The 72,089-nt window shown below is 39.6% G+C and overlaps 2 protein-coding genes, 2 long non-coding RNA genes and 1 other non-coding gene across 5 annotated transcripts in view; 2 read left to right on the top strand and 3 right to left on the bottom strand.

The window, feature by feature from the left end:
* sptlc1 (serine palmitoyltransferase, long chain base subunit 1) overlaps positions 1-12,951 on the top strand; it is a 19,293-nt gene extending 6,342 nt beyond the window's left edge. Inside the window, exons 4-15 of the mRNA XM_086301746.1 lie at positions 103-196; positions 562-634; positions 5,278-5,410; positions 7,705-7,834; positions 7,978-8,067; positions 8,327-8,434; positions 9,664-9,759; positions 10,644-10,740; positions 10,828-10,882; positions 11,119-11,236; positions 12,047-12,120; positions 12,434-12,951. Of these exons, the coding sequence (XP_086157872.1) occupies positions 103-196; positions 562-634; positions 5,278-5,410; positions 7,705-7,834; positions 7,978-8,067; positions 8,327-8,434; positions 9,664-9,759; positions 10,644-10,740; positions 10,828-10,882; positions 11,119-11,236; positions 12,047-12,120; positions 12,434-12,530 (1,165 nt within the window). The 3' untranslated portion in view covers positions 12,531-12,951. The remainder of the gene's footprint in view (positions 1-102; positions 197-561; positions 635-5,277; positions 5,411-7,704; positions 7,835-7,977; positions 8,068-8,326; positions 8,435-9,663; positions 9,760-10,643; positions 10,741-10,827; positions 10,883-11,118; positions 11,237-12,046; positions 12,121-12,433) is intronic.
* Positions 12,952-18,765: 5,814 nt separating this feature from the next.
* ror2 (receptor tyrosine kinase-like orphan receptor 2) lies at positions 18,766-57,719 on the top strand. The gene is made up of 9 exons (XM_086301745.1): positions 18,766-19,100; positions 38,120-38,191; positions 43,790-44,077; positions 44,305-44,335; positions 47,406-47,527; positions 47,636-47,950; positions 48,856-49,110; positions 54,873-55,078; positions 55,212-57,719. The coding sequence occupies exons 1-9, from the start codon at positions 19,037-19,039 to the stop codon at positions 56,670-56,672; spliced, it is 2,814 nt and encodes a 937-aa protein (XP_086157871.1). The 5' UTR covers positions 18,766-19,036; the 3' UTR covers positions 56,673-57,719.
* Positions 43,731-63,252, bottom strand: LOC147326486 (uncharacterized). Its single transcript, XR_015130478.1, has 3 exons — positions 63,193-63,252; positions 47,668-47,909; positions 43,731-43,986 (listed from the first exon to the last, which is right to left on the bottom strand). It is a non-coding gene; the product is annotated as an uncharacterized LOC147326486 (long non-coding RNA).
* Positions 62,424-62,587, bottom strand: LOC147326487 (U1 spliceosomal RNA). Its single transcript, XR_015130667.1, has one exon. It is a non-coding gene; the product is annotated as a U1 spliceosomal RNA (small nuclear RNA).
* A 5,957-nt stretch (positions 63,253-69,209) lies between the features above and the next one.
* Positions 69,210-71,432, bottom strand: LOC147326485 (uncharacterized). Its single transcript, XR_015130614.1, has 4 exons — positions 71,268-71,432; positions 70,353-70,401; positions 70,121-70,184; positions 69,210-69,722 (listed from the first exon to the last, which is right to left on the bottom strand). It is a non-coding gene; the product is annotated as an uncharacterized LOC147326485 (long non-coding RNA).
* Positions 71,433-72,089: the final 657 nt, after the last annotated feature.

The following is a 72,089-nucleotide window of genomic DNA, read 5'->3' as shown; positions in this document are numbered from 1 at the left end:
TTGGATGAAAATGAAAATATCCGATTTTTGTAAATATCAGATTTGTGCCTTGAGTATGTAAGATGATAAAATAAAGATTCAAATGCAAAATTTCTGTTACAGACCTCCCAGCCACAAAATCACAATCAATGGAAAAGACTGCATAAACTTTGCATCGTTCAACTTCCTGGGTCTCCTTGATAATGAGCGGGTTAAGGTCGGTATTTATTATTGAAAGGCAACCTTGTAATTTCAGTACGATATGTTCTTCCTCTAATGTGCTAAATTATCCATTTACTGTTATAGCTAAATCTTTATCTAGGCAACATTTATGCTCTGAAGGGAAAACCCCTCATTTAAAACAGCCACACACACAGCTAGGTCTCCCAGTGAATGACTTGCCCAGTGGGCAGTGCAGTTTTTATCAGAAGCAACTATTAAGTTGTATTATTGCTAGCAAAAATAATTCTTTGAATTATGCACAAACACAGTGTGACATTGACAGTATGCCTCAGTCAATGAGTTTTATTAAAACTTGAATTTGTTCTAATTTTAGAATTATAAGCTAATTTTTCATTACAGCAAAAGGCTTTGGCATCACTGAAGAAATATGGTGTGGGCACTTGTGGTCCAAGAGGCTTCTATGGGACCTTTGGTGAGTTTAGCTTTTCACCCCTCAGCTGTAAAAGGCTGATGGGGTACTTTTATCTTCTATTAACATTCCACCATTTGATGTTAAGCTACACTTGTAAGAAAAGTAATTAAACTCTTTGATAATCTAATTATTTCCTAAATATACCCTTAATTTATTCTTTTCTTGGTTTGAATGAATATCTTGCTGACATAAAACGATGTGTTGTCAGAGAAATCAAACCCATTTATACAGAAATTTGGCTTACCTCAAGGGTTAACTATAGGACAACTTATTTTCTGCAGTTATAGCTCAGCCTTAAACGACTGAGCGGCATGGCCACCCGCTTTTGTAAGGATTTTTAAATTGACACCATTTCTTAGAAGTCTTAGATTGGATTGACCTTAAAGTCAGAGGTCAGGTTTTCAGAAGATGTTGCAAACACGAAAACTGAAGATCGTTTTTAAATCTGTGACATATTGGTGTCAGACTATCCATCCATCTTCATCCGCTTTATCCGGGGCCGGGTCGCGGGGGCAGCAGCCTAAGCAAAGAGGCCCAGACCTCCCTCTCCCCAGCCACCTCCTCCAGCTTATCCGGGGGAATACCAAGGCGTTCCCAGGCCAGCCGAGAGATATAATCTCTCCAGCGTGTCCTGGGTCTGCCCCGGGGCCTCCTCCCGGTGGGACATGCCTGGAACACCTCACCCAGGAGGCGCCCAGGGGGCATCCTTGTCAGATGCCCGAACCACCTCAGCTGGCTCCTTTCGATGTGGAGCAGCAGCTGCTCTACTCTGAGCCCCTCCCGGATGGCCAAACTTCTCACCCTATCTCTAGGGGAGAGGCCAGCCACCCTTCGGAGGAAGCTCATTTCTGCCGCTTGTATCCGCGATCTCGTTCTTTCGGTCACTACCCACAGCTCGTGGCCATAGGTGAGGGTAGGGACGTAGATCGACCGGTAAATTGAGAGCTTCGCTTTTACACTCAGCTCCCTCTTCACCACGACGGACCGGTGCAGCGTCCGCATTACTGCAGCTGCAGCCCCAATCCGTCTGTTGATCTCCGGCTCCCTTCTCCCATCACTCGCGAACAAGACCCCGAGATACTTGAACTCCTCCACTTGGGGCAGGAACTCATCCCCGACCCGGAGTGGGCACTCCACCCTTTTCCGGCTGAGAACCATGGCCTCAGATTTGGAGGTGCTGATCCTCATTCCCGCTGCTTCACACTCGGCTGCGAACCGTTCCAGTGCGAGCTGGAGGCCCTCACCCGATGAAGCCAACAGAACCACATCATCTGCAAAAATCAGAGATGAGATTCTGAGGCCACCAAAGCGAAAGCCCTCCGCCACTTGGCTGCGCCTAGAAATTCTGTCCATAAAAATTATGAACAGAACCGGAGACAAAGGGCAGCCCTGGCGGAGCCCATCACCCACCGGGAACGAGTCCGACTTATTGCCGGCAATGCGAACCAAGCTCTTGCAACGGTTGTATAGGGATCGAATGGGCCAGACACCCCATATTCCCGCAACACCTCCCACAGGACACCCCGAGGGACACGGTCGAATGCCTTCTCCAAGTCCACAAAACACATGTAGACTGGTTGGGCAAACTCCCATGCACCCTCAAGTATCCTGGAGAGGATAAAGAGCTGGTCCAGTGTTCCGCGACCAGGACGAAAACCGCATTGTTCCTCCTGTATCCGAGGTTCGACTAACGGACGAACTCTCCTTTCCAGCACCCTGGCATAGACTTTCCCAGGGAGGCTGAGGAGTGTGATCCCCCTGTAGTTGGAACACACCCTCCGGTCCCCCTTCTTAAAGATGGGGACCACCACCCCGGTCTGCCAGTCCACAGGTACTGCCCCTGATCTCCACGCAACATTGCAGAGGCGTGTCAACCAGGACAGCCCTACAACGTCCAGAGCCTTCAGGAACTCGGGGCGGACCTCATCAACACCAGGGGCTCTGCCACCAAGGAGTTGTTTAACTGCCTCAGTGACCTCGCCCCCGGAAATTGGCGGGTCATTCCCCTCATCCCCAGACTCTGCTTCCTCCTCGGAAGACGTGTCAGTGGGATTAAGGAGGTCCTCGAAGTATTCCTTCCACCGCCTGACAATTTTCTCAGTCGACGTCAGCAGCGCTCCGCCAGCACTATACACAGTGCAGGTATAGCACCGCTTTCCCCTCCTGAGACGTCTGACGGTTTGCCAGAATCTCTTCGAGGCAGTCCGAAAGTCTTTTTCCATGGCCTCTCCGAACTCCTCCCACACCCGAGTTTTTGCTTCAGCCACTGCCCAAGCCGCATTCCGCTTGGCCTGTCGATACCTGTCGGCTGCCTCCGGAGTCCCACAGGCTAACCAAGCCCGATAGGACTCCTTCTTCAGCCTGGTGGCTCCCTTCACCTCTGGTGTCCACCATTTGGTTCGGGGATTACCACCACGGCAGGCACCAACCACCTTGCAGCCGCAGCTCAGTGCAGCAGCTTCGGCAATGGAGACTCTGAACATGGTCCGTTCGGACTCAATGTCCCCAGTCTCCCTCGGAATGCTGTTGAAGCTCTGCCGGAGGTGTGCGTTGAAGATCTCGCGGACTGGGGCCTCTGCTAGACGTTCCCAGCACACCCTCACTACGCGTTTAGGTGCACCAGGTCTGTCCAGCGTCCTCCCCCGCCACCTGATCCAACTCACCACCAGGTGGTGATCAGTTGACAGCTCAGCCCCTCTCTTTACCCGAGTGTCCAGAACATATGGTCGCAGGTCTGCTGATACGATTACAAAATCGATCATCGACCTACGGCCTAGAGCGTCATGGTGCCACGTGCACTTATGGACACTCTTATGTTCGAACAGGGTGTTCGTTATGGCCAAACTGTGATTAGCACAGAAGTCCAATAACAAAGCACCGCTCGGGTTCAGATCAGGGAGGCCATTCCTCCCAATCACGCCCCTCCAGGTCTCGCTGTTGTTACCCACGTGAGCATTGAAGTCTCCCAGCAGGACAACAGAGTCTCCAGGTGGAGCACCCTCCAGCACCCCCCCCCCCCCCCCCCCCTCAGGGACTCTAAGAAGGCTGGGTACTCTGAACTGCCACTCGGCGCATAAGCGCAGATGACAGTCAGGACCCGTTCCCAGACCCTAAGGCGCAGGGAACAAACCCTCTCGTCCACCGGGAAAAACCCCAACGTACCGGCAGCAAGCCGGGGGGATATTAGAATACCCACCCCAGCCCGCCGCCTCTCACCAGGGGCAACTCCAGACTGAGACAGAGTCCAGCCCCTCTCCAGGAGACTGGTTCCAGAGCCCAAGCCATGCGTAGAGGTGAGCCCGACTATATCTAGCCGGTACCTCTCAACCTCACGCACTAACTCAGGCTCCTTCCCCACCAGAGAGGTGACGTTCCATGTCCCTATTGCCAGTCTTGGCAGCCGGGGGTCAGTCCGCCAGGGCCTCCGCTCCTGGTCGCCACCTGGCACACAATGCACCCGACCCCTATGGCGCCTCCTGCGGGTGGTGGGCCTGCGGGAGGATGGGCCCATGTCTCCTCTTCGGGCTGTGCCCGGCCGGGCCCCATGGACTAAGGCCCGGCCACCAGACGCTCGCCCTCGGGCACCCTCCCCGGGCCTGGCTCCAGGGCGGGGCAGGGTAAACAGGGTAAACCCTATCCCGGGCAGGGTAAACTGTTCCCTCGGTGTCCTTTTCATAAGGGTCTTATGAATCGCTCTTTGTCTGGTCCCTCACCCAGGGCCAGTTTGCCATGGGAGACCCTACCAGGGGGCAAAAGCCCCCAGACAACATAGCCCCTGGGATCCCTGGGACACACAAACCCCTCCACCACGATAAGGTAGCGATTCAAGGAGGGGGGGTGTCAGACTATTTATTTGAGATTTTAACATTATATTTTTTTGAAACGACAAAGACCGAAATATTAGGATGGCTTCTGAGTAGCCTAATTACTACGGGGCATGACATTAGTTACGTTATGTTAGCTTAAGCATTTATATGTTAGCTGTTGATTTGCAATCGAAATTCCAGCCGTCTAGGGATAATACAAGGAGGATAATTTTGGAAAAAGACCTAATGACTCAATCATCAGATCATGCAACAAGTTAATTCAAATGAATTAGTGAAACCACAGTAGTAAAGCAAATACCAATAGTCATACTCATTCTACCTTAGTATAGACATTTACTTTCCATCACCGCAGCAACTTCTTTCACACACCAAGAAACATTCACTCAAACCATAGTTTGAGTCACTCGCGCAACTATATATCCAACTATATCTTATTAAGTTCACTGGAGTTTTCCAGTTTCTCAGATTTTCTCTTGGTATTATAATTTTGTCATTATCCTTAAGTCTTTCTGCCATGATAAATGGGATAGACAGCCTTATCGTATTTTTTAATGAGCCTTGTTAAGCTGTCAAGGGATAAGCAAGTGAATGTATCTAATGCTAAGTGATGAACTGAGACTTTTCTCAGTCAAGCACAAATATTTAAAATCATACTGTTGTTTGGTGTCTTGACAGTCTTTCTTTCAAAGTGCAGTAGTTTTTTTACCTCTGATTAAACCACATCCACTAAAAACTCAGAAATACTAAAGGTAATGGTAAGTGACATCTAAAAAATTTAACCAATTAGTAACTAATGTTATGTTTCCTTGCCCCCAGATGTTCACCTGGAGCTGGAAAGCCGTCTCTCCAAATTCATGAAAACTGAAGAGGCCATTCTTTATTCATATGGCTTTGCGACTATTGCTAGTGCAATACCTGCCTACTCCAAGAGGGGTGACATCATCTTTGTGTGAGTGTTGTTTCTCATAATATGTATACCAATATAACACCCCTCACTCAATTAAACCAATCTTCAGTTAGCTTTAGTTTTGTTTATTTTATGTGGCCTTTGTGAGGACAGAGATTTTAAGTTCTGGATTTAACAGGGACTCAAAAAGAAACTAAAATAGGAAACGTGTCTAAGGTGTCTTTCTAGTCCGTATTAGTACCCTTACTGTGACATTGTGATTCAAATGAAAGCTTTAAATAGAGGTGTTAGAGCAGTCTCCTACATACTAGTTTAATGTGAATATGGAAGAACACATCCTAGACAAGAAAACACCCCTAAGACTCCTCAAAGTGTTACTGGAGGTCAGTGTAATACCATCCACAGAAACTACCGTATTTCCCGGACTACAAAGCGCACCTGAATATTAGCCGCACAAGCTAAAATCAGGGGAAAATCCTGTTTTGTACATACATTAGCCGCACCTGACCAAAAGCCGCAGGTGTTTCAATGTTGACTTATCATATGTAAGAGAATATGCACAAAAGGAATTGTCAGGAAAGAGATGGCTGTTTGGAGACACACCCCTTTTATTAATATTTTGAAAAACAAGTTATGGGTACATATTTGCACAACTTTTTAGGTATATGTACAAGTAGCGGTAATTACAAGTACGAAACATGTACTGTGCTTCATAAATGAGTAACAAATGTAGTACATAACAATAACCTACAGCACACCAGAAAAATAGATTCGGACTACCTTTTAGGCTCAGGTGCAGTGACACGGCTTTAACAAGAAGAAAAGTCAGTCATTCACCACCATCTTTCTCTTCTTCCTGCGCACTGAAACCACCAAAGTCCTCTTCTCCAGTGTCGGATACGAACAGGCTCAGGATGGCTATGTCATCCACTCTCAGCTTCTCTCCTTCGTTGTCACTTACAAAACCAAAGAAATCCTCGTCGTCAGTGTCAGAGTCGAACACCCTCAGAAGGGCCGTGGCGGTGTCCTCCTCTCCATCATGCAGCAGTCCAGCCCTTCGAAATCCGTTGGTGATCATGGATGTTTTCACACTTTTCCACGCTGTCAGATTTCACCGGTGGAGTTGAGCATAACTTGCTTTTCGCAAGTTTATCGCCGCTCGTCATCCACGCCTCCCGCTGAACGCGTAGCGTTAATTTGAAGTTTGTTTTTCGCGCTACTTGTACGGCACTATGTTGCCTGGCGGATGGACACGTGACCAACATACCACTCTTGAACCCAGATACTGTGTGTCTGATCACATGCCCTTCCGCCAGGCAACGTAGTGCCGTACAACAGCGGAACAAACAAAACAAATCGTCTTACGATATGACAAAAATCATGAACAATCCATAGAAAAGCCGCACCTGACTAAAAGCCGCAGGGTTCAAAGCTTGTGCAAAAAGTAGCGGCTTATAGCCCGACAATTACGGTAGTTACACGTAAACATGAGCCAGAGCTACATGTAACAGGTCAATCAATAAAAGAGGAGTGTTTTTAGATGAAAAAATGAATAATTACCACCAGGCCGAGGGTGGGCTTTTTGAGGAACTAATATGATCAAACAAAATAATTAAAAAAAAAAAAGTCAAATCATTCAAATCATAGGCTGCTCAAAACTTTTGGATAACATTTTAGATGATAATAACTGGGTATCATCTGTACAGCAACAGAAATGTGTAAATTGTTTTTTAAATAAATTGCCTAAGAAAAGCATGTCTAACATAAAGTTTTCTGTAGAACTCCAAGACTAACTTCTGTATGTGAAGGAGACTTCTTCTTTAAATGTACAAATTTTAATCTGTCAGACAACAGCACAGTGTTTTGCCTTTATAGCTAACAGTGTATTCTAGTCTCTGTAAACTGTTGTGATCAACGGTTGAATGCGGCACTGAGGTGTAACAGGACAAGCCGTTTTCAGGCCACTGCCAGAGGCCATAAGACGATTATTAAGCTTCACTAGGTTTTGGTCTGTGAAATTGATCTATATTTGAATAAAGCTGGATTATGTAAGAGCTTTTTAAGTAATGGTTTAACCACATTAAAAGCCTGTAATATGTAACCTGTTATTAAAAATAAACTGATAATACTGAAAGGCAGTAATTACTGTTAAGAATTGTTTGAGGAGTCTTGTAGGGGTGGGGTTTCATAGACATGTTGATGGACTGGATGAAGTGATTGTCAGTCAGATTTTGTTTGCACAGACTGATTTACCTACCATGTGTAAGTCTGACTGACTCCAAGTGTGGGATATTTTGGTTCCATAGTTTAATGTTTTCTCTTTTGTTTCCTTTCAGAGATGAAGCAGCCTGTTTCGCTATACAAAAAGGTCTTCAGGCATCCCGCAGCTTAATCAAGTACTTCAAACACAATGACATGGAGGACTTGGAGAGGTTGCTTAAGGAGCAGGAGCTAGAGGACCTGAAGGTTAGGACCGTTTGAGAAACTCAAGTGTCACAAATGTGCTGTAATGGTGTTACAGGTGGTACAGGATGTTAAATGCTTCTACATTCTCGCTATTTTCATTGGGTTTTTAAAAAAATCTCCAAATAAGAATGTTTCTCTTGCAGAATCCTCGCAAAGCTCGAGTGACCCGGAAGTTCATTGTAGTGGAGGGGCTCTACATCAACACTGCAGATATCTGTCCTCTGCCTGAACTGGTAAATGGAAAACAATTTTGTTTCCAATTTAATTTTGCTTGTTTTGCAGAAAAAAGTTAAAAAACCCCACCAAAGCACAGGCAAATATTATGGCTTAACATCGTTCACCTTCTGTAGTTGAGCTGATGTCCGTCTACTACAGTAGACTAAATCATTCACCACTCGCTTGATTTCTTGATTATACCAGATAGTGTACACATAGATACTTTTGCCATTTATTGACTTTATGTTTTGTTTTTTATGTTTTTCTAACTTCCAGGTAAAACTCAAGTACAAATACAAGGTGCGGATCTTTCTTGAGGAGAGCATGTCATTTGGTGTTTTGGGAGACCATGGCCGAGGAGTCACAGAACACTTTGGGGTCAATGTGAGTAGTTTAGCTTGAAATGCAAAAATACTTAATACTGGCAGTAAACAGTTTAACAGCTGATTCAAAATGTGTTATTATCTTTCTCTCTTGGTAGCTTTACCATAGTCAAACTAGTCTAGGTCAGCTGATGCAATCAAATAAATAAAAGTGATTGAAATATAAATAAAATAGAAGGTTTCTTTGCAGACAATGGCTATGTAACGTCTGGAATCTATGGACACGATCAAATGCTGAATTTTATTTGTTGTAAAGCTTTGTAAGATTTACCATTACATTGAGCTTGCACAAATGCACAATCCTTTCGGACTAATTTTTGTTAATGGCAATATCTGAATCTTTGGTTAGCAGACTAGTGATTTGCACTAACGAAAAAAAGAAAGGAAAGAAATGTGTGTCTCCTCATTTATGTGGACCTCTTCTTCGCCAGTATTCTTGACTTGGCTGTATGTTATGAAGGGGTTTTGCTTGCAAAGGGAAACGTTATGCAGCCATCCATTTTAGCTGTCTTCTAGCACTTTGGCGTACCGTGGTGTACCAGTCGGTTACAGCCACACTTAAAGCTTCTGAACTTTCTTTAGTAGGCCTGTAGATGTTTGTCTAGGTCTAATGATAGCCTGCTTCATTTAGATTAGTGAATCTAATGTGGGCCTTCTGCTCAACCATTTTCTGATTGCCATAAAAATGTTGTGGTCCAAGTATCTGGTGTGCGTGTGCGTGCGTGTGTGTGTGCGGTTGACAGAGCAGTTTTGAAAAATGTTCTGTCAGCCTACTTTCAGGCAGTTTCCTCCCACATTGAAATCTGAGGCAATGTTTGAACACGAATGTCTCAAAAGCTATTAAAGATAAAAGTCTCAAACTTTCATTTTAGTGGTAAGAAAAGGGAGTGAATCACGACAGATCAATAGATGCATCAGTTGCTCAGAATTGACTTGTTAAAATATAACAAAAACTTTTATTTTGTTGTATTTTGCAGAGGGACTAATAATAAACTTCACATTGCAAAAGACAGCTAGTGACAGTTTTGAGTGGTGTATAGTTTTATTTCACAATGATGCAAAAATAAAATGTGTAGAATACTTAAAGTGAAATTTGTAGTGACAAAAATGAAGAAAATCTGTTTTTATTTAACTTTTTAAAACAAATATGACAGTTTGTCATTAAATTGCACTTTGATTGCTTCATTTTAAATCTATCTTAGCAAAATGAAAAAACTGTGTTTCTTGCAGATAGATGACATTGACCTGATAAGTGCTAACATGGAAAATGCTCTGGCTTCCATCGGAGGTTTCTGCTGCGGCCGCTCCTTTGTCATCGACCACCAGGTACTGTAACAGCCGTGTTGGGAGTCTGTCTTGTAATGCATCATCAGATAATCAGCCAGCATTTTTACATGTTGTTGTCAAGATTAGTGATTAATCAAATGCTTGACATATCATTATATCTAGTATATATCTGTTGCTTTTTTGTAACGTTTCACTTATTTACACGCCTAGTTACATTTTATACTGAAGTACAATTTAAATAAAAACAGAATGCAATGATTTGCAAATCTCATTGACCCATATTTTAATCATATTTTATAGAGTAGGGGTCTCAAACTCGCGGCCCACATCACCCCTACTGTGTAGCAGCGCCATAAATGTCTGTGAACTGAGGAGACCAGTTGCTGTGACTTTGCGAAGTGTTTTTAATTGGTGAAAAGTCTGGACTGCAAGAAGGCCGGTTAAGCACCAGAACTCTTCTATTATGAAGCTTTGCTGTCTTAATAGGTGAAGTCGAGATGGAGGCTTTTGAAGCGAGCACCGAGAACAGGATGGTGTCTCTCCTCTCATTCCATCTCAATTGGTCGAATTTTATGATAGAAAATATGAACATTTATAATATTTTAATATGAAACAAAAGTAAACTACTTTCATTGTGGATGTGTTCTCAAATCTTTTGGGAAATGTTTAAAGACACATTTAATAAGGTGCCAACAGTTTCTAGGCCTAACTGTAAACTCAGACCTCAGTCATTACACCTAGCTGAGTGAAGTGAATCTGGGGAAACGTAAGCTGAAATTATACTGATATGGGCCAGAACTGCTGGTTTGTTATTCCATTAATCGATAGGTATTTTTAAGGTGATCAATTTTAGCACGTTAATCATGAAGATATGATTTAGTAAAACTTTTTTTTTTTTTTTTTTTTTTAAATGTATTTTGTAGCGTCTCTCAGGTCAAGGCTACTGTTTCTCTGCCTCTCTGCCTCCCATGCTGGCTGCTGCTGCTATCGAGGCTCTCAACATCATGGAGGAGGACCCAGGTACACAATCTGTTCTCATCCACTCCAGCTCCGGAAAAATACATTATCATTAGAATTTTTGTAAAAAGAATTTCTTCTGTTTTGCAGATGTTTTTCGAGTCCTCAGAGAAAAGTGCAAACATGTCTACAACGCTTTACAAGGGTATGTTTGTGTTTATGATGATTTCTTTTTTTCCTTCTGTAGGTGGGGGAGGTGTCCCTCCACATCAGGTTTCTGATTCAGCATCATTATTTGCATCCCCAGACACTACAGCCTTTCACACATAGAGGAAACACATAGGCTTACATTCAAATTATGCTCTGGCTTTGTCTTCCTTTACAGTGTCCATAATAAATTGTGTTTTGGTATATGTTTGCTTTATTTTCTATGTGAAACAGAACACCAGGTCTAAAGTTAGCTGGAGTTCCAGTGGCCCCAGCTCTTCACTTGGAGCTAGAGAGAAGTTCTGGTTCCAGGGAATCTGACATGAAGCAGCTCCGTTCAGTTGTCGATTATGTAAGTCTAACAGTACCAGATGATTCAATCAGACGCACACTGAAACTGTTATTTAAAGTTTTTGGAGACCTCTGTGGGATTTCATATATAACTTCAGACAGAGTGTCAAAGTCAAGATGAAATCCGGTAACACTTTATAACACGACCTGCGAATAAGGCGCAAGTACCCTGTACTTGTGTGCATTTTGCAGACAACAAGTCAGGTTGTTGCAGAAAACAATAAAACAATTTTCACTGTAAAACCTGCCACTAAGGCACAAATACACAAGAAACAATGAAACAATTCACTGTAACTACCTTCTTACACTTAATCCCCAATGGGGTTAAGTTTAAGGGGCGTCCCCATCAAAACGCAAAAGTATGGACATGCCATTGGCACATTATTTTAGATGACAGCAAGATAGTACCATAACTTCACAAATATAGTTTTGGTTTTTTTGGTTTTTTAAAGGCCAACAGTGTTTAGAAGTGCTTGTATGAGTGGGTGTGAATGGGTGAATGAGGCACGTTGTATAGAGCGCTTTGAGTACTCCGGGAGAGTAGAAAAGCGCTATATAAGAATCAGTCCATTTACCATTTACTTGTGTGAATAGTATGGTATATGGTTAAGACTGGGACTACATTGTAATAGGATGCGACTGCATAGTGCTTTCATCATTTGATCAGTAGTACACAGTGTTTTTAGTATCTGTATTGTCTTATGCCCAAAACATTCTTATAATTCACTTTCGAGTTCCCATCGATCACGTGATGGAATACTGTATAAAATATGTTTAGTTTCTCATCGAGTTTCTATGATTTCTGTCTTAGTGTATGGAAAGACACGTGGCTCTGACCCTAGCTCGGTGTCTGGAAAAAGAGGAGCGCTTTCTTCCACCTCCCAGGTAAAAGACCCTACATTTCTATGCACCTGGCACATTATTAGTTCTGTCATGGGGTTTAACATTGTTTAGTACTTTAATGCATTTGTATCTCAATGGTCCATAGCTTTTTTGGCGGTGGACCAGGTTTAGCGTGGGGTAGCCATCTGCCATGACCCGTTGGGGTTGTACGTGCTTTATTATTTGATGAGTTAAAGTCTCATTTGAGGGTGATTTTGTTTGAAGCATTCAAACATTTGATTGAAATAATTTGTTTAAATAACATTACCTTTACACAGTCTCAGTGTGTCTCACTGCTCCACCTGTGTGTCTCCAGTATCAGAGTGGTGGTCACCATTGAACAAACAGAGGAAGACATCCAGAAGGCTGTGGCTTGTATCAGAGAGGCAGCTTCAGCGCTCCTCATAAGTTAGCAGACATCACTGGAGCTTTAACAGAAGTCTACACCACTGGTTGGGTAAAACAACAGCTTGATCCGCAAGATGCGGACCGACTCGTGAGATCTCTACTAATGAATGAATGTTAATGATAAATTTTCTTCCTTATTAATATTGTGTTATATGTTCTACATGTTGAAAGTTAGTGTGGGCCTTTCTGCTCTGAGTAAAAATGCCCCCCAAACACTATTAGAGAACATTTTCAGTTAGAACTAAAGTTGATTTCCACAAAACAAATGACTTGTTGCCTTTCTATTTAATGACCAAAAAAGCCTGTTGTACTTTTTGATTGATTTGTGTCTGCAGTCTACTCCTACTTGAACTGTGCACAGTTGTTCCACTTTTGTAACAAATAAATACAGATTTTTACACCTTGGATCATTTTCAAGAGAATTGAGATGATTGCATTGTGTAGTTTATGATTACGCATAACAGATTTTGGAAAGCTCTTTGTTTTCAAAGAGAAATCTCGATGTTGCCTGGAGTCCAGCATATAACTCGATGTGACATGTGAAAATACTAGCTTTGAGTTTTCTCAAGGCCCAAACTGAGGTCACAGAGAGGACATCCATAGAAGACTGGAGTAGAAACTGAGTTCTTATTGCTAATAACAGTATTCAACAGTTTTTCAGAAAATAGCAACACTGAAGACACAGTGTCCAACTACTAAAAGATTTTGATGTGCTGAATTGAAATATTTCAGATAAAACAACTGACTGGCTGTTGTTTCTACCTGTGAACATTTATTTTTAGATGTCTTCTCACATGTTTATGGTTTCTTTATACAATATTTCACCTTTCTCAATTGTGCAACCATTTTAGTTCCATTTGGTTTTATTTATAAAGTGCCAAATCACAACAACATCTGCCTAAATGTGATTTATTATCCCTCGTTCAGAGTTTATCTGATCCAGCCCTAATTAATATGCTTTATTGAAAAGGAACATTTTAAGCCTAATATTAAAAATAGAGATAGTGTCTGCCTCCCAAATCCAAGCTGGGAGCTGGTTCCATAGAAGAGGGGGCTGAAAGCTGTATGCTCTGCTCTCATTCTACTTTTAAATACTCTAGGAACCACAAGTAAACCTGCAGTCTGAGAGCAAGCTGCTTCGTTAGGGTGATATGGTGCTATGATTTTAAAGATAAGATTGGGCCTGATTGTTCAAGACCTTGTAAGTAAGGAGGATTTTTAAATTCTTGATTTAACAGGGAGCCAATAAAAGGAATCCAATAGAAATGTCCTGTAACTTTTCTGGCTAGAGGCTCTTCAAAGAACTTTTAGAACAACCTGATAATAACGAATTACAATAATTCACCCTAGAAGTAATAAAATCGTTTTTATTAGCATCAGCATATTTATTTTTAATTCTGAGACGGGATGTTTCTAGAGATATTTGGTTCATGTGTTTGTTTATCCACCTTGAGGAATCACCAGTAAAACACTTCCTCTTTTTATTATTATTTATTAAAGCAAGTTTGAATAATTAAATTGCGAGGATGAATGATTTTCCAGGGAACACCTGAGAGGACGAGAGCAAAGGTAGGTATGAAAACTATGAATAAACACGAGACACATGAAGCCATGAACTAACTTAGGTTAGCAGACAGTCTAGCAAAGGCTGGTGGAGAACACTGGTCTTAAATACAGCTCAAATTCAGTTCCAGGTGTTTATACTTGGGCGAGCGATGACTGCTCCGCCCCGAAAAGGAGAGCAGACGGTGTGGAAAAATACTGTGACTCACCAGACCATGACAGAAATCAGCTGCAAGTGCAAGTAAAACCAATAAGGGCGATTGACAGGAACAAACAATTCCAAGGAAGTGAACCACTGGGAACTGATTCTCTACAAGAACCAGTACTCTGTTCCCATCCCTAGCTATCTGTACTTTACCTCAACATTTATTGTTCTAACAACTTTTTACTTTTACTCCCTACAATTTAACAAAAATATCTGTATTTTCTTTTCCTTAAATTTTCAAAACAGGCTTGTTACTTTTGATTTGAGACATTTAAAAGGCATTATTATTATTTAACATGACTGCAGACCTTAGAACATCAGACTGAATTGAGCCTAAAGAGAAGAGAAAAAAAATCATATATTTAATGTATACCCAGATAGCAAAATGACTCCAGCATTTAGTTTGTTCCAAAAAAGAGGAACATAAAGGAAGTGACATGGCAGGTAATATCAAATGCAATGTTTCTGTCTGCTCAACAAATATCAGCAAATATCATATTGTGTGAAGTTTGTTGCACAGTGTATCTACTAGAGACAGCACACACACTAATATATAACAAACTGTTTGTTATTGAAGGGTTGCATGAAAATACTCTGCAGTTTAATGCAGTATAAACAGGTTAGCTTTCTGTTTTGTGATGTAACTGCAATTTAAAGTAAAGAACAGTGTGTTATACTAGTGTACTATGGATGCGGTGTTTCTGGGTTATATAATGGATAGCAGAGATTCATTTGAATTTAAGCTGATGATGCGTAGATTCAGTCACTGAAATAGGCATAACCTGGTGATGGAGGACAGCTATGTGGTTCGGCCTCCCCCTGACACCACACCCTTAACCCGCTGCTCCACCCCTTCCCTGCAGCTGAGCCACAAAGCACAGCCCGCCACACTTTCATTGTATTTATATAGCACAAGGTTGAGTTAGCTTTTCGCAAAAATTGCTGGTAGAAACATCCTTAAAAGAACTATTTTTTACTTTCTTACTTTACTTTCTTACTTAGAGTAAATTTCAGAGCCTGGTGTTTGAATTTTTACTTAACTAAAGTAATTGAATCAACTTTTACCAGAGTATTTTTTTGACAAAAGTATCTGTACCTCTACTTAAATACGGAATGTCTGTCAATGTTTTGCCACCTCTGCTGCTTTAAGGTGTGAGTTTGTGAGTTATACCAGGGAGTAAAGTACTCCTGTGAAGTGAACACTTCAAGTGGCTATTCAGAGCCCAATACCAGTAAAAAACTCTCAATAAAAACCTCATTTCAAAAACCATTTTTGAATTCCAAATTAAAAAAAACAGGTGTTCAAAATTGTTTTTCCAAACACAATTTAAAAAAGAGAAATATAGTAAATTTTTTCAAAAATCAAAGATTTATTTCTGACATTTAAAATTCTACTCTCTTTTCCTTTTCCAGTTAGCTCATGGATTAGCTATTATATTAGCTGTTGGATTAACTATCTGATATCATGCATGATATCAATTCCTTCATACTCCAGGGACTGCCTGCATATTCCTGCCATAATCCTGAGGTGGCTGTAGTTCACCAACTAACCAAAAGGTTGGTGATTTCATCCCCGTGTGCTCCAGTCTGCATGCCAAAAATCCTTGGGCCAGATACTAATCCCAAGTCTCTCTGATGCATCCATCAGAGTATGAATGCATGTGAATGTTAGATAGAAAGCACTTAGACAAAGCATAGAAAAAACTGCTTGTGTGAATGGGTGAGTGAGGCAAGTTGTGTAAAGCGCTTTAAGTTCTCAGATAGAGTAGAAAAGCTTTACATAAGAACTAGTCCATTTACCATTTACTACATGGGGGGGGGGATGCATCCCCAGATCATCATTGACCTACATCCAACGTGGTGACGCTGAACAATATGAGAACAGCAGCCTGACCAAGGCTTGTGACAGAGCAATACTGGAAAAGCATATGACAGAAGGATGCAATCCATAACATTAATGTTCAGTGGCTTGCAGATCTTAGAGCAGATCATAACAGCAACCTCTCTGAACAATGCCAGACATCCAAGAAAGGGTCTGAAGCATGAAGAGTTGGTCAGCACTAAGCCCTGATATGATTCACACCTATCTAAAGAAGCTAACCATGGAGTGCAGTTAGTTACATACCAGCCAATAACCTGACTCAGTAGGAGCTCTTTCAGACATCATAGCGGCTAAGATGAATAGGCATATGACTCAACACATGAGCGGGGCACAAAAAGGAATTAACAGAAAAAACAGAGGGGCAAAACATTTCTTGGATTGCTTACAAGAAAGTCTGTGACTCACACATGAACTCTGGAGTGCCTAGAACTGTATAAGATCAACAAGCCCTTAAGAGCCTTCATCAGGAAATCAGTGGGGATGTGGTGAAAAACACTAGTTAGCACAATAGTACAAGTGTTAGATTTACCCAGGAGATGCTCAGTCCCCACTGCTGTTCTGCATAGGCCTGAGCGTAAGTGACATCCCTGACAAGACTGGCTACAGATACTGACTACTGGCACAATCATCAGCCACTTCCTCTACATCAGGGGTCTCAAACTTGAGGCCCAGGGGCCACTTGCACTACCACGTCACCCCTGCTTGAAAAATTGGGGTGTTCTAAATTGTTTGGCTGGTAAAGTATATGTGGACCTCAATTAACGTATTCAGTGATGCACACCACTGAGCATTTGATGGAAGCCAAAGTTGTTCTTCTGCATTCGGGGGGGGGGGGGAATACAGAACGAGGTTACATGTTAATTTACTGATGATGTGCTCAACATGATAGCCTGTGCACAACTTTTACAAGTGTGACACATGCCTTATTTTGCTCACACACTGAATTTGTTTGTGAAAAAATCCATTTAAGAAACCCTTGAACTGATATATTGCATCTAGTACCACTGCTAAGCAGAAGCTATTAGACATTCAGGAGCAAATGGGAAAACCTGTGATGAAACTCCTACAGGAAGTTGAGACTAGATGGAACAGCACATTAAATAGGTTTCAGCGCCTGTGAACGAGCTGCAGCAGCCTTGTCCTCCCTGAAAACAAACTTTGACTCCTTTCAACAGTGCTGACCTAGAAACAGTCAACTTCTCAAGCGCAAACAAGTGCTTGTGTACCATCAAAATCAGCCACTACAGTACAAGAGGCAAGTGAACATCATCAAGAGAGGCTGTGGGGCGTTTTTGACCGCAGGGTAGATGAAACCAACCAAAAACAGAGTCTTACTGCTGATGCTTCTGTTGAGGTTCAGCGCTATCCCTCAGCCTCATATCTACCAAGAGGAGATAACCCTCTAGATTACTGAACCCAGCATGCCACCATGTTCTCTCATCTATTCCACCTGGTCAAGACATAGCTTTCTACTCCAGCCACATCAGTCCCCTGTGAAAGAATATTCTCCAAAACAGGAGAGAGCAAGACATGAAACCTTCTCAGCTTGAGTACTGTTGAACAGTTGTCTTTCTTAATAAAAATACTCAAATGTATAGAAGAGCCCCATACAAATACTGACTGGTTCAAATAAAATATCCATCCATAGAAATAATACTACAAACCAACACAAAGGTTAGAGACAAAAAGACACAAGACACACAAAAACATTACAGTTTATTGAGTGCAATGTTTTTTAATCACATTTATTTGGTCACCATATGTAATAAGTGATGTGTTTAAAATGTTTCAAAATAATGTTCTATCTCTGCCATCACTACTGAGATGTGTGGAATCAATACAGATGCATGGAGTTCACAACATGAGGGAGGACATAACAAAAAACAAAGGGAACGTGAGACCATACATACAAGTATGGGATAACAAGTGGTCAGGAAGCCAGTGGAAAAACAGCTGGTAACAGTTAAGAAAGACAAAACCGAGGAACCAAAGCTAAACATGAAACACATGAGACAAAAATAACAAAAAATGTGATTGAGACTTCACAAGGCAAAGGGGAGGCAGGATGACACAAGGAAATAAACAGAACCTGACAACTGAAACAAAGAAAATCCACAAATATGAATATTAGAAATGACAAGAACAAAGAACAGAAGTGAGACCTAATGACCTAAAGGAGAAGTCAGGAACTACAGTGACAATAACTGTGACTTGACCAAGAAACTACTACTAATAACTCAGATGCCAAACTATAAAATAGAGTTAAAATAATGCAAAATGATAGAACCATGAAATACTTACCAGATTTTTTTTTAACCTGTTCTGTCCAGCAGTTGTAACAAGCAAAGGTGTGGTCTGAACGCTACGCTGTCTAATATATTTGCTTTCCCAAAATGAGCTCTGCAGACTCTAGATTCCTCGTGTTAATGTTTTTATTTGTAAATAGGCTATTAACAGGATAAGGTTTGTAGATCTGGCAGTCTGGTTGTTAGGATTCTTGGGTTCTGTCTCTAGATGGTGCACTCTTCCTAAAACGTGGTTTGCCATATTGCACTTCATGCGCGCGTCACTGCTCGCATTTCAACGCGAGGACAGAGGCCAACGCAGGACTAGCAGCTCAGAGGCAGCCGCTCAGCCCGTCTCTCTTGTGGACTGTAAATGGGATGAACGACCGCCTGATTCCCTCTCCGAACCAGCATCTGTCCTCCACCTTCGTGTCTGACGATTTGGAAAGTAAGCTTTCTCTCCACCTACGACTGTGGACAGAAAACGAGAAGTCAAAAGAAGAGCATCGGCTCAAACAGTGGGAAAAATAAAGTTATCAGTCTTGTTGTAAAGTTTCCTTAGTGAAAACGTACGCCATGGTCACCTTCCTAAGGAGTTTGCTCTGGATACTTGTGTTGTCGCCCAGTCTGAAATGTGAAGGTGAGTTTCTTTCAGACTCCAAAAGCATTTGGATTAAGGTGAGAAGTGATGGGCTACACAACATAAAGACCGGCCAGTCGGTAAAGATTTTGTCCTACACATTTAGGCTCTGGCTTGAAAAACAGTTTGTGATGTTTCCACGTTGTTTCCACTCCTCCACACACAATAGATTTTGTTGACCGCTTTTGCAGTCCGAGTTAAGAGATCTGTTTAGAAATGGAGTTTCCGTTGTTTAAAGAGAATATCAATATTTTCGCAGAGAGCACGGATGGCTTACTACCGCTTAAATTTCCTACTTTACCGAAACTTGGACACACACAGTAAATATAACGAAGATTCTTCTCTAAATCTCTTTATACATTCTCTCCTTTAATCCTTTTGAACTTTGCCCTTTATGCTGGTTGAATTTTGTAGTTGTGTATTTGTATTTTTTAAGTATACACGTTTCACGATTTTAAATGGAGTGTGTGTGTGTGTGTGTGTGTGTGTGTTGGATTGGTGGAGGGGGGGGGGGTCTCCCGTAAGTATCTGTGACCACTTAAGCACTCTTTGTCCTCTTTCAGCTTGTTGACGTGTGTTCTTGCAGCTCCTAGTCTTCGTAAAAAGGGGTGCTTGTGTTGGACTCAAAGGACCACTATGTAGTTGTCATGTTAATTGAACGCATAGCTCGAGGTGATCTCACGTCTTTGTCAGTCATGCTAATTAATTTACTCCCCCTGTGGGAGGTGAGAGCTCTGCAGATTTCCTGTTTTCAGCTTTCGTTCTGAGGACTTACCATTTGGTATTAAGGGAAAAGGTGGGGGTGGGGTGCAGAGAGCTAAATGATTAGCACATTCTCCTCCTGCTCTCTGTTGTTTGGTGTTGTCGCGGCATTTCTTTTTAACTCTGGCTACTAGGATGAAGAAGCTGTGCAGAGGTCTCCGATTTAAAAATAAATAAATAGATGAGAACATTAAGGATTTACTCTTTTTTCGTGGGGTGGGGATAAGGAAAATGAGTTCTTTTTTCCATTTTTCCTTTTAGTAGTTTTAAAACTCATACATTTGTACATACATAAGCCTCGACTTACTCTGTTCTTGTTTAACTTGACTTTTTAAAGTTTTAAAATGGAGGCATTGCAATGTGTTGGATCCCTGCTTTAACCATACTAAGATATATTTTCTGACATTCTTAAGGAATTTCATGTGTGCTAAGAACAATGCATGTGATACTGAACAGATTTCAAAGAAGAATTTAAAAGAAAAAGAAAAATTGCTATATTTTATTTCATTATGGGAATCTCAGTCTCTCTGACAATACACAGAGCAGAGTTCAATTTTACATTTCTAGATACATCCACGAGCATATTTAATTGATGTCAGGCTAAAAAACTAGTTAAGTTGGATGCATTTTAGGGTGACGAGCCATACCAAATCCTCAGAAACACTACGGGGTTGCATTATTATTTTGTCAGTCTGATGCCCTCTGACCCCTCTCCTTGTCAAACAGCCTTATTACAAGGAAATCGAGTGTAAAGTTTAGGACTTGAAATATCCTCCCTTTTGCATCTGTACTGCAAGTATGGGATAACAAGTGGTCAGACATGTATCCTATGTTAACAGTTCATGTCTCTCAAGTTCATATTTGGAGAGAGCAGGGATTGTATGAAATGAACAGGCTGTTTATCTAAAGTTAAACACAGGAGGCTGAAAAGGGACATGCTTGGAATTACTGAGACTAAGAGGAGTCCACAGATGCATTGATAACAGGCTTGTGAAAGTAAAAGGTGTAAAGACTTTAATGTGCTTTGAAACAGTGTTTGTTGGATCGGCTAACAGCATCTGAGAACTGTCTGAATTTGTTTTGTAAAACTTACAGAATGATTTAAAAATCATTCTGTACATTTTTAATTTAGCCATCTTCTGTAGCCTTTCAGAAAGCATAGAACCACCCATAACCATCATTTTAGTTAGGTTGTGTAAGCGCTTACAAAACCCAATTCATTTCAAACCTACTATGGCCTCAAGGACATGTTTTTAGCCTGCAGCCAATGATCACGGATACCACTTTCGGAGTGAATGTTCATAAGAAATTATTTAATTGATAGCAACCTCACGTAAAAGAAACTGAGATGTGAGCAAATAAACTACAAACAATCATAACCAATCTGTTAAATATCCTCAGTAAATATTTACCCTATTTTCATGGCAGTTGGAGAAAAAACAGCCCTATACTATCTCCACAAAAGTGTGTTTTACTAGTTGTTCGGTGCTATCAAGGTACCAAACCGTCTTGATTAAGATTAGAAAACATGCAAGTTTTAGATGAAATGGAGTGGACAGCTCTCTTTCTTTTGTTGTCCTGGTAACAAATCATGTCAAATGGCAGTTTAAAAAATGTATTCTAGCCACAAAACATTTTGTTCTACTGAAATACAGCAGATTCAGAGGCTTAAAGATCTTTATTTGTGAGTGAATTGTCAGATCCTTAAATATAGATGGACACATCATTCATTGTTCTGGACAGAATAATACAACAGGACTTTTAAGAGCTGGATAAAGATGGTTGATTATTTAAAAAAAAAAAAGATGTATCGGTCCATATGTTAGTTGTGTGTGTGGGGTTTTTTTTTTTTTTTTAATTATTTCAGACATACAGAACCATGCAAGAATAATATTCACATCTCCCCATTACTCTAGTGACTAGGTGGAACCAGAGGATCAGGAAAACACATGTTTGTAGTAGTGAAAGCAATATGAAATGGTCAGACTGTTGAGGCCTAATGCTAAAATGTGTTGCTTCAGCAATCTGTATATGTCTGAGTGCTGATGTGTGGAGTATAAACAAGGAAGACATTTTGTATCAGAGGGAATATACTGACTAGTTTAACAGGAACAATGAAAAGGCTGCAAAAGAAAGTTTCCCAAAGTAGGGAGCTTTTTGTATACAAACGAGAAATCACACTTGAGGCTTGGTTGAAAGAACAGATGATTATCTGCCAAACAGATGTGCTTCAGTGTACAGAGTTATTGCAGTAGGTATGAAAAGTTTCCTGTAGCTGTCCTTGTAGCCCCATTGCTATATCAGCCTGTTATGGGAAGTGCCCTGCTGACTGTCCAGTAAGTTGTTCAGAGAGTTAAACCCAGTTTAGACTTATGCGGAAATCTACGTCGTAACTTGCGAGGTAATTGGAAACCCCTCACCGCAACCTTCCGTGCTATTCGGTTATTGCAGGCTGCGTTGACCTGACATGTCCTTACATTTCTCAGGAGGTGCACATCAGGGTACGTGGAAGGTGGTGTTTAAAGGGGTTTCTGGTTATGACATAGATTTCCTGCTGAAGCATAATTTAGGCGTTATACTTGATGGAAAAACAGTTTATTCGGCGACGTCAACCACATCATCAAATGTATCCAGTTTGTTAGAAACCACAAGGCACAGCTTTTCTGATAAATTTTCTTCAGTTTGTTGGTGACGTCAGCCTCTGTGCTGCTCTTCTTGCAGACTACAGAACTTACTACAACAGACTGGTGAAAAAAATCTGCAATAGTGCACATGTTGAAGGATCTTTCCCTTCTTGTATACAACCCCAGTTTTGGTGTTGGCCTTCCAGTACAATCTGTGCACTTTGAGGGGAAAAGGTCAAAATCACTGAATGCAGTTGAGGTGTGTGGTTGGAAGGAGGCAGAACTAATCCTGTTAGATTTTTTATTTTTTTTTAAATAAATTGTTTAGCTTATTTGCTCTCTAGGCTGCTCACTGGTTGTCTCTCACCTTAAACCCAGTCATTTATTTCAGGCTATTTCACACTTTGACTTTTGCTGCCATGATGCCAAGTCTCTCTTGGAAACTAGATTTTTAATCTCAATCAGTTTTTTACCTGGATAAATACAGGACTAATAAAAAATTAAAATAAAATAAAATTCCACCAATCCCTTGTGCTAATTGGCTCAAATTTAGCCCCCCGCTTCCTCCTGTAGGAGTCTATGAATTTGATCCAGGGATTGTTGTTCTCAGTCAGAGCTGGTATGAGTTTGTGTTCATGGAATTTCATATTTTTTGTTAGAGATCCAGTAAAACTGGTAATGTCCTCTTCATGTGTTTCACAGATAGCCCTTTTCCAGTATTCCCTACTCGACTCGACTCAACGCTACTCTGATTTGGTTGTTTTATATTACAGTTGAGTACCACCTAATGTCGTTATTAGCAATGCGGGCAAAAGTCCATAAAGTCATTTGCACGGGACACAAATACAACAAAACAATGGAGCACATCAAGGCGATGTTATACCTGCTGCTACAACTCTTGAGGATACAGTTTTTTCAATTAACTAGAGGAAGATACTTTGGGGTCAGCTGGACTAGACTGGTCAGAAATGCAAAGGACGGATTGAAATGGCACTGTTTGCATTGGTGGCATACATGGATACATGTCTAGTGCTCTGTTTTCTTTAGTGGGACAGCTGGGATACTGCTAAAAGGTTATGTTCTGTCCAGTAGCACATTTATAAAGTCAAGGGTAATAATGATAATGATTTCTATAATATGGGCATATTCCAACTGCTACCAGTTCAATATCCAGACAACACAAATCTTCTTTTACACAAAGATTCAAGGCTCCAACTTACAATGACATAAAGTTTCATTTACCTGTGCTGCTAAATATGCACGACAGCTGTGCACCAAAGACATATTTTTTGCAAATGGATAAATGTTTTTTTGGACCACCCCACTAAAGTTGGTGAGGGTCTTCAGTCACGTTCAATATGATGGCCTTTGGCAAGAAGTGGGGCTGGTGGTGGTGAAGAGGCTGTAAGCAAATGGATTTCTTACTTTGGGCTTTGGAGGAACCTTTAACTAATAGATCATTTAGATTTTTCTAGTGTACAGTGGATTTTCCACCAGCACCCCTCCTCCCAAGAAAGTTCTTTATGAAAATAAATATATCTATAGAGTGCTGAGACTTGAAGGTAGAGCATGTATTTCTTAGTCTGGCTTGATTTCCTTAGACATACACACTTAGTCTGCAGCAGAGCAACACATCATAGATTATACTCCCTTATTGCATTTGGGAGGTTTTCTCAATTCTTTGGTTACCTGGCTGGATCGGCTGTTAAAATGTGCTACATAATCTGTCTGTTAATTAAGAGAGGGTGAAATGTGGATTGTCAGGTCTGTGTCTCCAGGAAGAGATTACGGATGTTTTCAGTCTTGCTGAAGTCCAGCATCTGCCTGGCCAATGTCTGTTTACATTATAAGATATTTGGAGCCACAGGCACTGTTGTTGAGCCTGTTCGTAATTATCCTGTTAAAGTGTCCCAGGATGTGTTCTTATTTTTTATGGTGCATATTTCTCTACCTTTGTAACTCTTTTTCTTTTGTGAGTTTTTAACAGAGCAAGGGATTTTCAACATAGCATTTCTGAACATATTAGTTTTCTTTAGAAAGCATACATTATTTTTCTTTGCACAATAAAATAATTATTTAGAAAAATACAAAAAATTACCAGGGTCAATATTATTAGTCCCCTGAAAAAGTGAAACCAAGAAAAGCTCAACTTCTGCAGAAGAGACTCCTTTAAACCAGACTGAAGTATGCTAAGGACAACCTGGAGAAACATTATGTATAAAAGCGTCTTTTGGTCACCTGAGATAAATCTAGAGTTCTTTGGCCATAGAGACGCTGCTTATGTTTGGAGAAAGAAGGGCAAGGACACAACTGAAACAACACATTCCCCAAACTGAAACGCAGCATAAAACAAAATACCGCAAAACAATCAAACAAACATAAAACCTCAAGTAGTAAACAGTAGAATTCGGTTTGAGTTGTTGCTTTGTCATCCAACATGACAATGACCCGAAATATGTTACTCCTGGTTTAAAAACAAACAAACAAACCGTTTCTGTTTGCTTGAGTCCCACTGAAAATCTGATAGGTAAAGTTAGCAGAACCTAAAAACATTAAGGAACTCATTGCTTTAAGTTTTTAAGTTGATGAACTTGTCAGTTGAAGTCAAAGGTTATCAGAACTGTAGTATTTTGATTACAATTGACTTTCGGTAAATTGAATTCAATTTTATTTAAATAGCGCCAAATCACAACAGTCGCCTCAAGGTGCTTTATATTGTAAAGTAGATGCTACAATAATACATACAGCGGGGGGAAAAAGCAAAACAATAATCATCATCTAATGAGCAAGCACTTTAGTGACAGTGGGAAGGAAAAACTTCCTTAACAAGAAGAAACAAACCTCCAGCAGAACCAGGCTCAGGGAGGGGCGGCCATCTGACACGACCAGTTGGAGTGAGAGAAGGAAGACAGGACAAAAGACATGCTGTGGAAGAGAGCCAGAAATTAATAACAAGTATGATTCAATGCAGAGAGGTCTATTAACACATAGTGAGTGAGAAAGACCGAAGAAGAAATACTCAATGCATCATGGGAATCCCCCAGCAGCTTACACCTATTGCAGCATAACTAAGGGAACACTCAGGGTCACCTGATCCAGCCCTAACTATATGCTTTAGGCTTAAAAATGTCCTTTTTTCTAATCTTTAAAGTAGAGATAGTGTCTGTCTCCTGAATCCAAACTGGAAGCTGGTTCCACAGAAGAGGGGCCTGAAAACTGAAGGCTCTCCCTCCCATTCTACTTGTAAATACTCTAGGAAGCAAGTAAGCCTCCAGTGCGAGAGTGAAGTCCTCTAATAGGGTGATATGGTACTACAAGGTCATTAAGATAAGATGGGGCCCAATTATTCAAGACCTTGTATGTGAGGAGCAGGATTTTGAATTCAGTTATGGATTTAACAGGAAGCCAATGAAGGGAAGCAAATGTAGGAGAAATATGCTCTCTCTTTCTAGTCCATGTCAGCACTCTTGCTGCAGCATTTTGGATTTACTGAAGGCTTTTCAGGGAGTTTTTAGGACATCCAGATAATAATGAATTACAGTAGTCCAGCCTAGAAGTAATAAATGCATGAGCTAGTTTTTTTTCAGCATCACTCTGAGATAGGATATTTCTAATTTTAGAGATGTTGTATAAATGGAAGACGGCAATCCTACATATTTGCTTAAAATGTGCACTGAAGGACATATCCTGGTCAAAAATGACTCCAAGATTCCTCACAGCGTTACTGGAGGCCAAGGTAATGCCATCCAGAGTAAGAATCTGGTTAGATACCATATTTGTAAGATTTTCAGGGCCGAGTACAATAACCTCTATTTTATCTGAATTTACAAGCAGAAAATCAGAGGTCATCCAGCAGTTTAACTAATTTGAGTGTGTTATCTGGCTTCATGGATGGATAAAGTTGGGTGTGAACATGTATGCTATGCCTTCTGATGATACTGCCTAAGGGAAGTCCTTAATTAACCTTAGTGTTTGAAGAGGACTCTTCATTTACATGAACAAATTGGAGTCTATTAGATAGATCTGATACAAATCACTGCAACGCACTAGCTGTAATACTTACAGCGTGATCTAATCATTCCAATAAGATATTATGGTCAACAGTATCAAACACTGCACTGAGGTCTATCAGGACAAGCACAGAGATGAGTCCACTGTCAGACCACAAGAAGATCATTTGTAACCTTCACTAAAATTGTTTCTGTGCTGTGATGAGCTCTGAAACTGACTGAAACTCTTCAAATAAGCCATTCCTCTGCAGATTATCTGTTAGCTGTTTGACAACTACTCTTTCAAGAATTTTTGAGGTGAGTAGAAGGTTGGGGATTGGCCTATAATTATCTAAGGCAGCTGGGTCTAGAGATGGCTTTTTAAGTAACGGTTTAACTACTGCCAGCGCTAAGGTCTGTGCTACATAGCTGACTATTAAAGATTGAAGCATTAATGTTAGGACTTCTTTGAGCAGTTTTGTAGGAATGGGGTCGAAAAGACACGTTGATGGTTTGCAGGAAGTGGTTACTGAAGTTAACTCTCAAAGATCAATTGGAGAAAAAGACTAAATGAATATCAATGGTACTGAAAGCAGCTGTAGAATGTTAGGTTGTTACATCTGTAAGATGAATATGAGTAATTTATTCTCTAATGGTTAAAATTTTATTTGTGAAGAAGTTCATGAAGTCATTTCTAGTTAACGTTAAAGGGATGGTTGGTTCAACAGTGCACTGACATCTTGTCCGCCTGGCTACAGTGCTGAAGAGAAACGTAGGGTCATTCTTATTTTCTTCAATCAATGATGAATACTAAGATATTCTAGCTTTACAGAGGGCTTTCTTTTAAAGCAGCAAATTATTTCTCCGGGCTAAATAATCTTCCAAATTGGTCATATGCCATTTCCTCTCCAGCTTACAAGTTATCTGCTTTAAGGTACGTGTTTGAGAATTATACCAGGGAGCCAAGTACTTGTGATTTGAGGCTCTCTTTTTCACAGGAGCTACGGTATCCAGAATCATACGCAGTGAGGAGCCGAAATTATTAACAAGATTATTATATATTAATATTTACAACTCTGCTTATACAAAAGTCATTATCATTTCTTTAGTGCAGAAGAAAAATACTAAAATATATATGCTATATTATACAGTACAGAAGACACAATGTCACACCATTAAAAAAGCAGGAATAGGACACTGGATCAAATATTGTTCCGGTTGCTGACCCCAAAAGCTGAATGGGATATTGCTGACAATGAAGTAATTTGTGGTCCAATCCTTTAAAGTCAGTTCTATGCTCTGTCTTTACTTCACGATACCACAGCATATTGTGGCAGAGCTAATGGAGGATGCTAATAACAGTTGCGAGGCTTTTCCGACTGCTACACAAACAGGTTATTTTTATATATTTACAGTCTTTCACTTAACTGCAAAATGGTCAAAGTAAGCTTACACAAGAGAAAAGGTCTAATGATGATGTTTTTTTCTTTGCTCATTTACCTTCACTCTCTTGATGTTCAGAGGCCTTATGTAAGATGCTAGGAGGATGTTGGTTTGGTGTAACTGTTGTTAGTAAGCTTTTATTATACCTAAGTCTTGTTGTCAGCCTGATTAAATATAGAATGTTAACTTACTTCAGCTATTAAACTCTATTGTTGACATGGACAACTGGAAACCCAATAGCTGTCCATGTTTAAGTTATTCCTATTATTCTACTTTGATGTCCGCTTGAATTTTTCTGTTTGAGGTGCGTTAGTCCTTTATAATGTAAATTCTGCATGGAAACATGTGTGCGATCACAGAAAAAAGGGCAGGCATGTGGATGTACACATGGAGGTGCATAATTATGAGTTGATGACTAAAATTTAGGCCGTGTTAAGGTCAGTGTTCATGACCCAACAGTAAGAAAGAAAGAGGCTGGGTAAAAAGGGATCCATCGGACAGTCCTGAGTCAAAAACCACTGTTAATCAAAAAGAATCCAAAGGATTATCTCACATTTCTTAAAATAAATATCTTGATGATCCCACAGACTTGTGGGAAAATATTCTGTGGAGAGAGGGGGGGAAAAAAGAACTTTTTGGATGGTGGAACACTAACACAAAATTGCATAAAAAGGACATCATTATCAATCATGAATTCTCCTTTCTAGCCGAAAAATCCTGTGGTTGTCACCTTTACTATCTGTCAGGAGTCTGTAGAAAGGATGCTTCTTCTTCTTGCTGCTCTTCCAAAACATCCAGCAGATGCTTAGTAAATCATAGGTCAGAGACTGGGCCAAAGGGTTTTAAAGAAAATAGGAGAAGAGTTTTTGTTCACAACTAAATGAAATTCTGCTGCTGCTTTTCAGTTCTGCTTTACTGTTCTTCCCTCAAACTATTTGGATGGAAAGGAAAGAATGACTAATAACTGGTTTGGAGAAAGATAAACAATTGGCACATACTAGTGCTTCATGGGCATCAAAACGGCCTCTTTTCCACAGCTAACTCTGGCTTTTAAACAGAGCCAAAATGGTATGCACCTACTTATCTAAGATCCAATGAAATGGAAATAACTTGGCTCAGTCCTCATCACAACCTTCCCAGTGCCATGTATTGTCTTGTATTTGATTACCCAAATGGTAAAATAAATTTAAAAAAAACTCTTTGGTGTTTTTTTGTTGTTGTTGTTGTTGTTTTTTTCAAACGAGTTGTCTTTTGTTGTTTTAACTCAGTCATGGGGATGGAGTTACTCTTGTGTAAGCTTCAATGATGAGGGCTTGTAGGGTGGAAAGATAGCATCAGAGAAAGGGGAAATTCCAGTGCAGGCAAGTGATACCATCTGACAGTCCATGATACATTATGTGAGAGAGACTGCAACATAGTTTTTCATACATGTTTATGTGTAGATGATAAGCGTGAATGACCCTGTTAGTCACATCTGGATATAGTTTGTGCAAAAGAAGAACTTCACCACCTTTGATTTCCAGTTAGAATTTAGTCCTACAATCTCAAAAAGTGCTTACAATATACAGTTGTCTAAAAGTTTCCATCCCCTTTTCACATTTTGCACACATCTTTATTGTATAGTATACATTTTAAAATGGATTTAAAAACTAGCAAATTATTCACCTGCAATAATTAACTAATATCAACAGCAAAATACCATTATAAATATATTTCAGATTTAAAAAGTAAAATATTTAATTCGCTTAAATATGTTTTGGGTGGTTTTCTTTTGCAGTTTTCTCTTATAAAGAGAGCGAACAATACACAAAGAATCACAACTGTCAACTTTAATGACAACGGAAATTAAAGTGATTTGGAAAAAATGCTTTAAAAGAACTGCCCAAATCAGTGATCAGAGATTGACCTTAAATTAGCTTCATCTACCAGTGTGTGTAGAAGTAGATGAATTAAATATAGAATCTACTAAACAAGTGGACATTAACAAACAGAAAATAATAAACAGGCTGCTATGACATAGTAGTAATCTGTCATGGTAAATAGCAACAGAACCATGAATGCACACAGTAGTGTTTTTTTTTTTGTTTTTTTTTAATAGATGTGTCTTCTTTTGGAGCCACATAGCAACCCGACTGAGTGGCTACTTGGTATGATGCTTCAGGGTATTGTGGTGTGTTTGTCAGCCACACTAACCTTTAACTTTTATGAATTATCATAATCATCATATGTCCTTATTCTCAGTGGTGAGTTGATAAATGTTTGACAAGTGAAATGATTTGTTGTACTACCACACATTCCGGCACGTTAGATTCGGAGTTTCCAGTCTACAGTTGGCTTAGGGGAGTAACAATTTTGGATTTCCGCTCTCATTTTTTCCCTGTCTAATTTGGCTTTTGATTTTACCCTCGTCCCCTGGCAGCTCAGCTCAGCAGTTTGGATGTTGCATGTGTGTAAATGACTTCTGAATAAAAATAGCCTTTTAATTTGGAAGGGTAAATGACCATTTCTTGCTTCCTGCTTTTAACCAGTATCAAAGTTGAACCCATTTTGTGTGCTTACCCTAATTACACAGCACTTTTGCTCCAGTTTCTACCAAAAAAAAATTAGGGAAAATGAACAAAAGATGAAACAGATCTTTCATCTCATGATAATCATTGGAAAATTCTTGATCCTGTGGTTACCTAATCTTCCATCTAGATGTATGTGATACACTTAGGTACATGTTCAAACATGTTTATCCAGTCCACACAGTATCTCTCCACACCAATCAAAGCCAGAAGACCACTGCAGAGACCCCAACTGTCAGTGGTGGCTCATTTAAACTGTAGAAATGATCTGCAGACATGAGAAAAATACTTAGTCAACTTACAGTTATGGCACAACATTGATGTAAAAAAATTAATACTACCAGAACTTTCCTGGCCCTAAACTGTAAATGTCCAGGCAAACATAATGTAAGATTTACGTTTGGTAGTTTGCTTAAGCTAGTTAAGTAGCGCTTATCTTTTTTTATATACGGATGAACGATTTCTTGTTCTTTCCCTCCTACATAGTGGCATTATTTACCCATTCAGATCGAAAATGCAAGTAGCTGTCGGTACTTTAGCTTTCATCCTGGCAGCAGTTTAAGGTGACAGATTCTCGACAACATACATGTAGATGTCACTGAACAAGGAGCTCTGGGAGGGATGTTGCCACTTTCAGGGATTTAATTAAAGCTATCGGGGCAGAATATGGATCACAAGACCACAAAATTTATGTTTTCCCTTCGTATCTTTGTTTTTCCTCCACGGATAGATGATCCAAGTACTCTTGCCTCGAGACAGGTGAAAAAAAAAAATACACTGTAGTCCTGCAGTACTACCGACTGTCCTCTATTTGCGGTCATGGTGAAGTAGTTTTGCCCACCAAGATAGCAAGCTCGTCACATGGCTGAACTTCTTGATTTATAGCGATTTAAAAACCTTTCCAAATATCCAATTTTCCTCTTTTCTTTAGTTCTATACTCTCCAACCTGTCCAGTTTTATACTTCAAAAATGTTGTTGCAGTTATGGTCTCTTAAATTTCTGTTGCACTCTCCATCCTCCTAACAATCTTGGGACCTGCTATCTATTTTTAGCTGCCTGCTACCACCTGTGGTGACCCTATAACTGCTCCTGCAAAATGTGCGTTGGGTCTGATCCCAGTCCCAATGCAAGGCTCTAGACTGGGGAACCATGACAGTATCTTCCTCATTATAGGAGATTCCCAGCATCCCTGGCTTATCGGGATGCCTCTGGTTTTGTCAGGGATAGCAGACCATGCCATCCATGAACTCCTCAGAGATTTGTGCTTCCATCTTAAGGTAAAGTAATGCTGAACTGAGGGAGAATTTTGTCTTTGGAGTTATCTATGAAGACAGCTTGTAGGAATTGAAGCACTAGGAAACAGGTCTATAGCGTGGTGGGAGCGAGAGTGCTAAATGTTTTTCGAAAAGTCCAGTCAATATGATGGTTATATTTACTCAGCCATGGATGACCTAATAACTGTGGTATACGGGTATTTTGTATTTTAAATACGTAACGGCGGTACATGTATTCCGTTACTCCCCAACACTGTTGGTTCAGTTCAGTGTGTGTAATATCTAGGAGACGGGTTCCATCAATTATCCATTTACATTATATACAACTGCTTTCATTGCCTCTGATACTTATCTAGACTCTTTCTCTTCAGTTGATCGTTAGTTAGTTAACTTCAGTAATTACTTCTTTCAAAGCATCAACATGTTTATTAGACCCCATTCTGCCAAAGAAGCTTAAAGATGACCTACCAATGATCAACCCATCTCTATTAATGGGCTATGTACCACAGGCCTTTAAGGTGGCAGTAATTAGACCATTACTTAAAAAGCCATAGATGTTCTAGCTAACTGGTGAATCTCCAACCTTCCTTTTATTTGAAAAGTTCTTGAAAGAGTAGTTTTAAACAGCTAACTTAGACTAATGGTCAAGAGTTTTGGAACGCACCAATTTTCAGTAAATCAAAGTGGCCAGGGGTCACTGACTATCTTCTATACCTTCACTCCTTTTACTCTTCCAGCTGACCAGTACTCCCTCATCTCTGGGTGTCTTAAAGAGTTGCTTCATACCTATGGAATATGTAACTGACTGAAGAGGGAGCCTCTCATTCAGAGAACCAACATTACAATGTAACCATTTTTGTTTGTTTGTTTGTTTGTTTTTTTATGTGATACATACCATGTATACATAACGTTGCTGGCTTGGGTCCTCAAAGCGCTATCCCACAATACTGACAGAATGAAGATTTCTTTCTTTTTGCATTTGCTTTAATTATAGAGTATGTGTGGTTATGTATGTAATTATAGGTAAATAATAAATGGTGTTCATTTCAGTAAATCAAAATGCTTAAATGAACGCACATGAAGTTACCACTGTTGTGTCATATGTGTAAATGCATATAAGTCTTTAGCCTTGGACATGTAAAATAGGCTGAAAGCAACAAAACATAATTTTGCCTCTTGTTAATGTCCTAAACACAAATTTTATTTGTTTTCTTTTTCTTTTTTTCTTTTTTCTTTGTATTAGTAAGTCATTATTCTAGCCCTCCGTGATTTGCTACCATATCGTGGGGGGGTTTGGGTGTCCCAGGGATCCCAGGGGCTATGTTGTCCAGGGGCTTCTGACCCATGGTAGGGTCTCCCATGGCACACAGAACACCAAGGGTAGTTCACCCTGCCCAGGATTGCGTTACCGGGGCCCCCGCCCTGGAGCCAGGCCCGGGGAGGGGGCCAGCATCTGGTGGCTGGGCCTTAGTCCATGGGGCCTGGCCGGGCACATCCCAAAAAAGGGACATGGCCCCACCTCCTGCAGGCCCACTACCCACAGGAGGTGCCGTAGGGTTTGCGTGCATTGTGTGCTGCACACGGCCAGGAGGGGAAGCCTTGGTGAACCAATCCCCGGCTACCAAGACTAGCAATTGGAACATGGAATGTCACCTCTCTGGTGGGGAAGGAGCCTGAACTGATGCGTGAAGTTGAGAAGTACTGGCTAGATATAGTTGGGCTCACCACAGCTTGGGCTCTGGAACCAGTCTCCTGGAGAGGGGCTGGACTCTGTCTCAGTGTGGAGTTGCCCCTGGCGGTGGGCTGTAGTGGGTATCCTAGTATCCCCTCGGCTTGCTGCCTGTACATGGGGGTTTCTCCCAGTGGACAAGAGGGTTTGTTCCCTGTGCCTTCGGGTCGGGGACTTGGTCCTGACTGTCGTCTGCGCTTTTGTGCCACTCGGCGCATAAGTGATGACGACAGGGCGCCACTCTTCTTGGAGCCCAGCCTTCTTGGGGTCCCTTGGTGGGGTGCTGGTGGGTGTTCCGCCTGGGGACTCTGTTATCCTACTGGGAGACTTCAATGCTCATGTATGCAATGGCAATGAGACCTGGAGTGGCGTGACTGAGAGGAATGGCCTCCTGGATCTGAACCCAAACAGTGTTTTGTTGTTGGACTTCTGCGCAAACCGTAATTTGGTATAACGAACACCATGTTTGAACATAAGTGTCCATAAGCGCACGTGGCACCAGGACATGCTAGGCCGCAGGTCAATGATAGATTTTGTAATCGTATTACCAGACCTGCGGAGTATGTAAAAGCGGGCAGATCCAAGTCATGCTGGAGAGATTATATCTCTTGGCTGGCCTGGGAACGCCTTGGTGTTCCCCCGGACAAGCTGGAAGAGGTGGCAGGGGACAGAGAGGTCTGGTCTTCTCTGCTTAGGCCGCTGCCCCCTGTGACCCGGCCACTGATAAGTAGAAGAAGATGAATGGATGGATGGATAGTATATTAGTATTAATGGTGTATTTTATAAGCATTTCAAACTCTAGTAGATGGAAAACTTTTAAGATTGGGTAGCGTGAGTGAGGTAGTAAAAAGAGTGCATTTACAGAGGTTAGTTTGTAGCACATGTTGAAAAAGAAGAAAGAAACTATACAAAGTAGTATCTTTGAGGCTTCTGTATAATTACTTTGGTCAAAATAGTAAATGGACTGATATTCAAACAGTTTTTTTTTTTGTTTATTTTGTATTTTTTTACCTTTTGAAATGCTAAACCTTAGTAAATATATCACAGACAGTTTGGCATTTATTAGTGCCTATGGACCCTTTGATTAGTGGATGTCATGCACCTTCTCCTTAGTCACTGTACATCATGTATATAAAATCATGTAACCAGACTTGGTTCCAGTTCTCTTTGCGGTAAAGTACTGCTTCATGTTTCTGTTACAATGCACAGCGGTGTTTTGTGTAGTCTTTTTTTTTTTTTTTTAAATAAATTTTTTATGTAAAAGCTTGTATTTTATATTACAACCTTCACATACTTTAAAAAGAGTTTGCATTGGATAATCACCTGCTAATTATATTCACAGCTCATAGCTGATGGACTATTCACCTGTCCCTCATCTACCTTTCTGCTCAGTGTGTAAGATGTTTACCCACTCCTCGGCCTCCATTAATAATAGTGATACCTGGATGTCCTCTAATTTATTGCTTTTAAAGTCGAATAAAACTGGGGTTATTGCACTTGGCCCTTAGAAACGTGGTGTCTAACCAGATATGTACTTTAGATTGGCCTCCAGTCACATTGCAGAACCTTTGAGTCATTTTCTCAAATATGCAGGACTGCTTTGCTTCATTTTGTGCAATATCCTTAAAATTAGAAACATTCTGTCTCTGAGTGATGCTGAAAAACTGGTTAATCTATTCATTACTTCTAGGCTGGATTATTGTTATTGATTATTATCAGGTTGTCCTAAAAACTGCTTGAAAAGCCTACAGTTGATCCAAAATGCTGCAGCCAGTGTACTGCATGGGACTAAAAAGAGCATATTTCTCCTGTCTTGGCTTCTCTATATTGACTCCCTGTTAAATCCATGATCGAATTTAAAATCCTGCTCTTCACATTCAAGGTTTTGAAAAATCAGGCCCCAGCTTATCTTAAAGACGTCATATTTCTGTATGACACCAATAGAGCACTTCACTCTCAGACTGCTGGTTTACTTGTAGTTCCTGGGAAATTTAAAAGTGGAATGGAGTTTTCAGGCCCCTCTTCTGTGGAACCAGCTCTCACTTTGAATTTGGTAAACAGACACCCTTTCTACTTTTAAAGTTAAGGCTAAAACTTTCCTTCTTGACAATGATTATAGACAGAGCATAGTGTTTCTTCTGATTGTCAATGTTTTCTCCGTTTTTTTTTTTTTATTCCTTTTTTTTCCTGTAGGGTATTGTAGGGTCTTTACCTTATACTAGAAAGTGCCTTGAGGTAATTATTGTTGTGGTTTTGTGTTATGTAAATTGAATAGTGCTGTCAGCACTAATCTTGTTAAAATAACGTTAAAGCTATTACCGCATTAACGCTGCAAATCTCCGTTAGTGAGTTAACGTAGATGGATGCTGGGTGAATGGAATGGGCTGGGCTAGAGCCGGGGTGTTGCTCATGCTGCTTTTGCCCTCCCCTAATGGCAGGGTCACCGGGAACGAATGGGGTTGTGCCTCGCGGCCATGGTTGTGCCAAATGATGTCCTTCCTGGGCTCTTATTAGCTGTCTCTTGGCTCTTTGCAGTGCTTTGGACTGTTCTTCCTGGCTGTTTGTGCTTCGATGAGCTGTCTGGCCTCTGTTAGATCTTGGTGAGGGTGTTTTGGGTTTGATCTTGATCGTCAATGTGGGTCGCAAGGCCTGAGGTCTCTAGGTTTTTGTGGCTGTCTGTCACAACCATAGGTTTTAGTGTTCTGTCTTTGGTGATTTGGGTGGCCGTGATGGGAATGGAGACATTCTTACCATGTGAATCACCATACTGACTGCTGTTGTTTCCTCTCTGTCCTTGGGTGTGTGTTTATTTATTTATTTTTATTTAGGTGACATTATCACTTCTAGACAACTTCATCAGGTGGTGACAAGATGACACCATACTAGCTGATCAACAGATCTCAGTAGCTCTCTGGAATGTGTATTAATTAAACAAAAATATGTATTGTTGCATTTTCAGTATGCTCCTTGTGGCTTTGCAGAACTCCTTCAACCACAAGCATTCTTTGTGAGAATGAAGACAGTGATTAGATTTCAAATCATGATTTCCTCCTTTGATTCTGTGGTTCTTTACCTCTCCTTACTAAATTTGAGATTTTATTCAACTAGCAACATCTCTCTGAAGTAGCTCTGCTTTCAGTACATTTTTGTAGAACTCCAGCCTGCTCTCTGAAAATATCAGAAATCTCAGAGAATAAGAGTGTAGGGCATAAAAAAGGCATAAAAGTGTAGATGAGTGTAGGATGAATAATAACAAAGACAAGGGTCAATACACTATGCTACAGGAGGAGATCAGCACACACATTTTCAGCAAGATAGCCAGGAGAGGGAAGGAAAGTGTTGTGGTGTGCCAGACAGCCCTCAGTCAAAACCCCAGCACATAGAGCCGTAGCCTGGCCTCTTAGCGCTCAAAGGGCCTTTTCATGACAGAGGCAGCAAGCTCTTGGAATGCAGCAGCCAGCAGCCCTATTCAGCTGCGGATGGAAAAGCATCCCATTGCCCCAAGTCCCTCATTTTCCAAGGCATTTGATACATGTAATCAATCACAGCTGCTGCCTGGTTTGACCAGGCCTTAGGAAGTTTAACTCAGTTTTTGGTTTTCTTGGTTTTTACTATAGTGCAGCATAAACATTAGTTTATTAGAGTCCTTAATACTACTCTGAACACAATTATAAAGACCTTTGACAGCACTTATTAAACCTGACTGTATCCCCATTAAGTGGATCCTAGAGGTTTGCATGATGATGGTTTTGTCTTCTTAGGCTTTGTCTTTCATTCTTGTAGTGGATGATGTAAAATGTAAATTGAGGACTGAATGTGATTTAACAGAAATGGCATTTCTCATTTGACACAAATGTGCAGGAATAAAAAATAAAAATTGCAACATTGTACTAGCTTTGCTGTGAAGGTTATCAGTCATCCAGATCATGGTAGTCTAAGGAACCTGGAAATAAAGTGACTGGATTTTTATTTATTTTTTTAATTATCGAAGATGTTTCAACTCTCATCCAGCCTGTAGTGGTAATGGCTCACACCTGTTTTCACACCTTGACTTATGTGATGAAGCACATGATTAATAGTGGGTCAACGAACCTCTTATAGCTGATTATTATTATTTATTTTATTTTTATAAATGGTTGAACAGACATAGCACATATTTGTTGGTTTGTCACTCTATCTTGGTATACCATGAAAAATATATCCACATTTATCAAGGCACGTCTTACCTTTAACAATGATATGCCTACCTCCTCAAGCATATTTTTGCATGGGCTACATGTTGTGGAGGGGTTTTTCTTTGCCAAAAAGACAGTTTTGCAGGCATCCACTTTAGTTTAGTTTGCAGAGGGCCTCCTTCATTTACATCAAATGAAAATTCCGCATTTAAAATTCTGGGAGGCACTTTTACATTCTCACTACTTGGGACAAAGCAGAATTTTAAGCACCACCTTAAGATAAGATAAGATATACCTTTATTAGTCCCACGAGGGGGAAATTTCAAGGATAGAATGCAAAATTTTAGTCTGTATTTTTAAGTCTTTGCAACATCTTGGAACCTCCACCAGTTTGCATGGTCTTGTTTTTATTTTAGGTTTCACTTGAACTCATTCCCTCAAATTCTGTCCTCCAGATAATCCGGGCCTCTCAGTAGGCATAGGTGGTGTGGCTGAAGCTCAGAGTGGAGCTGCGCCAACAGTCGAAGGTGAGATTGAAATTCCTTTTGTTTTCTGATGCTGTTTGTGTCAGTTATGTACACACCTAAAGCTCAATTACTATTGGACTATTTGTATAATCCATATCAAAAATGACTTGTATTTTGCTGTTTGCTGTTGCTATGCACTTCTTTCTGTTGTGATTTTCACAGTGATTTAGCCAATTTAAAAGAGAGCCACATTCAAGAGACAGAGAAAACTCTGACTTTAAGCTTGACATAGCTCACCAAGCCATAATCTCACTTTATAATTTCACCCAATGACTTGGTTTCATCCTACTGACCTCTGTCATCACATCAAAATGTCACATTTGGACTTTTTGAGCTTGTCTATTGACTAAAATCAAATGCTGTGGTCACGAGCTACATCTGACAATGTAGATTATATCTGGAGAGCTACTTAGAAGTAGTGACTAGACAGATAAACTGTTAATCAAGGAAGGACCCATTGGTCTGTATGCTAAAAACTAGTTGGGAATATTGCAAGTAGTGTCAGTACTTTAAGGGAAAGATTCAACACTGATGCAGAAAGACTGAGTAGAGTGTTTCCATTCCTAATTAGAATATATACAGCATTGTCTTGTGACCCATAGGCCCCGAGCTCACCCAAACTCTGAGTAAAGCACATGGCAGATTTAAATAATTATTTCATAGTAATATGTCAGACTCCCATCAGCAGATCAAAACATTATAATTCACAATTTCTGTTGCTGTCTCAGTATCTTTGATTTAGGAATAGCTCCTCTGTGCAGTTATCAGCTGCATTCCTTGAGTAGTTGTTTCTGGGACAAACAAGCTATTGCTCTTAGTGGGCCAGGCTTTTGAAACTTGCAGGAAAGTCTGTTTTGTTAGAAAGCTGCTTTTCATTACTTCTGTCTCGCAGGGATAAGCCTAATCAATCAAGTACTTGAGCTTTGATATTTGATACCTTACTAGTCCCAAAGTAGTTTGGACTTCAGCCAAGAATGATGATGGCCCTGTGGATCACTGAGTGTTGGCCGGCAGGCATTCTGCCCCAACCTGTGCTGGACTACATTACATTCTGTAAGTGACTGATAAGAGAATTAAAAATGTTGCTTCACAATAAAGTTATGCGGCAACACTCTTGAACCGGAATCTTAGTTGTGGCCTTAACTTTTTCATTTTTCGTGTTGTGAATTGCAGCAGAGTTGTGTATTTTTGACAGATTATCATTTGTCAAAATAAAGAATAAATTAGCCTAAAAAGCCGGCGAGGCCCTTACACTATGCAGCGGTTAGCTTCTGAGTGTTGGACCAAGACTGTCATAGTGCAGGGACCTCTGGTCACACCACAACTTCAAGCCAGGCAGTCACTGGAGTAGCAGCCAGGACTGCATGGAAATGATAAAGAACTGTGAGGTTGTGACTGACCCATACAAGGGAGTGTGGGGTTTTGTTTTTTGGGGGGCGTGGGAGGCAACTGTGCAGTTCATTGTTTGTTTTGACTCCTTTAATCACTAATGCCTTTTTTCTCCTTTCCTAACTGCGCTGCCCTTACACACTTATTTTCATAACAGAAAAATTAACAATTTGTGATTAAAGAGCTTTATGATAACATTACTCTTCTGTAGCCTGTGAGTAGAAGTGCTGTGTCAGGATGGGAAATAGGCCACAGATCTGTTTTTCCACTGCATGAACTCCAGAATCTGTCTGCTGCTCATAAAGCAGAAGTACCAATAGCCATAATCTTAGTGTGTATTTATCATTATCTCTGCACCTATTCCTTTTTATTCCCTTTCTTTACGTGTGTTAAAAAATATTTTGGTAAAAGTCCTGAATCAACTTATTTATTCAAGTAGAACTGAAAAAGTTCAGGCTCTGAAATGTGATACAGACTGTAAAAAGTAGGTCAAAATGTTATGACAAAAAAACAAATAAACAAATGTTATTGGAATCTAAATTCTAACTTTAATGAATTTTCTAAGATTGAATTGATTATGTAGGACACAGTGAAAATAAAAAATAAAAAAAAGAACTATTGTTGTGTATATTTTTGGCTGATGACTTTGCCTCCACATCTAAACAGAAAAATCAGTACAGTCGGGTGTTTTTAAAAAAGTGGGGCGCAGCAGGTGGGGGACAGTAAGATCAGTTGTTGTTGTTATGTGTTTTTATAAGCAAATAACTGAGGTATTGTACAACAATTCACAGTTCCTAGAGTGAAGACTGTCATGCAAAACTATCACGTTTAGTAAATATCCTCAGTCCAGATTTATCCAGGGAATCAAACTATTTTTAGTGTACTGAAAGGAGCTTGATATACCGTGCAATTATGGTAATTTTGAAAGTTGCTGTTTGTGAGGCTGTTCACATGGATTGGGTTTCTGTTTTGTCCCACCCATTATTCCAGTGAAATTGGGCTAAATAACAAAAACACTCATAAAATACAGTTTAACATCTTCCAAAATTAAGCTTAATTCTATCATGAGTGGGTGTGTGGCAGACGAGATGTGGATCCAAGTGCAAGACTCGAGAAACGGGAACTGACTCAGAAAAGAAGCTTTAAAGCTAAAATCAAAGAATTAAAAAACAAAACAAACAAACAAAAGACCTAGCAGGGCTGGAGCAAGGGATCATAATACAAGGAATCATCAGGGAACCCATGAACTAACGGACACACAACCACAAGGGGCGATGCGACAAGGGGCGATGCGACCAGTGTTGGTCAAGTTACTTGAAAAAAGTAATCAGTAACTAATTACTGATTACTCCCCCCAAAAAGTAATCCCGTTACTTTACTGATTACTTATTTTCAAAAGTAATTAATTACTTAGTTACTTAGTTACTTAGTTACTTTTTAAAAACACGATTTACAACCTGAAGAGGTGATAAAGTGATAGATCTTTCAGCCCAATTCTACTTTTTCTACATAATCCATCATACAAAATGTAATCAAATGGAAAAGTCTCTTTTTTTAACTTGTTTTATCAGTTTTAATCTTTTAACTTTATGCATCAAGCAAAACATTTAATTATATGCAACATTCTCTGACTTGAATAAATTAGTTTAACATTTAAACCTATTTTCTACACATTCCAGCACATAAAATAAAATATTTTTTGTGTTTTCACTCACTCTTTCAAACAGATGCAAGTAAAACACAGCAGAAAATAAATAAAGTCAAAGACTCAGCGGTCCTTTTGCTCTATTTTCACCTGTAAAGCAGGAGCAGGGTAGGCGGAGGGTTACCCTGGTGTAGGTGTGCTGCGGTCAGTTGAAGAATCCGCGCGAGTGTCTCTGTGAGTTTCCCATCACGTCGTAGCTACTCGGTGCTTGCTCGGAAGTTTAGGGGTTTTTTTCGCTGTAAAAAGAAGTTTTCTTCCCACGCACGATGGACGCTAATGTTTTTGTCACTTTTTATGGAATCAAACTCAAAGTAAGGTCAGTACTTCCACACTTTAAACGCTGCACGCTCATACTCTCTCCCGCACTCGATATATTATCCATTGTTGATCTGCACACAGCTGCTGTCACCAACGTCGCACTTGCTTACGTCACTGTCATGAGACATTCTCGCAAAAAAAATCACGGTTTTAGTAACGCAGTAACGCAGCGTTCCTACGGGAAAGTAACGGTAATCTAATTACCGATTTTGCAATAGTAATCCCTTACTTTACTCGTTACTTGAAAAAAGTAATCAGATTACAGTAACGCGTTACAAGTAACGCGTTACTGCCCATCTCTGGATGCGACAAGGGGCAAGCGGAGAATCGGACAATAATTACAAAAGATAATGAGCCTAGGGAGAAACACACTGAGAACAAATCAGGGATACAAAAACAAAAGGGAAATGACTCTCAGTACACAAGACAAAAGACTTTCAAAGTAAAACAACAAGTAATTAAGAAGTTAAAACCTAACACAGACGGAGATTTAACCTACAAACTTGATATAATGGGATATCAAGGAAAACTCAGAAGTTAGGGTTTACTTTGCTAGTCTCGTAGTGGGTTACTATGAGCAAAACAGACAACAAGAACTAAGGCTACCATGATACCAAGTGAGTAGAGACAAAGTATAAACAATAAACTAAGAACCATACTTTAGTCATTTACTTTTTTTCTTTTTTGAAAAATTGTGTACATGGTTCATTAATACTGGACTGTAGATTGGAGGAAGGTGCTGTGAACAGATGAGTCCAAATTTAAACTCTTTGGTCAGCATTGTCATGTTTATGTCCGCAGTAAACCTAGAGACTGTTTTGATTATAGATGTCCTGCACCCACAGTGAAACACAGTGGAGATTCAAATGTGGAATTATTTTTTAAAAATTATTATTAGGTATGCACACAAGTGTACACACGGGTATTCACAGACGCGGACTACAGCTTTCTTGGCTGCTGCCTCAAAGCACATTGTGCGCTGTCTACCTTACGTGCTGCACAATATCGTTTATTATTTAGTATCTACTGATATCTACTGCTAGCTAGTTTATTGTGATGGTGCCGTGTTTTTTTTTATTATGTTGCTCTTTGTTGTTTGTTTTCTCTTCTGTTTTTTTTTCTCCATACAGGTGACCCAGGTGTTTTGTTTTTTTTGTTTGTTTTTTTTTTTCTTTCTTCCCCCCCTTCTCACCCTCTCTTCTCCCCTCTGGTTTTCTTTCTCTCCCTCTCTTTCTTTCATTCTTTCTCCCTGTCCTATCCCCCAGTCATGTCTGTCCCGTTTGTAGCAACTGAAAATAAAATAAATTCATAATTATAATAAAGGTCAATCAAATGGACCAATATGGCAAGGCCATGATGATCCACTTGGTAAAATAAATCCGCTTGGCATCTTTCTTGGCCTTAAGACAACAATTCTGATGGCTAAAGATCCAAACAGGACACACACACAAAAAAAAAAATTATTATTAGTCCTTTATTTATCCAGGTAAAAATCTCACTAACATTCAAATTTCATTTCAAAGAGACTTTAAGACCTGGAAATGGAGTTCCAGTTCTGTAAACTCCATGGGCAAATGAATGAAAATTGATGGTATCACGAACAAGATGGTCTACCACAATATCTTAGTGCTTCATCATCCCTTCTACACTGAAATTGATTGGTCATGGGTTTATATACCATGAAGACAATTACCCCAAGTATGGTTCAAAGCTTTGCAGAGCTTTGAAACGAACAAAATTTTTATGGAATAATAAACCATCACAGATAAGTCCATCAATCCAGATCAAAACTTCTAGACACAAATATGCTTAAACACCTTCAAAACGACTAAAGCCCCAACTTACAACTTGTCCAATACAAAATTCTCCATAGAACCACACTAGAAAGGACAAAGGATGTTCCAACATCTTCCTATACTCTTGTCTCACACCCTCTAGCTGGAGCAGTAATACTATGATTATGTGATGGTTCAAGGGTTGATCAGGCTGCATCCCAGTTTGCTGCTGGTTCAGGGGAGCCGTCTGCTTGTGTGCTCACAATTATTAAAATAGGTTTCACTGCAAAGAATAAAAGCAGAGACACACTGTACCAATTAACAATCAAATGCAACAAACTTGATGCTCCAGATGTTTTATTAGACAGAATGCTACTATCAGGCTTAAAACCAATGTTTTACTTCTTCAAGGATATTTTTTGGAGTTCCAGAAGCCAGTCAACAACATCACGCTCTTTCAGGGGCAGACAGCCACCCTTCATTGCAAAGTGGCAGGAAATCCTCGGCCGTCTATCCGCTGGCTGAAGAATGATGCCCCTGTAGTACAGGAACAGGGACGCCTAACCATCCGCAAGACAGAGGCAGGCTCAAAGCTCCGCATCCAGGACCTGGACACAACAGATACGGGCTATTATCAGTGTGTTGCATCGAACTCAGTCAAAGTCATTTCTGCCACAGGTGTTCTTTATGTCAAACTAGGTAAGACTGAAGTTTATTTGTACTATAACTTTTAATTTTAAGGCTTAACTGTATGGGTTAAATAATTAATATTAAGTGTTTATTTATACAACTTCTGTTTACACACGTCTCAGTGAGGTCAGTGGCTTGTGCAGGAAGCTTTTACTAATCATAAAAACTGCAATGTTTCTGACTGTAGAGCCAGTCACTCCTTATTTTCATGTACTTGTTTTCTTTCTGATTTACAGGACAGATGCCCACACAAGGCCCAACTGAACCGTAAGTAGCCATCTTCTTGTTAATAGTGTGTTATGTGTGTTTGTCTGTTTGTGTTTATATGTTTGTAAGTATTTTTAATCAAGGATTTTTATTTTTTTAACAGTTTTTGCTTGTTTTATTTTTTGTCTTGTTTTGGGGTTGGGGGTTGTTGTTGTTGTTGGGGTTTTTTGGGTTTTTTTTTTTTTTTTTTTTTTTAGAAATTAGCTAATTTTAAGTGTCAACCTATAGCACACAGATTGTGGCTATAAGATGTTAGTGCCTTTATGTGTTTGTACAGTTGCTGATGGACATTAGCAACTGTGGCCAGATGGTATCAGTTTATTTGTCCTTCAGGAACTCCCTGCATACTTTTGTAAAATTTAATGGAAATTGAAATTAGTTTCAGCAGTCTCCCTCAAGCAATGCTAAGATTGTTAGTGCTTGTATTAAGACCAAGATTGTTGTCTCTTACTGATAAATTCCTAAACTGCAGTGAAAAAATGCACAAGAAAAATTGACAGTACTGACCAAGCCAATAACAGTAGCCACATGCGGCATTGACTGGACATGTAGTTACATTGTTTTGATGGGTTTGCAGGTTTGTGGGCTTGCAGTTATGACATAGCTACATTGCAGATTTCCCTTTGAAGCATAGATCCCCAGTAATGTCTGATTTAGACTTCTGCAGCTGTAAGTGGACGCCGTTGTTGCTGGCATTTGTGCTTGCACTAGTTTAAAAACCTCACCTTTGCTCCTCCAGAGATGGCTTTTGTCATTGCAGCCAAATAGCTCAATGTTGGTCTCATCTGATCATGAAACCTTTCTCCAGAAGGCATTTGGCTTCTTCTGGGTAGATTCAAATTTCAGTTAAGGTTAAAGGTGTCCATTTTGGAGCAGGGACTTCTTTCATGGTCAGTACACTCTCACTCCATGGTGATGTAAAACTCACTTCACTGTGGAGAGTGACAGTAGTATTCCAGCAATTTTCAGTTCATGTTAGGTGTGAGCCTTGCTTGTAAACATCCCTACCAATTTCCTCTATCCTGAGTGTGACCGTTTGGATCTTGTTTCAGACCATGGCAATGTGGTGACACATCTGAATAACTTGGGCACAATTGTTTGAACTGCTGGTCTCAGAATCTGCAGTGGTTTAAACTTGTGTGAAACTTCCAACTTGTATAAATCTACAATTCTCCTTCTTAGATCATCACTGAGTTCCTTGGACTTTGTGAGTAGTGGTCAATCCAATGAGTGCTTTCAAACTGCTGGCAAAAAGAAACTAGTAGTTAATAATTATCATTAACAAGATGTTAACAAGATGTTAGTACACCTTGGTCTTGATAAGTTAAAAGAACCTGTACAACCTCTAGCACCACTTAATAAAATATATAAAATGTATGCATATATTTGAGTATATATGCATACTTACAATATTAGAGAAAAGTTGATTAAAAATGGATGCCGTACAAGCATCACACCCTAAAAGAACATTTCAAAGAATTCAAAGCCCAAAATTAGCATGAGATGAGTGTAGTGTATATAAATCTTTTGCCCCAAGTGCATTTACCTTAAATACAGCTTTCTCTGTCTACTTTGTCAACTGTGTTGCATTAAACTTTTGTGTCATAAATCTTTGTAATGTTAGGTGACCTGAAATTACTGTTTCGGAAACTCTTATATAAGGAGGTTGAATAGCCCAAAGTATGAACGGTAAATTAATAGTGGTGGAAGCCACTGACCTCTTTTGCTGCTCCTTTCTGTTTTTCACTAGTTTCTGCATTTGGCTAGGGCTAGTGTCACTGCTGCTATCATCAGCATCTTTGGACCCTAAAGATGTTTTACAGGTAGCCCATCTTCTTCATGATGGCAGAACAAACAGGATGAGCACTGCCAGAACCCTTCAAATTGACATCCACTAGGCACTGGTGTGAAAGTCTCTGGCTAAACAATAACATACAGACTTCATCGGGTTAGCCTAAGGGACCGACATCATCTAGTCGGCTCTGTGCTCATTAACTAGCACTGAAATGGTTTTCCAACAGTCTTGAAGAAGTTCCCAGAGATGCTGAGCACTTGTTGGCCCTTTCGCCTTCACTCTGCGGTCAATTTCATCCCAAACCATCCTGATTGGGTTTAGGCCAGGTGTCTGTGGAGGCCAGCCCATCTGGCACAGCACTCCAACACTCTCTTTCTTGGTCAAATAGCCCTTACACAGGCTGGAAGTGTGTCTGGGGTCATTGTCCTGTTGAAAAATAAATGATTGTTCAACTAAGCACAAACCAGATGAGATGGCGTGTTGCTGCAGGATGCTGTGGTAGCCATGCTGGCTCAGTGTGCCATCAATTTTGAATAAATCCTCAACAGTGTCACTAGCAAAGCACCTCCTCCTCCATGCTTCATGGTGCGAACCATGCACGAGAGGCCATCCGTTCACCTTTTCAGTCGCACAAAGATACAGCGGGTGGAACCAAAGATCTCAAATTTGGACTCATCAGACCAAAACACAGATTTCAAAGATTTCCACTGGTCTAATTTCTAATCTCACATCTGTGAAGTGAGAACATTTCATCGAATACATCATCAAAAAAACAAAGGGGGACTACTTTGAGGAATCTAAAATATAATACACATTTAGAATTATTTATCAATTTTTTTCTTTGCTACATAATTCCATTGATCATGCTTCATATATTTGATGTCTTCAGTAAGTATCTACAATGTAGAAAGTAGTGAAAATAAAGAAAAAACATTAAACGAGAAGGTTTGTCCAAACATTTTCCTGGTTAATTACAGGAATCTAAATTATACTGAATTTCTGGGTAACGTTTAAGAGTTTACAAAAATTGTATAATATATCAGCTGACATTCATGCTTGATATGGATTATTTAAATATGCTTATTACAGAAGACCAGTATGCATGTGTAATGTGCAGCTTACATTGCAACAGACTACGTATATTTCTGAAGCAACAGGTTACATCTACAAACAGCAAAGATGTGCAGAGCGTATAAAGGCCAGACATCATATTACATCACATTTTCTCCTGAAGTCATTTAAAGAATTTAAACCTGTTTTTTTTTTTCTCTTTAGGTCACGTGAAAAACATTTTTGCCAGCCATATCGTGGCATTGCCTGTGCTCGATTCATCGGTAACCGCAGTATCTATGTCGAGTCTCTGCAGAAGCAAGGGGAGAATGAAAACCGCATTACAGGTGAGGAAATTAGGCATCCTTCATGGTTGATATATTCCTTAATTCTAAACTTTAACAATATCTGAAATTTCCAAGCAAACAGTTACAACTTTTTCCACTTTTTTTAAGCTGCCCTCACTATGATTGGAACATCCACCCACCTGTCTGATCAGTGCTCTGAGTTCGCCATCCCATCCTTCTGCTACTATGTCTTCCCTCTGTGTGATGAGCAATCTCGGGGCCCTCGGCGCCGTCAACTCTGTAGAGATGAGTGCGAGGCTCTGGAGAATGACCTTTGTCTTGCTGAGTACACCATTGCCAGATCGAATCCTATGTTACTCATGCAGCTTGAGCTCCCAAGCTGTCACTTGCTGCCACAGCCAGGAACACCTGCTGCAGCTTCCTGTATGAGGATAGGAATACCACCAGAAAAATTGGGTTCATGTAGGTGGATGAATGCACACACAAAAATGTATAAAAATACCCCAGTTATGAAACAAATGTGCAAGCATACACCCCATTACTGCATACTATATTCAGTTAGGGTCATAAATATTTAGATACTGACATTATTTTTCTAAATATTCTTCTGTACACCACCATTTTGCTTCATAGTCTCATATTTTCAAACGAATTGGGCATTTACCTGATAAGTTTCAAGGACTATTACATGATAAAATAAGCACATAAAAGATCTAGAGATGATTTCATATGGATGCATTTCATAGCTGTTAACCAGCCAATCCCATATTGGTTGTTTGATTTGAAATCCAATCTGGTAGTGTAGAGAGGAAAAATGACAAAACATTATGTGTTGTCCAAAAAACTTACTTACCTAACTGTATTAAGCAGGGAGGTTCACTGTAAAACTGACCAAGGCTGTATCGTAGACATAACTTCCAGCCCTGCGTTTGTAATTCTGGGTACCATTTTAATTGTTTATATATTTTTATATTCTGATTGGTTATTGTGGTTATCTCTTTAATGCACAAGAGGTCTACAGTGGCATACACAGTTTAATTTTAAACCACCAAATTTCCCTAAATAAAAGTGCATTTTTTTGTCTAAACCACTGATGGGAGACTGATGCATTTCATAAATATAGCGGTTCACATTTACCTTAGAAATTATGTTGCACCTATTTTAATTTTATTTCACAAATTAATACAATTTTTGCGTTTTAAATAATTGAGTCAAAAAATAACCTGCAAGGGTAAACATAGAACTAGGAGCAGAGGATCATATATTTTACTTTCAATTATAATTAATACATCATTTAGCACTCATTAAATTCTCAAAATTTCAGACACCTGAAATTCATTGTCTGTCTGTCATTGTCCGTTCTACAGATTCCCCCTCAGATCACAGCTGCTATAATGGAAGTGGAGTTGACTACAAGGGCACAATCAGCATCACTAAATCTGGTCACTACTGCCAGCCATGGAGCGCTCAGTACCCGCACAGTCACCAACTGTCTCAGGAGTATCCTGAGCTCTGGGGAAGTCACAACTTCTGTCGTAATCCAGGAGGCCTAATGCAGGCACCCTGGTGCTTCACCCTGGACCCTCTGGTCAGGGTGGACCTGTGTGAAATCCAGCCCTGCAGTAAGTAGCATAAGGGAATTTCCTCCTAAGTTGTGGAAAGTGCTCTCTTGATACCTTGGTGTTTAAAGTTGACTATGAAGACTATGGCATGTGAATCACATCATTTTCATTTTCATAAGACAATTCAGTGAGCTTTCTTGCTCTGTGAATGAGGCCATTATCATCCATCAAGAAGCTACAACCATCAGGTGATCACTTAGAACAACTCTGTGTTGATTTACCATTGTAAATCACTTAGACCCTTCCCTCTAAATGACAAAGTGGACCGGATTTCCTCATGGGAGGGCTCAAGGTTTTCCTGACCTGTCTGTATATTATCCATTTAAATTTAATTTATTTTTTTTAGAGTGCCTCAAGGTGATTTTATATTGCAAGGTAAGGGTCCTGCAATGTTAAAGAGTAAAACCCAACAAGCAGATGTTCTCCTATGAACAAGCACTTTTCAACAGTGGGAATAAATTAACCTCCTGTCAAAAGGATGATGGATCTGAGAACCTGGCATCTATTGTGAGAGGCTGTTTTTTTGAACCAGTTTTTGTCTGAGTGTATGGCTGGGTCTGAAGTACACTGGGACACTCAGACAAAAACTGGTTCATCCCAAGGACAAAACTCCTAAACACAAATTAAACTACATAGTACATGCTGTTCAGTGCTACATTGGCGAGACCAAACAGCCACTTCATAAATGCATGGCACAACATAGACAAGAGCCACCTCAACAGGGCAAGACTCAGCTGTACATCTGCATCTAAACGTCGCTCTTTGAGGATGCCAATGTCCACATTTTGGACAGAGAAGACAGATGGTTTGAAAGAGGAGTGGAGCCATGTATGTCCATTGTGAACGGCCATCTTTGATCAGAGGGCGGGGTTTACAGCACGACTGTCTGCCATCTATACTCCAGTTATGAGATCCCTTCCCAGCCTTAATGCCCACTCACATCCAGGGCCACGTGATCTCACTAAATCACAAGATAAGATGGTGCTAGGTCTCACAATGTGTTCACCTGAAACCTTGGCTGCCTAATCAACCTTTTCAAATAAAACTTCTTAATCTTTCAGTCAACCCAGAGCTCATAGAGGTGCCTTAGGTGCCTCAGCCTTAGAGGTGCTAATTCTTATTCCTGCCACTTTGCACTTGACTGCAAACTGCCCCAGTGTGAGATTGAAGCCACTACCTGACAGAGCCAACAGAATCACATTATGCACAAAAGGCAGACGCAAGAATCAGTTCAATTACATTTTATTTATGTAGTGCCAAATCACAAAAACAGTCACCCAAAGGTGATTTATATTGTAAGGTAAAGACACTACAATAAGAGAGAGAAAACCCCAATAGAGATTAAAGAGGGCAGGGAGCTAGAGATTAATAATAGCTAATGATTAAGTACAGAGTGGTGTGTAAACAAACAGTGAATGAAGAAGTTGAGTGAGTAAGAAAAACTCAGTGGATCATAACTAATGGGGGATTCAGAGTCACCTGAACCAGCCCTAACTACATGCTTTATCAAAAAGGTAGGTTTTTAGGACAGCCCAATGATATTAATTTACAATACTCCGGCTGAGAGGCAATAAATGTATGAACTAGTTTTTCAGGATCATTCTGAGAAAGGATGTTTCTAATTTAGAGATATTACACAAATGCACGAAAGCAGTCCTACATATTTGTTTAATATGGATTGAAGAACCTATGACTGTGAAGATTCTTCACAGTATGGTGTCGAACCAGAGTAAATATCTGGTTCGACACCATGTTTCTAAGATGTTTAGGGCTGAGTACAGCAACGTTACTTTTATCTGAATATATAAGCAGTAAATTATCAACATCATCATTGTCATCAACATCTTTATGCTTTTAAGATATTTGTACAGTTTAACTAATTGTTGTATGTCATCTTGTTTCATTGACATTTGGAGCTGTCAATGAAGCAATCTTGTACAAAGCAGTCAAAATGTATACTAGACCTTTGAATGATATGCCTAAAAAAATGATGTATAATGTAAACAGAACTGGTCTTAGCACAGAACCCTGTGGTACTCATAATTAAACTTTGTGTGTGAAGAGGACTCCCCATTTACATTAATAAATTGGGAGTCCATTAGGTAGATGTGATCCTTGGCTCATTAAAAGTAATGGGGCTCAAGTTCTGTGTAGTTGAGCAGGCATCAAATGGGTCACTGAGTCACATAATCCCTCACAGGTCCCAAGAAGGACACAGTCAAATGCCTTCCGCAAGTCCACAAAGCACATGTACACTGGTTGAGCAAAGTCCCATGCACCCTATTATAGAGTGGCTAAAGAACTAGTCTAGGGCTCCTCGGCCGAGGGGAAAACTGAACTGTTCCTCCTGAAATTGAAAGATGATTTCCCCCTATTATACCTTTGTGTATACCTTATCAGGGTGGCCGAATAGCACAATCTCTCTATGACTTGAGCACAGCCGCTGGTCCTCCTTTTTAAAGATGGTAACCAACAATCCAGATGTCCCACCCAGGGCTTTAACGAACTTACTTAAGAAAATCTCATACACCCCTTTGGGCCCATGCCACCAGGGAGTTTTTTTTTGTTTGTTTTTTAACCTCCCTTATTGACCTTCCCTCCAGTGATGAGCAAGGCATCCCCTTGTCCTCAAACTTTCCTCTAGAGAAGTTTTGAATGTAGGATTAAAGAGATGAGTATTCCTTGGCTATATCCTCAGTTTGTCTGTGGAAAATCCATATTCCATATTCCCATCCCCTCCTAAGTCACCCCTACTAAGACGGTTTACCAGAATTGTTTAGAGGCCAACAAAATGTTTGTTTCTGCTAGTCCCACAGGAGTCCCACAGGCTAGCCAAGCCTGATAGGATGACGTCTTCTCCTTAATGGCTCTTTTCATCTTCTGTGTCCACCATCTCGTTCGGGGATTATCACGTTCTAAATCTTTTAATCTAGAAGCAGGCAGTTGTCATTCACAGGAAGGCAAGCAGCTAAGCAAACAAATCCAGCAAGGGCAGGCAAAAGCAAAATCCCCCAAAAATATTTACAGGAATTAGCCCACTGACATGGGCAATGTTGTGAAATGGAAGGTGCTGTGGTATCATTAGTTTTTTTTTTGTAAACAAAACAAAAAACATGGGTTTTGATATTGCATCATTTGAGATTTTTTTCCATGAATCTCATTTTGACAGGTACACTTTTCAGGTATTTCAGAAATACTTAAATACTTTTTTAATGTTTATTCACACAATATTTGAAATATTACAATTATTCTACAAAACAGATATTTTCTCAGATTATGTTTAAAGCTATAACAAAAGAACGTATGATTAAGAAAAATAATACAAAACATTGATCGTCACGACTAGAAATCTGCAGCATTTTTTCTGCAATGTAGACCCCATCAAGAAAACCCAGTTTTAAAGCCGAAGATTTCAAAGGCATGTTCTTAACCATCCACAATGCTTTCCTATTAATCTGTTATACAATATTGCATACCTTTTATTATAATTTTCTTTAAAAAAAAAAAATCATCCTATTGAGCAGCACACATCATTCTTAAGAAAAGGGAAAAGCAGTTTTCATAGTCAATTGAGTAAACTTAATTTTCAAAAAAAAAAATATATATATAACATGTGCTTTTGATGCTGCCAGTTGGTCACTAGGTGAAACAAATAAGCACAACTTCTGGCTGCAGAGCTCCATTCACTGTGGATTCAGGCTCCGCTACAATAGTTCATCTAGATCAGGGATGTCAACTATAAGGACCGGGGGCCGGCATAGACTCTAATCTGGCCCTCTGAACAATTTATATTTTTGGACAGCTTTTCCTCCTGACAAAGACCTCACCCACAGCCAGCCACTATACACCAAAGTAGTGAAGTAATAGATAAACAATTAAATGACAGAAAAGCTCCTGTTTTTCACTGTCTACTATAGAAATTTTGGTTTTATAAATATGGGACAGTCTGGGCAGTGAACTACCAGAACTCGTTCTGTAATTTTACACATTTATCATATCAAGAAACTCAGTTGTACTTCTTTAGCCTATATTAAGAAATCTCAGGGATTAAATGTGTAGTTAAGCATCTTTATGTTGACAGAAAGTGGAGTTTCACCCATCTGGCCCACTTCAAGGTTCAAGGTTCTTTATTTGTCACATGCATAGTTATACAAGTATAACACACAGTGAAATGTAGCCATACAACGCCACACATCTAAGGTTGATAAGTTTATATTTTTATTCATTTAGAAATCCAGAAATACTGTTCATAAAGAGACTAGCAAAAAAAAACATTAAAGAACTGATTTGGGTAGGTACTTCCATCTATGGTTATTGGTAAAATTATTGTTCATTGTTTTGAAAATTAGTGAACAAATGCTGATAAGTAACTTTTTGCAATTGTGGAACAAGTACGTCACTAAATCCCATGCTTAATTAAAAGCAATAATGCTACAGTATATGTTGTACATTTTGTAAATAAAAGTACAAAGGTTTTGCATTACAATATACTTTAAATTCTATATAAGAATCTGCACAACTGAGAACTAATTCACTGTAGCCAAATTACACCATCATTTATTAGCTCATTTGTATTTTATGCTAATCTAATTCTGATAAATGGAGTTCACAGTGAAATATTTGCCTTTTGTATAGTATATCTTTTCATGAATAAATAAAAAATTTATAAGAAAGATTTGCTCTGTGATTCACATCAGTAACTTGTTTTCTCGATTAAAGTAAAGTTTGCCAGTCTGCATATAGCTGTTGTTTCTATTGTACTGATTTATCACTGACTTCACTTTGATGTTATTTGCAGTTACATGTGTCCGCTGCAGGCTGAGCAAAAACGTTTTTTTGGCAGGTTTAAATGTCTCTATTATTATCATTTCTAAGTACCTGGGTAGTTTTCCTTTTTTTAAACTAGAATTTAATTTTCTGCTGACCCTTGAAATGTTGGAAAAATACATTAGAAATTATTTTCAGAACAGACTATTTAGCTAAGAACAGCTTCTAACTTTACTTGCTTCCACTCTAAAAGAAAGATTTTTGATCTAATCAAACAAAAGAGTGTCTGTTTCACACATTCACTGAGGGACAGAGATGCAATAAACTGTTCCTATTCTACTGCAGCACCTTTTGTTCACACAGGTCATTTTTAACACAATTTGACATTCACACACAATCAACTGGTAACACTAAACTACGCTGCACACATGGTGACAAAAGATCATTATATATAACTGCCCTATTAGCTATCATGTGCCTGGAGAGATTTGGACATGAGATTTACCACCATCACGTAGCTTTTCACATTACTCTGGCAAAATGCCAATACCCACAAAAACTAACCCCAGTTTTGGGGAAACACACATTTGTTACTTACCCTTTCAATACATGAGTACAGTACAGTCTTAAAGACTTCTTAGTGATAGTTGTCAGTATTTCCCGTGCTGCACAGCAAACAATAACTTTTGATATCTAATTCGGCACACTTTATTTTCCAAATTGTAAACAAATGCGGTGTAAAACAGCGCTGATGTTGCTGCCATGGTGAAGTGTCCATCATAACCAATCATATTAGGACACTCCTCCTTCCTTTGGGCTCCACCTCCAGACATTTAAAAGTCAGTTGCAGCTACCTGCAGCAGCATGCGTAAAGCAGACACTTCCACGTGTGTTCAGAGTTCCGCGCACCAGAAATTTAACTGCGCGAGTGGCAGTGAATATAAAATAATTTTCATTTTGTATATAATTTGACCTTGTTTCTGTTATTATTTCAGAGCCACAAGAAAACCCCAGGAAGGAGATCCTGTTTATTTTAATACCTGCAGTTGCCATCCCATTGGTTATCGCTTGCCTCTTCTTTCTGGTTTGCTTGTGTCGCAATAAACATAAGGCTTCAAATGACACACCACCTCGTTCCCAGCTCAGCAGCTCACCCTCCCAGGACACGGAGCTGTCGCCCCTGAATCATCAAAAACAACAGGTAGTAATAATAATAACAAGGTAACATTAAATATGGTCACAGTAAATGTGATTTACATACATTTGTTTAAGTATTGTTGAATTCTGGTGGCCAGAGTCTTTGGTGACATGTATTTATTGTTTCATGGCTGCAGGCGAAGCTGCGTGAGATTAACATGTCAGCAGTGCGATTTATGGAGGGGCTCGGTGAGGACCGGTTTGGCAAGGTGTACAAGGGCCACCTATATGGCACAGTACCTGGTGAGCAGACCCAAGTGGTGGCCATAAAAACTTTAAAGGACAAGGTAGATTCTGCTCTTTGTGAGGAATTTCACCATGAAGCTATGGTCCGTTTCCATCTGCAGCACCCAAACATTGTTTGTTTGCTTGGCGTGGTCACCAAAGAGCAGCCAATGAGCATGATTTTCACCTATTCCAGCCTTGGTGACTTGCATGAGTATCTGGTAATGCGCTCCCCTAACTCCGATGTTGGCAGCTCAGATGATGACAAGACAATCAAATCCACTCTAGAGCAAGCTGATTTTATTCATGTTATCACCCAGATTGCTTCTGGAATGGAGTACCTTTCCAGCCAGCAGATAGTCCATAAAGACCTTGCTGCTCGAAACATTCTTGTGTTTGAAAAACTCGGTATCAAAATCCTGGATCTTGGGCTATTCAGAGATGTTTACTCTGCTGATTACTACAGTCTCATGGGAACAAGTCCTTTCCCTATTCGTTGGATGTCCCCAGAAGCTATTAAGCATGGCAAATTCTCCACCGACTCTGACATCTGGTCTTATGGAGTGTTGCTGTGGGAGATATTCAGTTATGGTCTTCAGCCATATTGTGGCTACTCTAACCAGGATGTAATTGACATGGTGCGCAGCCACCAGTTACTGCCCTGTCCAGATGACTGCCCGGCCTGGATTTACAACCTTATGCTGGAGTGTTGGAGTGAAGTCCCAGCCCGGAGAACTCGCTTCAAAGACATCCATGCACGTCTGCGCTCCTGGGAGAGCCTGTCCAACTATAATGGCTCTGCTCAGGTGTCTGGCACTAGCAATAATACTACCCAGACCAGCTCTCTTAGCACCAGCCCTGTTAGCAACCTTAGCATAAATACAACAAGTGCATCAAGATACACCAGCCCTAAAAAGAGCTCACCATTCCATCAGCCCCAATTCATGCCAATAAAGGGTCAACTACATCGGCCAATGGTGCCCCCACAGCTCTACATCCCTGTCAATGGATATCACCCAATTCCAGCTTACCCATACCTGCAGAACTTTTACCCCATGCAAATACCGATGGCAATGCCACACCAGCAGATCCACCACCCACAACAAATGGTTACCAAATCAGGTTCTCAGCATAGTGGCAGTGGATCCACATCTACAGGATATGTGACCACTGTCCCTTCCAACACTTCTGCCACAGAGAGAACAGCAATGATAAATGAGGACTCTAAGACCAACGATGAAGAATTGGCTGATGGGGCATCAGAGGAAGAACTGAACCAAAACCAGGACTTGGCAGTGCCAGAAACAGAATTACTAGGTGAAAGTGAGGCTCCTCAGACTGAAGAATTGGCGATCCACTTGTCTGACACATAACTGAAGGACAGTAGATCTGAAATAATATGCCAGCTGTGCTATTTTTGCCCAAAATTCTATGAACACATTGAATGAAGGGAGCCATTTTTCCACAACCGTGAATAAATGTCTTTGTATATAATGTCCCATGTTTGTATCTCTCAAACCCCTGTGATGAAGTAAAATGAATTGTGCTATTCCTCTTTTTTAAATGTTGCCATTTGGAAGAAATGATATTCTTTCAGTTGCTGTGCAACATAAAACTTGTTCTTAACTTTAGAAAAGTATTTTAGAGTTTTTCTTACAATGGTAGATTGTTTACCTTCTCTAATGCTCACGGTGTTACCAGATTTTTAATTTTCACGTGCCAGTGAGACAGTTTGTGTGGAGTGTAATATGGATGATGATCTTGCCATCAGTGCCACCATTAATTCTTGGATGCCATACCTTCGACTTACTCATGGAAACTGATTGTTAAACGAAGGCTGAGATGATTCCTAAATGACTTTGTTCATTGAAATGAAAAAATGGATATTTGATAACTCAGAAGTGAAAAGGTTCTACTGTGCTGAACAAGTGTTTCGCAACTCTTGTACCCCCAATTTTTATGCTTGCTTTTTTTATGTTATTATTGTATTGTCTGTGAATGCAGAACAACAGTTTATGGTGTATAGAACTGATTCAGAATTGATTTTTCTTTCATTAAAATGGTTTCGTATAACACACATTTCCATCCATCAAAACAATAAAGGTTTACACCCTTATTTTGATCATTTTCAGGCCAGAGACAGTTTTTATTCCTCACGACACGTGTTCCATGAATTTGGTACTGTTAACATTAACTTTTATACCCAGCTGAATAGATCTGTAATTTATTACTTTGGTTTGATTTTTTTTTTTTTAGTTTGATTTTTTTTTTTTTTTTTTTTTTTTTTACAGGAAAAGATGGATAAGCTTGGTGTTAGTCCTTTCCACCAAGTTTGCTTTGTTAAAGCTGTTTTCTGCTTCCAGTATGTGAATATCAAATAAAGTCTTATGGATCAAATTATGCCAGTCTTTCATCACATGGATCACTTGTTTGTTTTTTATTTTGTCATCCCACATTCAAAGTTCAAACACTACAGATTTTAGACACTTTAGACCTAAAATTAATGTATATTTATTAGTCAAAAACATTCATTTGTGCTAGTAAACGTATAACAAGTGTAACAACCTGAAAGTCTCCATGTGGCAGTGAGAACAATGAGCTTAACAAGTAAGGTCCAGTTATTTGTTTTAACAAACATTTCAGGCACATCCTCTAGTCTATTTGTAGGATTGTTGGCTGTCCACTCAAGAAGTTCAGAATACAAAAAGCAGAATAAGAGATTTTTGACTACCCGACTTCTGTCTGTATTAAGAGTGGCCTTTGGTGTCTTATTTCAGTTGCTGCACATGTCAATTGATTTTGTAACACCAAGACTTTAATATTTGAGACTGCTATTAAGCAGGTCAAAAATGAAATTTCATGCTCATCTGAGGCTACATATATACAAACCCGATTTACTTCACACCACATCATTTTTCATATGTAGGAAAAGGTAAGTTCATCAGATGAAACTTAAAGGATCTTTGGCTCACGTCTTCATCTGGATCAGCGGTCCCCAACCCCCGGTCCGTGGCCACGAGAGTTGAGGCTCAGGTGTGAAATGTCAAGTCAATGAAAGTAGAAAAATGTTTTAATATATATTAATTTTATAGTATTTTGTAAACGTAAACAGGGGTGGCCATTTTTGGCCACGAACAAGCTGAGAGGGAGTTTTTTTGTTTTTCTGTTACTGCACAAAAAAAAACAAAGATACATAAAACTCATTGATACTTTTAATTATTGCTATGCATCTAACCTCCATCATGGTTAGAAAATAATTCAGTTTGCATGTTTTATTTGGAAAAAAATTGGGGTTTTGTGATTTTTTTCCATTTATGAGTTCCTAGGATTATGTGATCTAACTGGTATTTAAAGGGTTAGAATTCTGAATTTGAATGAAATTTTGATTTTCATGAACAGCACTGATGCTAATCTAAAAAATCAAGTAAAAAAAAGTGGAAATTTTTCTTAATATATATGAATTTTGTAGTTGTAAACAAGGGGTGGCCATTTTTGGCCACGAACAAGCTGAGAGGGAGTTTTCATGTTTTTGCTCTCTCTGCACAAAAATAACAATGCATTATAATCAATGTTGATGTGAATCAATTACATGACCCATACTCTACTATTAATAATACAAGAAATTTCAGTAGCAACTCAATTATATAAAATTGCAAGATTTGAGGTTGTCTTCCAGCTAGTCGCAGTGGACAAACAAACTGGTGTTTAAAGGGTTAAAAATGTAAAAAGTAATAATTATTTTATATTTATGAAAAGAACTGAAGTTACTTAAAAGCTTTATGCAGATAAAATGGCAAAATAAACATGAAAATAACAGACCTAATCTGTTGGTGGCCACGAACAAGCTGAAAGGGTAGTGATTTTGAACAAAGGCAAGGCAAGGCAAATTTATTTGTATAGCACAATTCAACAACAAGGTGATTCAAAGTGCTTTACAGAGACATTAGAAACAAAAACAAATAAAAAGTATGATTTAAAATTGATTAAAACAAGCAAACAAACAAACTAACTAAACACACACATTTCACACCTGTTCGCGCGATCTGAACCCTTATCGTAAGGGGAGCTACCAGTCCTTCTGTGGACGAGCTACTTTCTATTTTAAATTCCCTGAATTTAAAATACTCTCTAGACCCAGTCTAGACCCAGCTGGGGAGCTACCCAGAGCTCTAACCCACTTAACAAACAAACAAACAAACAAAGCAGTATGTAAAATCAAAACAGATAAAATCAGAACAGTAGATAAAATCAGTAGTTAATGTAAGTTTTGAAATTTAAGCTTAACTAATTAACAAACAAACAAAACAGTATATAAAATCAAAACAGATAAAATCAGAAATAGATAAGATCAGTAGTTAATGTAAGTTTTGAAATTTAAGCTTAAAAGTGTGGATTTGGTGCTTTATTCAAATGCAGCTGAGAATAGGTGAGTCTTCAACCTGGATTTAAATAAACTGAGTGTTTCAGCTGATCTGAGGCTTTCTGGGAGTTTGTTCCAGATATAAGGAGCATAAAAGCTGAATGCAGCTTCTCCGTGTCTGGTTCTGACTCTAGGAACTGATAAAAGACCGGATCCAGATGACCTGAGGGATCTGGAAGGTTCATACTGGGTCAGGAGGTCACTGATGTATTTTGGTCCTAAACCATTCAGAGCTTTATAGGCCAGCATCAGAACTTTAAAGTCTATCCTCTGACGGACAGGCAGCCAGTGTAAAGACCTCAGAGCTGGACTGATGTGGTCCACTTTTTTGGTCTTAGTGAGGACTCGAGCAACAGAGTTCTGAATGAGCTGTAGTTGTCTGACTGATTTTTTAGGTAGACCTGTAAAGATGCTGTTACAGTAATCAAGCCTACTAAAGATGAATGCATGGACTAGTTTTTCCAGGTCCTGTTGAGACATCAGATCTTTTATCCTTGAAATATTCTTGAGGTGATAGTAAGCTGACTTTGTTATTGTCTTAATGTGTTTTTCTAAGTTTAGGTCTGCATCCATCACTACACCCAAATTTCTCGCCTGGTTTGTGGTTTTTAGATGTATAGATTGAAGTTCTCTGGTGACCTGTAATCGTTTTTCTTTGGCGCCAAAGACTATTACCTCAGTTTTGTTTTTGTTTAGTTGGAGAAAATTGTGGCACAACCAGTCATTAATTTCCTCAATGCATTTACCAAGAGCCTGTACAGGGCCTCGGTCTCCTGGTGACATTGTGATATATATTTGTGTGTCATCTGCATAGCTGTGGTAGTTTATTTTGTTTTTCTTTATAATCTGTCCCAGTGGGAGCATGTAAATGTTAAACAGAGGGGGTCCCAAGATGGAACCTTGGGGAACTCCACATGTGATACTTGTCTGCTCAGATGTGAAGTTACCTATTGATACAAAGTATTTCCTGTTTTCTAAGTATGTTTTGAACCAGTTTAGTACAGTTCCTGAAAGACCTGCCCAGTTCTCCAGTCGTTTGAGTAATATGTTGTGGTCAACTGTATCAAATGCTGCACTGAGATCCAGTAAAACTAAGACTGGCATTTTTCCACTGTCTGTGTTCAGACATATGTCATTAAACACTTTTGTCAGAGCGGTTTCAGTGCTGTGGTTCTGTCTAAAACCTGACTGGAAGGCATCATAGCAGTTATTCTGTTTTAAGAAGTAATTGAGCTGTTGAGAAACTGCTTTTTCAATGATCTTACTTAAAAATGGGAGATTTGAGATCGGCCTGTAGTTTTTCATTTGTGTCTTGTCAAGATTGTCCTTTTTCAGTATAGGTTTGATTACAGCAGTTTTTAGTGGTTCTGGAAACACACCTGACATTAAGGAAAAGTCGACGATCTGTAACAGGTCTGACTCTAAAGTCTTTGAGACCTTTTTGAAAAAACTTGTTGGCAGGACATCTAAACAGCAAGAGGAGGAGTTCAGTTGACCTAAGATGTCCTCCAGGTCTTTGCTGTTAATCGGGTGAAACTCTTTGATGGTGTTTAAACAGTTTTTCAGTGGACACAGTACATATCCTGGATCTGCTGTTGATGTACCAACTGCTTGTCTAATCTTTTGGATTTTGTCTGTGAAGAATTTGGCAAAGTCATTGCAGGCCATGGTTGAATGAAGTTCAGCTGCCACTGGCACAGGAGGGTTTGTTAGCCTGTCAACTGTAGAAAATAAGACCCGAGCATTATGGCTGTTTTTAGTGATGATGTCAGAGAAGTAGGACCTTCTTGCACTCCTAAGTTGTAAATTATAATTGTGAAGTTTCTCTTTATAGATGTCATAGTGAACCTGGAGGTTTGTTTTTCTCCATCTGCGCTCAGCTTTCCTACACTCTCTTTTTTCATTTTTCACTAGTGTGGAGTTTCTCCATGGAGACTTTTTCCTTCCAGAGATAACCTTCACCTTAATGGGGGCAATAGTATCCATTACATTTAACAGTTTTGCCTTAAAGCTATTGACGAGCTCATTGACTGAACCTTTGGACAGGTCAGGTGTTAATGGGAAGACCTGGTTAAAGATCTCACTACTGTCTTCAGTTATACACCGTTTTGTGATCACTGCTGTTGATATATTTGTGTGGGCTGAGATTTTACTTTCAAAGAAAACACAGTAATGATCAGATAAGCCCACATCAGACACAGCAATGTTTGAAATGCTCAGGCTTGGAGATCAGTAGGTCAAGAGTGTGTCCTCTATTATGTGTGGCCTCTGTTACATGCTGAGTCAGCCCAAAGTTGCCCAGAGTGTTACTCAGGTCTTTAGTCCCTTTGTCCTGAGGGTTGTCCACATGGATGTTAAAATCCCCAACAATAATTACACAGTCGAAATCAACACAGATCACAGACAGCAGTTCACTGAGGTCATTAATGAATCATTTCAATGTAAGCAGCTGTCTCCTGGAAGTTTTCAGTCTTTTGAATATGTGGCTTTACAGCTGAAGGCCCCATCCAAAGTTGTGTTTGTTAATGTTTACAGGCCTCCCAAATGCTGCACAGACTTTTTTTTAAATAAGACAGCATCCCCTCCTCTCCTGCTTACCCTGGCCTCACTGATAAAACTGTAGTTAGGAAGCCAGAAGATCGCATGACGTCGTCATTGAAAATAAGCACAAACATTCCCACTGATTTTTCTTTCAACATATGATGAGGGGAGAGCGCGAACGCAGTCCCCACTACCAGAAATTATGTAGTCGAGATTCCCACATTTGGGGAATTCGCAGGCTGTCAGCAAAGCCAGAGTGCAATGGCTGAGCCTCGACCTGAGAGAACCACCTTCATGATCATGGTATCTCTCCTACCAGGTAAGTATGAATTCTTTAGCTCACGTATGGGGCAGTCTTTCACACACAAACCCTGCACACTCACGGTGCTCACAATCTCAAAATCAACACAAACACAGCCTGTAGGAAGCTGGGACTACACACTATTTATATATACACATGAAGCAGTTTCCAACAGAGCCCCATAAGGTTATTTAGCTTTACAAATACCGGGAGAATTTCCCATCATGCATTGCTGTATCTGCGCAACAAGAGCTAGCTGAAAGATAACTTTTTTTCATCCATTTAACCTCCTTAAATCCACCAACAAACCACCAGAAGTTCAGCTAACTCAAAGGTAAAGCACGCTGCTAAACGAGTTTGTCTGATACTCGGGAAAAAGAGGATAAACGCAAAAGTTTTCTAGTTGAAGCACAGTCACTTCCGGTCTTTTCGTTAACTGCTGCTAGGCAACCAACAGTTTCCCGCTACGGTCTCGGAGTATGAACAGTGTTGCTCACGAAAACACGTCTGTGAACATGTCCGTGTGCAACAAACAACCAGAAAACAATCCAAATAAAAACACTAAAATTTACTCATTAACAACGACTGAATTCACTCAGAGCAACTTTTTGCTTTGGCGGGAGTTTATTACCTGCTAAAGATGGCAGGAAGTCTCAAATCACACGGGTCCGGCGCACATACACGTCTGGATGGTACAGCATAACCAGGTTAAGACATCTCTAAAAAAATATATTTTTGAGTGTTTTTCAGTGTTTTTAATTATTTGTTTTAATTTTGTTTATTTTCCATTGTTCACTGTGGCCTGATAAACATTTTATCAAAATATATTTCATAAGGCCATCGCTAAATATTTACAAGAAATCAGGCATTATACAGTGTGTAAACTTCAGTGTGATTTGGATGCTCAGCAGAAAATGTAGCCAGATATCAGCTGGGTTTAGATACATTTCAGATAAGAAAACCTTTGTTAGTCCCAGAGTTGGGAAATTCAAATTGTTACTGCAGCAGAGTACACAAGGCAGGAACAAATGAACACACACAGCATACCTAACAGCAATAATGCTATGCAAAAATAGAAGAAATATAGACTAAGAAATAGATAAGTACTTATATATGTAAGTCTATTTATCTATATCCATAGCCATCTATCTATATATATCTACATACATACATATACTTATATATGATGTAATAATACAGATTACTATTAGAAGAAGAATGAAACACAAGAAAACCCCAGGAAGGAGATCCTGTTTATTTTAATACCTGCAGTTGCCATCCCATTGGTTATCGCTTGCCTCTTCTTTCTGGTTTGCTTGTGTCGCAATAAACATAAGGCTTCAAATGACACACCACCTCGTTCCCAGCTCAGCAGCTCACCCTCCCAGGACACGGAGCTGTCGCCCCTGAATCATCAAAAACAACAGGTAGCAATAATAATAACAAGGTAACATTAAATATGGTCACAGTAAATGTGATTTACATACATTTGTTTAAGTATTGTTGAATTCTGGTGGCCAGAGTCTTTGGTGACATGTATTTATTGTTTCATGGCTGCAGGCGAAGCTGCGTGAGATTAACATGTCAGCAGTGCGATTTATGGAGGGGCTCGGTGAGGACCGGTTTGGCAAGGTGTACAAGGGCCACCTATATGGCACAGTACCTGGTGAGCAGACCCAAGTGGTGGCCATAAAAACTTTAAAGGACAAGGTAGATTCTGCTCTTTGTGAGGAATTTCACCATGAAGCTATGGTCCGTTTCCATCTGCAGCACCCAAACATTGTTTGTTTGCTTGGCGTGGTCATTTCATAGTGCAGTGGTTGGGTGTTAATAGGTATTAACAGGTATTGCACACTGATATGCAAAGACCCCAGTGTGTGAATATGTGGTGTACATTCATTGCTGTTGTGCAGTGTACAGTCTGACAGCAGCTGGAGGGAAAGGCCTCCAAAATGTCCACTTGGAACACGGCCTGTCACTGAAGGGTGACCTGTATGGGGTGGGAGCTGTTATCTGACAGGGATAACTACCTCCACTGGGTCAAGAGGACATCCCAGAACAGAGCTAGTTTTCTTGATGAACCTGTTCAGTTTCTTCCTATCCCCAGCAGACCACACCATAAAACATGGACAATACCACCACAGCGTCTGAGGTCTTCAGGAGCTCTCCCTGCTCCCTTCCAAAAGACTTCTCTGTTGCAAATACAACCGTCTTTATCCTTTTGTGTAGATGTACACTCTGTTGTTACTCCAGATCCGTTTATTAATCAGATCACTTATATGAGTCAGCTATCTTAATGCCCATTCTCTGGATGTTCACTGGTGTAGGTGGAGTCCACTACCTGCTCCTTGGTTTTCGGAGTGTTGATCTGGAAGTGGTTCTGCTGGCACCAGTTGACAAAGTCCTCAGTCAGTTCTCTGTATTCCCTGTTGTCCTGTTGTACACATCGAGGAGATGCTCTCATTGCCCACCCATTATTTTAAAATAGAGATAGCCTACATAGTTCATACATATGAGAGACCATTATGAGCCAATTAGGAGAAAGCATTAAATGAGCTGTGGGCCACTGCTGGCACTGTCATCACATTGGAGGGTCACTTTAGTGTTCAAGTAGTATAAAAACGTTTGTCTTTAAACAAGAAAAAACTCACTAATATTTCAGAAAATGTAGTGTTTTGTTTTAATTTTCAAATATTGTATAACAAGGCAAAACTGCAAATGTGAATGCAAATTCTTTTTCCTCAATCTTAATTAACTAAAACCTTTCATTGAATAAAAAAAGAATTGGCACTCAGACATGTGGCAGCACTTTGCTATAATTTTTGTTTTATTTAACAAAATAAAAATGCAGACATAAGTGTACATTTATGTCTACTAGTGAAAATTGTTTGCTTTACAAATAACTCTCACTGAACTAACACAGCCAATCCCTCAACATGGTTTTACTCTCTGCTCATATTGCCTTCATATTAAATCATTTTTTGCTTTTTATAGAAGTTATTTTCACATTGCACTCAACAACAAAATCCCCCGTAACAAAAACTAACTTCAAGGACCAAAATGCACAATATTTCCTCACGTCAACAGTACGGGTGGCAAGTAGGGGTGATGTGGGCCTCACGCAAGTCGGCCCCGGGCCGTGTGTTTCAGACCGCTGATTCACCTACTGTCACTATAGTGAAATTACTGTTTTTGTTTTGAAAGGTTACTAGTGGATGCTGGCAACCATCTTGGAAGAGAACAATACAATCTGTTGTAAGGCCTTCACTGGAAAATTGTGTATTTAGAATATAATACCAACATGTCATTTGAAGATAACATAGTACTTCAGTGACCAAATAGTATTTGGGTAAAAGTCACTGAATAGTGTTGGAATAAAGTGTGAAATTTGTGAAGAATTAAAATATCCAGGAGCTCAAATTGGATATTTTGTTTCAATCATATTTTATCAACACAAATTGCACAGGTTTATTGAATATGAATAACTTCACCTCAGTTGTTTAAGCTCCTGCCAAAGCAAAACATCTGTGTGCAACCAGTGTCCACTATTGAATTAAGTAAACCCAACATGTTCTTTTTTAGTGCATAATCACATTTAGTGAAATAAACTATTAAACCAGAATTACATATTAGGATTTAGCCAAGTGTTAGGATGTAATGCAGAGTAGTATTTCTAGTAGGCTTTTTTTGATATGCCTGTTTTCATTTTATTTTCTAAATTTTAAAGAAGGCTTTAGAAAGGTCAAAATAAATCTTCTGTAAGGGAGTATCAGCTATTCTAGTAGAATTTATTTTACCAATGCAAGGGTGCATTAGTACCTTGTAATACAACATATCTATTTCATAAAGGGCGAACACAAATGTCCAAAGAGACTTCCTGGCAGCTGCCATTTTAAGTATAACCTCTGGTACGGGCACGTTCAGTTTGCAGCAGCTATACAACAGTGGCCTCTAGAGGTGTTTACACACTATGACCAAATCAGACAATGCAACACAACACGCAGGTCGCCCCAATGAATTGATTAGGCTGGTAGCAGTGACTTGTTAACTTATCATTTGTCAAGCATATCTCCCATGAATGATATGAAATAATTTAGAGACATAACATTGACTAAACAAAGTAGAAGCTGCAATCAGTTTTTAGGAAAGTGAGTTTAATAAGAGTAGGTGAAATAATGCAGTAATTTCTTAGATTTTATAATCCCTTTATAAATCATGTTGGCTACTGCCTATTTAGCAGTGCAACAAGAGCATTAGACAAACAAACAAATAAATAAACAGTCAGCAAAAACAAAAAAGTTAGTACCCAGGGATAAAAATGTTGAGTATGAAAGGGAAACCTAATGGACAGATGTGATGCCTGAACAGTGGTGGCTTTAAGTGATGTATCAACTTAAACATGCATCCACAGTTTATGTTACATAAGTACGATGATCGGTGGTGACGGCTGGCGCCACTTTGGAAGCAGAGACTGTTGGTTTGAAAGCCTTTTGTGTCTCCTTGTGGCGGGACTCTTATACTGTACTGTGAGATGTCGAGCAGTGACCCCCCCCTGTCACTCTGGCTCCTACCTCAAAGCACACTGTGCGCTGTCGATCTTACGTGCTGCACAATAATATTCAATATTTAGTATTTACTGTTATATTCACATAGATCATCGCGATGATGTTATTTATTATATTGCTCTCTTTTTTTTTTTGCTCGTTTTCTCTTTTTTCTTTCCTGACAGGTGATCCAGGTGATTGATATATGTATTTTTTTGTCTGTTTGTTTTGTTGGTTTTTCTTTTTTGTCCTTTATCACGTTCCTCTTCCCCGCTGTTTTTCTTTCCCTCTTTCTTTCTCCGTTTTCTTTCCCGCAGTCAAATCTGTCCCATGTTTAGCAAGTGAAAATAAAACAAAATAAACAATAAAAGCAAAGGTGAATCAAATAGATCATTAAGGCAAGGCTGGGATGGTCCATTTGGTAAAGTAAATCTGTTGGGCATCTTTCTTTGTCTTTACACAATAATTCTGATGGCAAAAGAACCAAACGGGACACGCAAAAAAAAAAAAGAAAAGAAGATGTCGAGCAGTGTCAGTAGTATGCTAGAAAGTGATACATTAACATTTCTGGGGTCACCATGAAGAGCTTACTTCCTTTCTTGCTCAGTGTGTAAAATGTGGTACTTAATGGATTGAAAAGAAAAAGGATGGCACCCTTGTAGTTCACACAGGTGGTGATGATTCAGGGTTTTAATTTGTAAGGTTTGAATTTTGAGCCATCATAAATTTTAAACCAGGAAAGTATAATATTTAACACATGATAAGTCAAAGCTAATATAGCTGCTCATATATAGCTACTTATAATTTGAAGAGCTGCCTACACCAATGAGTAGACTTCCCAGAATGGAAACAGCACTCTTTGTGAGGTTGGAGAAAACAGTCAAGTTGTTAAGAACTCTGACTGAGAAGAATCCGCCTGTGTACAGCAGCAGGCTGCCTTCCTAGAATTTGGATATCCCCCGTGCGCTCGTCTCTGCATTATGTGCATTACCTCTCTTGGAAAATTAAAACCACAGCAGCTTTTTATAGCTTTTTTCATTCACTATCACCTTACACCAAAAGTCTACTCTGAAGAAGATTATTCAAAACATGCAACGCAGTCACCAATCCCAGCAAATCCACCCCTAAGTCAGACTGTACAATACAGAAAATAAAAGAGCTACAGCTCAGACTCTACAGGCTTCAGTTAGCATGTTAAATGTGAAAGCTCAGTTAGAAAAAGACTGAACAAAAACGGCCTGAGTTTAGCAATTAACCAAAGTGACAAACATTGCTCTAAATAATACTCCCCTAATCCAAGTAGTCACCCAAACCTGGACGTGGATTTAGAGGCCCGAGGGCCATCTCACACATTTATTCAGAATAAAACAAGTTTCAATTAAAAAAAATCAAAATCTTGTGGACGTATGCCTTTTACATGTTGGTAAAATGTTTAGGATGAGATGGAGATGTAACACTCATGCACCCTGAAAATTATGAAGGTCTAAACATGTATCAAAGGGACTCACTGAACATCAGTGGATTTCTATGGGGCAAACGTAAACTAGCCACTGTGACCATTGAGGCAGAGCAGAATGAATGATACTGACGGGAACTATGAGGGTTTGTAGTTAAATTCCTGCTCTTACACACTGTAAAATCGAATTAGTTAGAACTCAAAATAATTGAGGAAACTCGTTGCCTCAAAAAAATTGAGTAAAGCTTAGCTAAAAATGACTAAATTAGGACAACTTATTTATTTTGAGTACTCTGTACAAGCTCATTTGTTCCCAGAACTCAAGAAAATTGGATCAAGTTTACGTAAGTTGACCAAGTTAGGGCAACTTACTCATTTTGAGTACACTGTAAAGCCTTGTTAGTTCCCAGAACTCAAAAAAATTAAGGAAACTCATTGCCTCAAAAAAACTAAGTAAAGCTTACTTAAGATGCCTGTTAGGACAACTTATACAGTGCAAGTCTGCAGTATTAAGAATAACTTGATATTTCTGACTGTACAGTGCTAATTGTTTACTTACTGACAAACATTTCAAGTTCAACTAAATGAAAAAATTTGTGGTAACCTGAATATGATTAAAAATAATTAACAACACTTTTTGTAAGGATGTTAAAATCAGACCAACTTTTATTTTCAAACACAACAAAGTATAACAGCCAACATACTGGACACTGTTCTGCTGAACAACAAACAATTATATTGCCATCACTGTTATAATCTTACAATGAAACAAAGTCGCAGATGTAGTTATTCTAAAAATAAGATTAGGCCTACCACAACTTTGTTTTGTACTTACATTACTTATATAATCAAAATAAAAATATGTGTTGTTCTGTCACAAGTGTAGTCTCTAATTTAAACAACACATTTGTTTTGCATTCCAACACATGAGCTGGAATGTTGTAATATTTTAAGGATGGCTTGTTTCCAGTCCAGGCATTACTGCCTGAATGACTATCATGGATCGAGGTGATCCAAATGTAGGTGCAGAAGAAAGTCTTTAACTTCCCTTAAGTACAGTGGCAGTGGATGTGGGTTGGAGATGCAGTGAGCTTGAACCTGCAGGCGACCATCTTCACTGACCACACCATCTGTGACGGAGGACTCATCTCTCCTGGTGTCCTGCAAGCAAACAATCATATTTTTTGGAACATGAACTTAATTGCTTTCTTAAAACATTTTTTTCTGCATTTGGTATAAAACAGACTCCAATTTGGACAATCTCAGGCTCCTTCCCCACCGGAGAGGTGACATTCAATGTCCCAATTGTCAGTCTGGATAGCCCTGACCCCCACCCGACACACAATAATGTCATGAAAGCATCATTTTAAAAAGGGCTATGCAAACATGGCCAATAACTTTCATTCTAATGATGTGCAAAATGATTTGGGCACAAAACAAATTTTGCTGTTAGAAAACTTGCAGACTTCACTATATTCAGTGTAGACCCTCTAAACTAAGTTTGGGGGATGTGATCTTTCAAGAAATGCAGACCAAACTGTTGTTGTTTGTTTACTTACACAGCATGTCTTGTAGAATTAACTGGAGTCACCAGCAACAGCCTAGTGCAGTCATATCTCAAGTCTAATAACAGAAGACAGGAAAAGATCAGTAAAGAAACAACTTCCCCAAACCAAAAAACAAATAAAACAATAAGTAAAACAGGCTGATCTAAAGTATGATTAAAGTTCAGCCTGATTAATATAAATGTCACTGACAGTTGCTAATATATTGGAAAACCAAAATACTTACCACTGAGTTGATGTCTTTCTGTCCAACAGCAGGAGTGCTGGTCCCGAGCCTCAAAGACAGTAAGAAGCAAGCAGAGGGAGAAAAAACAGAACATTTTTCAGAAACCGATTTGATCCTTAATGGCTGTGCAATCATTGTAACATAGAGTTTGCTTATGTTGTTAAATAAAGGCTAGATTTGACATTAATAGATGCCACAGATGTTCAAGGTGCCACAAAGCATGAAAAAAATGGACATCTCAGAAAACGTCGGGGCATTTTTGCAAATATGTGATGTCTTGATAAATCGAGCAGATATTTGAACTTTCGACAGCTACATTCTCGCCTGAAAATATCTTAAAAGTTGATTTTGTGACCCAGAAAAAGCAATAAGCCGCGCTCCTCCGCCATTGGCGAGCTTACAAGTACGCACAGGCTCCGACAACCATGGCCGACATATGCGATCCTCCTTTCCCCTAGATTACCCTTTCTGGGTCACAAAATAACCTTTTAAGATATTTTCAGTGGAGAATGTAGCTGTGTAATGCTCAAATATCTACTTAATTTATCAAAATATCACATATTTGCAAAAGTGCTTCCACGTTTTCGGAGAGCTCTGTTACCCAGCTGACCGGGAGGTCAAGGCTTGATAAGAGTCCGCAAGCACAGCTAACTCTTGGCTTATTGTTTTCACCCCCCCCGAAGAATTTTGTCTGGGCTCTTATCTCACTTTTTTATTTCAAACAATCAACAGAAAATTTCACAGACATATTTTTATATAAGGTTTTTAAGGCTGTGGTGTTAATTTTTAAGTAACATGAGCCCAGCCGCAGCAGCAACGCTAGGCTAACACTAACTAGCTAGCACGATTATAAACCTGGTGCTAAACTAAGAGAAGCCACAAAATCAGTTTGAATAAGAGTAAACATTTACTCACCAAGTCAGTGTATCAGGTAAAGATCCACAGCAATGACAACAATAATCCCTTGAGCTGACGCTTTTCTAGGTTTGCTCAACATATTCCATAAAAAATGCTGGCACCATGAACATGCGGACTGATCCATGCTAGGGAGGAGGACGGTAGTGACGTGGCATTTTCAAAACACATCTTTCATCCTTCCACACTGAGAAGAAAAACTTCCATCTTACTTAGTTTTTCTAAGTTAAGACAACTCAAATAAATTGAGTTTATCAGCATTTCTGTAGCGGACAGAAGCACCTGCTTTAATCTACCATGATGCTCTGTGTTATGTTGTCATGGCAATATGAAGTCAAATAAATACAAATTCATAAACTGCACATTTGAAGGAGGACAAGAAGACAGGCAACTGGAAGAGCTTTTGAAGCAGGAAAACTTTTCTGGATTACTCTTAATTTAACTGGAAATTTTGCGAATACAAGTCAAGGAGGAAACAAGGAGGCAGGTTGGATTATATTTGAGGACAGGACGCACGAAGGAGAAGCATGAGGAGAGAGGAAACAGCAGAGCGATGGTGCAGAGCTAATCGTGGGTCAAGTCGAAGAAGCAAGCATCAAAACTGTGAGTAAACATAACACATAAAGACTTAAAAATTACTGTGCTGATTAAGGAAACATTAAATTTGGTTAGTTTGGGGTCTGCAGCTTCAGGTTTGTGGGTTCAGTTGGTCTCAAAATTGAGGAAAGACAAAAAATTTTCTTTTGAAAGGTTGTTGGAGGATTTTTACTGTAAGAAATATCTGGGTGTGCAACTGCTTTTATTTAAAAAAAAAAGTTGCAT

This window comes from Aulonocara sp. 'chitande type north' Nkhata Bay, linkage group LG7 (assembly GCF_057382095.1).
Source record: "Aulonocara sp. 'chitande type north' Nkhata Bay isolate Kocher_YH1m ecotype deep benthic linkage group LG7, A_spYH_male_GT1.1, whole genome shotgun sequence".
Classification (NCBI taxonomy): Eukaryota; Metazoa; Chordata; class Actinopteri; order Cichliformes; family Cichlidae; genus Aulonocara; species Aulonocara sp. 'chitande type north' Nkhata Bay.
Note: the sequence above shows the minus strand (reverse complement) of the source record. Positions and strands in the feature narration are given on the sequence as shown.

Excerpts from the sequence above, each read along its gene's own strand:
- ror2 (XM_086301745.1), top strand. The coding sequence starts at position 19,037 with ATGGTCACCTTCCTAAGGAGTTTGCTCTGGATACTTGTGTTGTCGCCC. Across the intron at positions 47,528-47,635 it reads GAATGAAAACCGCATTACAG|CTGCCCTCACTATGATTGGA; the intron begins GTGAGGAAATTA and ends ACTTTTTTTAAG. Across the intron at positions 49,111-54,872 it reads GTGTGAAATCCAGCCCTGCA|AGCCACAAGAAAACCCCAGG; the intron begins GTAAGTAGCATA and ends TTATTATTTCAG.